Source organism: Malurus melanocephalus, unplaced genomic scaffold (assembly GCF_030028575.1).
Source record: "Malurus melanocephalus ecotype Western Australia unplaced genomic scaffold, MMel_1.1 scaffold_30, whole genome shotgun sequence".
In the NCBI taxonomy this organism is placed as follows: Eukaryota; Metazoa; Chordata; class Aves; order Passeriformes; family Maluridae; genus Malurus; species Malurus melanocephalus.
This window is the reverse complement of record NW_026623262.1, coordinates 1,902,532-1,974,620: the sequence shown is the minus strand read 5'-3', so window position 1 is coordinate 1,974,620 and position 72,089 is coordinate 1,902,532. Positions and strand designations below refer to the sequence as shown.

Here is a 72,089-nt window from a genome sequence, read left to right as displayed (position 1 = left end):
CAGAATGCTGGTGAAAAAGGTTGATTTTCAGGATTTTTCAAATTACAGCACAGTATATTGAGAGAAATGGGTGGCAATTTATCTGAATATGCAAGGCCATAAACTGGARCAGTTCAGCAGCTGCTCCGCAGGCAGCTAAACTGTCTTTGTGATAAGAGAGACCCTCCTGGACAAAAGTGGACACTCATGGGCAGGAACCACTAAAAAGCATCATTACCTATAAGTAAGCAAGCACTGCTAAAGCAGACAGAACAGTGAGAATCACAGCAGGCAGCCTGGCAGTGTGTCTCCCTTTCTTTTTTGGAAATACCAGTTATTTGTTGATTTTAAGTTTTTAAGATGCTGTTTCCTTCCTAATGATGGTGTGATTTGAATTCATCTGCCTATTTGATTTTTGTCTGGTAGATGCTTAATTGAGTATATACAACTAATGACTGGGGTCAGCTTCTCCTGTGGAATTTGCACCAGCAGCACACCTTAAATGCTGCTGCTGCCTTGCCAGACCTGAGGGCTCCAGTYTCTGTCAAGCCAGTGCTGTTCTCCAGCACTTTGTTTCAATAGAGAAATGTGGTGCATACAAGGGACAACAAAGGCAGCTCCTTTTTTTGAAGAACACAAAATAGATTAAGCTGGTCTCAGCTGAAAAGGATGCCATCAATTTAGACAGCAGCCTGCTCTTTCAGCTGAAAACACGGGAAATGGAGCAGCACAAATGGGTGAACTGCTTGATTCTCCAAAATATTTGTGAGATAATTAATCTCTGCTGCTTCCTTTGTTTGATAGGGGACCAGCTTACTGCTCCATTACATGCAATGATGAAGAAGGTAGGCATTTTCAAATGAGAGAAAAACAGAATTTATTTTCTCTTTAACACAACATTCTTTGTATGTTGAGAAGGSAAAAACAAGCTGTCCTTGTGTTCATGGCTCCTCAGTGCTGCAGCACTGGAAGTTTAGRGGCAAAGGAACAGTTGTAAAACAGAAAGTGGGGGCAAAGAAACCAGTGCCAGGCTTTGAGGGAGAAAGTAGTACTGTAAATATACCTAATGATTAGGCATAAAAAGAGGTACTGAGTGATTCCTCATGCTCTTGTGAGCTGAAAACAGCTTGGTGAGAAACCTCAGGGCAATTATTCCCAAGCTTGCTGGACCATCAAGACTTTGGGATAATAGTGTTGGCTCCCCTACTAGAGCACTCCCTCCTGGCCTAAGTATGCACTAGTTCTAAGAGGGCAGTTAAGGAAAAAAGTACAACCTTGTGACTGAAGGAAGAATAAAACCAYGATAATAAATTCAGCAGAGGGAGAGGTAGAAAATTGAGACATTTATCAGGAYAAATGTCCTGCTGTGACACTTGTAGCACTTGCTTGGACATCTTGGTTCCAAGCAACTTGGGCCAAGAGCATTGAAACTGCCTTACTCCAATTAAAAAGCAAGTTTCAACTGAAATGAAGAGGGTGAGTCCTGGTACACAGGAAAACAAGACAGAGCTRAAATGACTGTCCTTGAGCTCCTAATTTTCTTCTGTGTTTGAATGTTTCCTTAAACGGCTCGGGATCATTTAGCTCTTATTCCTCCARTAAGATGTTTAAATTCCTCATTTAGTGCTCAGTACACAATTCAAACTCTCCAACTCTCGGAGCAGAAAGCACTGCTTTTGGATATTCAGTGGCTTTTACAGAAAGCTTTTGAGGAATTATTTTGTAATCAACTGAAGTGTGTGTTTATATATCAGCAAAGTATTTTCTAAACACTTTTGTTATAGTACATAAATATATTTTATTGCAGCTTCTAACCAGTTTCTAAAAGCCATTAAAAATAAAATGGAAAAATTATTTGCCTCAGTTTTATTTTCCTGGTAATACCATGTGTCCCAGAGTTGCTGAGTGTTCCTGCCTCTAACTTGGCTTGTATGGCATTGTTGGCTGTGTTAAACCAGGCAAACTTGATCCTTATGCCTTGTCAATCTTACTGGAGGTTTGAGTCAGTTATGTTTTGACTAAATTTAAAAGAAAATATTTCCATTTTTTTTTCTCCCCTGTCAACCATTCATTTCTCACTCCCTCTTACATTGTATGCCACTCTTCAGAATCCCAAGTGTTGGAGCAAGACTCCAGAGCCAGCAGGCCAGCTGCATAAGCATCCCCCAGACTTGAATCAGTGCCTCTGTGGCAAGTTTTGCTGCAGTGTCCTCAGCCCTGCAAATCCCTGCAGGAGCTCCCAGCACAGCCCAGACAGGGCTGTCAGCAGGTCCTGGGAGTCCCCAGCTGCTGCAGACATCCCCATCTCCCCTGAAACACAGAGGCCGAATCTGTGCCCTGAGACCTGGTGACATCTTTTYRTTTGACCTCCCACATCTGGGGACASCAAAAATCTGATGTAGGCAGCATCTTTGTGTGAAGGCCATTTGAAAATCCACAATACTGAGTTCTGATCTAARGAGATCTGGAAAGCTGAGCAGGGTGGATTAATGAGACATTTTCTGGTCTGACACAGCCTAAATGTGTCATTGGCAAAGGATTGGGATGTGCTGTTTGTGACCTTTGCTTCCTAATACACCAAAGCACAGCTTTCCTTTTACCCAGCAGATGGCCAACTGCTCTTGCTGACAGAAAATAAACCTAAGTGGAGGCTTCCTCACTAACATTTATAGCCCTGCAGATGGACACTTTAAAGGAAAGGCAGCTTTGTTAAAACAAAATGAAAACCTATGAAACTTTAAATTCAAGGCTTGTTATTTTGTGCTCTGTGGTAGACCTCCTTTTTTCTTCAGATAGGTATCTTTGAGTAATAAAGGCCTCTGGGAAATGTAGCATGCRCTCTAGGAATGTGGGGTAGTTTACCAGGAGTGCTAAAGACTGCAATAACAGAAATTATAGGCTTTGTACCCCAGGAAAAACTTAGAAATATTAAGKTTCATTACAGGATAAAATAGCAATAAATGCTTTGAAGCTTTGTTGAATGCAGCTCTATCTGCCCTTCCCTGATGCTGTTCTTTCTCTGAGTTTTCCTTGATGCTCTCATGGGCACTGCTGGTTTAGCTGGACCCAGCTCCTTGCAATTTTGCCTAATGCCTGTGACTTTAGGTSGTCAGAGGGCACTTTTAGATGGGAATGTGAAAGTCTAAACCTGAGCTAGTATTTTTCCCCTAAGTTCACATTTAGGATTCAGACATAGTGCTCAGCATGTGCTCATCCAGAGGGGGTTGGTTCAACTCACATGCTTAGAATTATCCCTAATATTTTGTCTCCCACCATTAACTTCTGCTTGTTACGGGCTTAGGCCAGCTGATGAACAGGCATCTTCAAGCATCAGTAAAGGTCTCCCAGTGACAAAAAACCAGCTCATGGAAAGCAAACTGGAAATGGAAACAACAAACTTTCAACCATTGCTAGGACATTGTGCAGTCTAACACAGTATGGCAAACGTTGGCAGACGCTCCAAAGCTGGAGCATGGGGTGCTTGAGAGCTTAGGCTGACCAGTCATGGGCTTCRTCAGCCAACATCTCCAGGAACTGAGGACACAAAAGACATCAGTTCTCCTCACAGACCTGCTCTGTTTGCAGTAGTTTTCCCTCTTTTGCTTTTGCCATAAATGTCACAGCCAGTGCTATTCAATCACCACGGTGTAAATGTACACCCCATCAGAGGTTACAGTAGAACAGAGATTACTGAAAACAGTTTCCTGCTTCACTTTATATAACGTCTAGCACTATTGAAGTTACTGTTTTACTATTCCTCATATGTAGCCAATTAGCTTTTTCTATCTGAAAATCTCTTGGATAATAACACAGCAAAGGATATGAAGTAAGGAAGCATGACTCCACTAGAAAACTAAGAAAACTGGCAGGAATCTTATGGGCAGATAAAGTAAATAAAATAGCATTAACAATCTTAGCAAAGCATTCCAGATTTTGAAATGACAAAGCCCTTTTCAATCAGCCTTTTGCATTACTTAAACACTGACTGCAATGTGTTGTGCAAACAGTTTTAATGTTCTCTTCTTACTGAGCAGGAGGTTATGCAACCAGACCACAATGCACACGTTGCTTTTTGAAGACAGTAAAGCAGTAAAGTATTATAAAAGTATTGTTACAGAAGCAAAAGCTCTTTTAAGTCATTACAACTGCTCATGTCAGAAGAAAGGGAGGTTCTTTAAACTCTGTGTCATTCTATATTATGCATGTTAAGGCATAAAAAAATAACCTTGGGCGACAGAAGCCCTGCCTCCCTAGGACAATAATGGGTGCCACAAGTGTTTGCCTTTCAGAGGTGGCAAATAATACTGTAAGTTCAYGTACACAAGTATGTGCAAATGTGCTAAGAAATGCCAAACAKGTGGAAAGAAAAATTTGTGACATGAAAAGCCATTAACTGAGGCAAATGTCGGAGYGAGTGAGGCCGATAGCACTTCTCTGCCCTGCAAATGTTCTCTGCCATTCTACCTTGGCATCTATTTCCTTTATACGCTTTTACTATTTCCTGCCCTGCCCCAGGTGTCTCTAAGCTTAGTATATTATTTGTGCACCCTTTTCCCCATCKTGCTTATGTTTCTTTCAGGCAACAATAACTGCATGAAATAAATCTTTAGGGTTTTGTAGTGCCATGGTTCAAAACTGTGTTTGAGACTGCTCCTACACATTTGCAATAATAAACGACCAAAGAAGGAAGCTAAAATTAATAAAAACATAATAAAAAGGGAGAGCTAAACACTGTTAGATGCAGTGAAAGCAATTGGAAGTATGTACAAAAAGGCTTCTTTGATTAATACAWCATGAAGGAATGATCGTTTTCAGAGAAAGAGCATGCAGTACTTATTTCATCCACCAAAATGTCATTGGTTTTGTGTTTTCAGTCCAGTTTTGAATAAGCACTGTGGAGCAGAGATGTTAGATGYGCTTTCCTCATTTTATAACTACATGTCACTTTAGGTCCTCTTGCAACCAAGTGGTCAGTCCTCTGGTGGGTGCTGGAGCAGACTCAGTGATGATCTAGTTATGTTTGGACCACAGCTGCTCCAAAGGGAGAGATTCCAGCTAAAAATTTAAGTCTTCATTCTTTTCTATCATATCCCTTTTTGGCAGAAGAGAAGCATTTGTCATACAACTACACTGGGAACTCCAAACCAGCTCAGAGGTTGCCTTGCAACAGAGCTATACCTTGGGTCCATACTGGACCTTTTTGCTGGAAAAAAAGAGATTGGCTGTAGCAGAATTTTCTCTCCAACCTCTTTTTTCCACTGGATTACCCACAAATCGCTAATTAAAAGGAATAGATCCTTAGAGCAGATGGATTCAGGGTTACCAGTCAGACTTGCTATTTTAGTGAYTATTTTATGTTTTATAAGAAAGAGAAGGAAATTACAGTAAACATAGTTTGATAACCTTGCAGATTCCACTCATATAGTTAACTCCTATTTTGTGACAATCTCTATGTATATTGTGCATTTTTATATTATCTAGGACTTCAGAACACAAGATGGCAGTGTACATACTAGGGATTGAGGCTTGGAGATGYTCCTGCTACTCAAACTAAGCATTTAACATTTTATTCAGGCCTATATTAATCTGGTCATGTAATTGCGGTTTTAGAAATAAACCTAAAAGTATTTGTCAACAGCAGAAACAAATGCAATTTGCTAATAAATGAGTATTGCATGAACAAGTGTTAGGTAAAGCTTAATTCAAGATTTTATTGTGCACAACAACACTCTGGAGRCATTAAAATCTCTTATGGAACTCCTCAATTGCAATAACAAGAGGGTGTCCCTTTATGAAGGAACAGAAGCTGGCTCTGTTTTAAGAGCTTCAGAGCAAAATTGGCTGCTGGGGAAAAGTACATAAGAGAGCTGGCAGCCTGAAATATGTGGAGAGCTCAGGGCTCTCAGAGGAGTAGTGCAGACCACTGAAGTGGAACAGGCTGAATAGTATCTAAAATTGAACTGGTACCTTTCTGTGAAAAAAAAAAAAAAAAAAAAAAAAAAGCAGTCAACTGTTTGGCATGACAATTCAGAGGAAAAGAAGATTTCCACTGTGAGGCGTCAAATTAGAGGATAGGTCTCTGGCTGAGGAGAAAATTGCTTGAAGAGCTACAAGGAGTTAGACCTTTCTGTGTGTAACTTCAGAGAAAGTTCACTCAGAGCCTCTCCGGGCACCAGTGGGTAAAGAGACCTCAGTAACAAGCTTTCAAGATCACTACCCAGAAACCTCTTTGGCTGGGTTGAGTTGAATACTGGAATTTGTAGGTGTAGCTAAAAAGTTGTTTTGGCTACCTTTCCTAGCATTTGGTTATGCAAACATRGCCTTGCTAGTAGGAAAAAGAGCCCTTAGAAAAACAGTAATATTTCAGAGTATAAAATATTCCTCAAAGTTGTTATCCCTGTGGGATGTCTAATGCTGACAAAATTCTAGGCAGTCCTACTTTCTCTCTGGGGAATATTAAYATGACTTTGCCCCCTCTGTACCTAAACTCCTGGCCCTAATGGGCAAGTCAGATTGACCCAGGAGATAAAACTCAACACCAAGGTTCATTATTTCTGGATATAGCTCTTAATTTGACATAGTTATTGGGAATTAGATCATGAATATATATTTCTCTCAGACAGGTGTGATATACCTATTTTCTGTTTGCTCTCCAGAATGGGAATACTTGTTATCCTCTGTTGTACTGCACCATGCAGATCCTCCCAGTGTGAGTGGAGATGGATGTACTGAGCTTGATCAGTGTTTTTGACAGAAGCTGGAATTTGGGGAATTCTGGTCCCTGTGTCTACTTTTCTTATGTACATTATCTATGTGTAAAAGTGTCTCCATGTTCCCAACCCTTCAGTCACAGCAGCTTCAATGAAAAGTCAGATTTGTCATGGTGGTCCATTCCTGTAGGTACAATTGGACCAATTGCTGTTTGTTACAGCCTTATGTTCCCACATAAATCACTGGGTTAATACCAGGACTTCTTTTCCCTCTCTCTTTCTGAGTTTGCATAACATTGAATGTGGCATTGATTCAAATCAGATAATTCAAATGCCCGGTATTTAAACTACATCTGGGCGTGGGTTCATGACTGAAATAAAGTGTCTTACCAGGCAGTTTCAGTCATTTGGTCTCTTTGTCACAGTAGATTGCAGAAAGTGTGGCATGCACAGAATTATGTATGCACTTTGCAACCATCTAAAATGGAGGATAAATAGAACATGTCGTGGTTCTAAGAGAGTAATTTATATTGAGTACAAGCTGGGAAGGGACYAGAGCCAAAACCTCAGATCTAAATTACTTGAGTTCCAGGGAAATTTTAATCCAAATACAAACTTCAGAGCTGTTCATTATATAATTAAGTGAATCAACAAGAGACCATATCTCAGCACTCACTCCTAACTAAAGAATTTACACCAAAATTGAAGCTTTGTGGCTAAGTCCACAGATGCTTAATSCTGACTGTGATCACTGGAGTTACTGCCAACTGTCTGTTGTAACCACCCCACATGTCTCTTTTGGCTTTGCATATATCCCTGTTCCTCATAAATTATTTTTTCCAGCCCAATAATAGTTCCTCACTGAGAGTATGTTATGAGGATTCACACACACATGTTTTTTCATGCATAGACTGTTGAAGTTGGTCTCATTGCCTTCTCTTCATTGCAGGCACTAATTCAAGGTTTGATCTGCAAGGGTGCCCCTTCCCTTTGGCAACCCTGGAAATTGTCTGCATTTCAAATTTCTGTGAATGCAATTGCCACCAGCGATGTCTCAGGACTGAGACAAGAAAAGGAAAACACTATTTTTCTTGCTGCTTCTCTATGATCTTCCTTACAGTCTTTCTCATCTTCTTTTGCCTCTAGTCAAAACCCAACTATTCTTTTTATGGCAGTAGTCAGACCATGTAGACATTCAATGAAATTCCATCTTTAGGTAAAATAGTTCTTATTTTTCTATTCAGAATCATTCCTAATCCAACCTTCTTTTACCAGGTATAACCAATTTCTGCCAAATCAAACATAATCTACTCTTTTCCTGTGATAAAATGTGGCTGTGATAGCCCACCCCAAGATTAAGTCCTCTCTCCCCAGTATTTGAGAAAAGCACCTCTTCAACTCAACCAACACAAATCAAAACTAATATCTTTCCCATAGTCCAAAACAACTTCCTCTCCCCAAAATAAACTCTTCTGTTGACATTAAAATGTAATGACCCCTGCAAATTCAGGAAGTCATGGTGCAATAGAATGATTGTAGTCCTAGAGACACTTTAACCTTTTCATTCATCATCCTTGTGCCTGTCGTCAACCCATAGTGCAAAAGGTGAGGTCTGGACTAAGAGGGATAGAGCAGGAATTGTTGGCAAGCTGGAGACTGTTACCTTCTGGTCCAGAACAGGCACGCAGAATCCAAGATACCAGCTGAGGCTTGAGAGCTGTTCAGAGCAGGGAATTGCTGGGGAAAAGGATATTGGGAGCTATCACTACCACTGATACATCCCCCAAGCAAACACTGATGGTTGTAATGAAAGCAAAAAGCATTATATTTAAGGTCAAAATAATATGCCTGTGAAACCTGCTGGCAAATGGTATCATTGAGGCCAAGTGTTTAGCAGGATTCAGTAAAAGGTTATATGTACATATTCATACATTTGTGCGGGGAATTAGATTGCACCTGATAAAAATTCATAATGGATATAAATATTCACAGTTCAGGGCATAAATCAGCCACCAGCCTGAGGTTAGAAAATAACTTCCCCTGCAGTCAGGCTGTTACATAATTATCAATTATACGTGCAGAGCGGGGAAAGGAGGTTGAAGAACAGGGCAATTTCCTCAGAGACATCTGGGAATTACTATTGGYAGACAACTAATTTAGATTTTATCTGGTATGGAAGTTCTTATTACATCAAATAATGTCATTTGGAATTAAAGCATGTGATTTATTTTGTATTTTTTTATTCTTCATGTAATCAAGTTCATGCCTGAGGGTAAATGCAGGCCTTTCTGTTACAAGCCAGTYAAAGTTTTAAAATTCACTGTGCTGTTTTCTCACCAAATCTTCTTAAAGACAGCTTCAAATTTTGCAAGGAAGTCAGGCAAGTGACTTGAGGAAAGTCAAGTCCCAGGAATTTAGTTTATCAAAGCTAGCCAACTAATACAGCCAATTTACTGTCTGTATTAGCAGTGAAAAAATTGCATGCATGAGCTGCAGCAAAATCTTGCTACAAAACGTTCTCATTTTTGTTGTTTGCATAGTAACCTAGTAGGATTTGCAAAGGTCCTGAACATCTCAAATTACAGCATGGGGCCTACTCCAGGCCTACTTTTTTTGCTTGATATTATCAGCTCACCTAAGCAAAACACACATGCTCAGTGGACTTGTTGCCATCAAGCAACACACCTCCTGCTCTTGTTGCGCTTGAAAACAGTCTGGGAGCTAGTGTAACACACAATGCCCACTAAGAAAAGCAACCTTTGTGACCTTGCAAACTGAGAGCTTGATGGAAAATCAAATTCTTAATCAATTGGTTAAGAAACTGCAGATGAATACAGGCAATCATTTATGTTTGCTCAATTGGGATAGTAGCTGCATTCTGCTATAGTTTCTGGAGCATGTGATACACTTATTGCAATGACAACTTAAATTATCATCACAATAGATGTGGAAAGCTGAGAAACATCTACTAACAAAATATCTCACCAATTTTCAGGAGGAAAAGGAGTGGTACTTGTCATGAGTCTCTCCTAAGCATGATTTCTTTTCCTAGTGAGTAGTATTAGAAACACTTCACAGTGATTGCTCATCATCTGGAAAATTCTAGGGCCACAATCCGCAAAAACTAAGGTCTTRTTAAAAAAAATCTTACCATATAAACTTGAGTGATCTGCTCAGAGAGATTTACAAAAGGAATAAATAGCCTGAAAAGTATGAATTGGAAAAGAAAATTACGGAAAACGGTCCTTCTTCCCTGGCAACTAGATGTGATTTTGCACAGGATATGGCAAGGCAAAGGAGCGATGTCATTTTGGACTCCACATGAAGAGTTGGGACATCATCAGGTCAAGTAATTTTCTTTTTCACTTAGGCTTAAAATATTCGGTTGTATCCCCTACACTGTCAAAAAGACAAAAGACAAATGAGAAGAATTCTGAAAAAAGTCTGAAAAACAATGATTAGAAAAACAATCTGGAGGCCAGATTTATTTGGAAATATGTGAATATTTTGAACTTGTCCAAACCTTCAAGGGTGATTAAGGGCAACCCACAGTGGATGACTACTTCTAGAACAAGCTACATAGAAATAGAAAATAGAAAAAAGGGGTTAGCAGGTCATGGGCTGCCAGAGATACCGACAGTGCTTTGTTAGCTGCTGCTGCTGAGTAGCCACAAAATTACTCTGGTAGCAGATTCCCAGAGTGCATAAAAATGAGGGCTACATTTATATATTCTGAGTATCAAGCTTAGGTTTTGTTTTCCAAGAAACTCACTCCCAGAGAAAAATCTCCACATTTCTAACAGGTATTTAGATAAAAACTAGGCACATAGTCCAGTGCAGTGCTAAGGAGCACTCTGACTGTGTGATATTGCTTCCTATTCAAATACAGTTCTCATTATCCAGCATCGCACCTACTYCAAGAGCAGCCCTTGCAGAACTGAGTGAATAGAGCAGCAGGTTGCTTAGATTTTAAACTTGTAAGTAAGGATGAACTGCCTGCTGCATTTAGCAGAATATGTGGGGCACGACAAGAAGCTGAGGRAATAAACTGTTTTATTGCCCCAAGAAAATCTCAAAAGAAAACKGGGGAGGGTGGGAGAAAAAATAAAGGGCAGTAAAGCAGCCAGCTTGTCCCGTTCTCTTTGAAACCCAGAACAGAGAGTCTGTTTAGCAAACACTTTTGTTATAGAGGACATACAGAATGAGGAGTCAGAAGATAAGGAAGGTATTCCCTAGAAGAGATTATGAACGAACAATTGATTAAAGAGTTATATTTGTATAGATTTAATATATTCAAATACTTTGAGAGGGCAGATATGCTACCTATGCTTGTGTTATCTCTTGCATCAGAAGATGAAAGTCAAGGAGATCTCTGYACTATTCTTGCTTTCACACTTTCTGGATTTTTTTTTGGATGTGGAAAGTACAACAAAAAATCCATTAACAATTATAGAGTGCAGTTGACAAAACTCTAGGCTCCTGGGAGTGCTGGAGAATTTAAAGGGAAAGAAAGGCAGGCAGGAGCTGGGTCAGCTYACCTATGCCATAACTATTCCAACACTTGGAGGATGGTAGGAAGTTCAACAGCATATCAATCATGGGKTTCTGACTAAAGCCCATGATGCACTTTAGAACCTTTGTAATATGTTTCTTTAGAGCTAGTCTGGCTTCAGCAGTGGAAGTCACAAAACTGTCTTTTAAAACTCTTCTCACTGTATCCGATACAATGCAGGCTGCAAACGTTTCTATTCACACAACTAAACTTGTACTTTAAATAGTAATATATACAGCACCATTAACTCCAGAATAAGTTCCTTTATCTATTTTAGCATATTTCARTCTTTAATTCTATAACAGTTGTTCTATTCTAGATTCATTCTAGAACTGTCTTGCCTCCAGAAAGTCATAGAAGCATCTTCCATCTCAGACATACCAATATTGTAGTGTGCCCTGGGTAAAATAAGCATTAGGATTCTAGTTGGATTGGGTGCACAGATCATATCATTTATTATTTGCAGATGCCAGGACTATTAAAACTTTCAATTGTTTTCCCACCAAACTGAAGAAGGCAGTTTGTTAATACAATTACCTCTGTATAATTGGAAACTAAATCAATGATGACTGTGTGATTTGAATGCTACTTTAAATAATTTCATTTTTATGATGCTATTTTATTGCACATGGTATCACCAAATAGCTTATTCATTTTCCTGCTGACTGTGACTTGAGTTTGCATATTTCTCTGTGTCGGAAGAAGCAGGTTTTCAAGCGTTCTAGTTTTCTGGGATACAGTGTGCATTGCTTTTAATTATTTAGGCTGACACACATTAACACTTTAAGTCCATAGTCCATGAGTGAAACAAGAGGGAAGGACTGRGTGGACTATAACTTCCCTGGAAAAAAGAGCAGCCACCAGAGGTCTTTGGCAAAGCTCTTAAAGGATAATAAGATTGCAGAGTAGACAAGGTATACAGAACTTAAATGTAATGAAGGATTTGCCCTGCTCCTTTCAGAGGAGCATCCCTAGTCACTGTCTGTTTGCCTCTGTTTTAAAATATTTGGACAGGTAAGAAGGAGAAGTGCCACAGACTACTCACTCTGTCATGGTCTGTTTGGATTTCTCAAATTCACAGGACAATGTACTTTGCAAATTAAACTTTATTACATAAGCTCATTTGGAAAGAAAACACAACGAAGAAGGGCTCAGTCCCCTTTGCACAAACTCTATGCAAATTTATGAATTCACTAATTCCTCACTTAGGTCATGAGGTTTCTAACTCCCACATTCTCTCATTAGTAACTYGCGATTCATTAACTTGTAACTCATACACTTTGCATATGGGCAAAATACCTATCCAAGGGTGAGAATGCTCATCCTTCCTCCTTGGTCACAGTGCAGGTGTTCCCTCTGTCACATGAGAAGTGCAAACATTAGTGTTTTATCAACACTGTTTTCATCACAAATCCAAAGCACAGCACCGTAAAAGTTACTATGAAGAAAATTAAATCTATCCCAGCCATAGCCAATACAATCTCCACACCTTTCTCCCTGCTATTTACATCATGCTCAGGTCCCATACTATCCAACAGGTCATCATTAGCAACCTTCATCTTTCCCATCCTTTGATATCTTCACAGAATATAATTCCCTGTAAAATATCTATAAAAATGTCCATTGAATTAATTTAGTCTATGTCATTAGGTTCCATCTGTTCTCAGGTCCTGGTCACTCAGGACTGGAGAGGTGCTGTGTTGTGTGGAGTTGCTGGGCACCAAAGCCAGCTGAGGTAAGGTTCACTGCTCACATGCACCACTTCTTGCAAGGCTTGTTCTCCACTGGCAGCGGTTCCTGCCGTAAGTAATCACATAGCATGTGACTCAGATCATAGTTTACATCAATTTAAAGGTGTCCCCATTACAGTCTCCGTCTCTGGTCCCTTTGGACTCCTGCCCTTGSCTCTGCTCCAGTATGGACTTATCCACAGTCTCTTAGGGGTAGAACTGCTCCAGTGTGGACCTACTCACAGACCACAGTCTCTCCAGGGTACCCGTGATGTGGCCTGGAATTAGGCACAGCCCCAGTCACTTTTGAGGCGCATCTCCTCCAGCACAGTCTTATCCAGGGGCCAAGGTCTCTTCAGGGCTGTACCTGATGTGCTATAGACATATCCATGGCCACAGATGATTCTGTTCCAACACGCTCTTATCCACAGCCACAGGCACTTCAGGTTGTCCTGCTCCTGCATGGACTTATCCACAGGTCAAGTGCCTTCATTTCAAGCTGACACTGGAGCTGCAGCCTGTCTGGCCTAGCAGAGCTGCCCAGGCCATGAGCCAGCTCCGGCACATCGCCACAGCTCTTATCAAAATGTTCCCAGGCACAGCTGGGTGAGATGATAAGCCCTGCAGCGAAAAGAAGCCACTAACAATCTCTAGACTAATGCACAGGGCAAACAAGACCTATGGCAAGCATGCCAATTAATAGCTAAACAGCACTAAAAGCTACAAATTSAGTCTAGCAAACTCCAACCAAACCTGCCGTTACCTCAAACTCTTCGAGCCCCAAGTTGGTCACCAAAAAAAGTCTGTCATGGTTTAAGCCCAGTGGGCAGCTCAGCCTCACACAGCCACATGCTCACTTATCCCCAGTGGGATGGGAGAGATAATCAGAAGGGTAAAAGTGGGAAACTTCATGGGCTGAGCTAAAGACAGTTTAATAGGCAAAGCAAAAGCCACGCACACAAACAAGGAATTTATTCACTTCCTATTGGCAGGCAGGCATTCAGCCAYCTCCACGAAAACAGAGCTGCATTACAGGTATTGGTGACCCAGGAAGAGAAACACCACCAGTCCAATCATCGCCCTTTCCTTCCTCCTTCTCAGTTTTATATGCCCAGCACAACAGCATATGTTCTGGAGTATACTTAYGGTCAGTTGGGGTCAGCTGTCTCAGCTGTGTCYCCTCCCAACTCCTTGTGCACCCCCAGCCTTGTGCACCTTCCTGTTGGGGAAACCTGAGAAAAAGAGAAGGCCCTGACACTGTGCAAGCACTGCTCAGCAACAGCTGAAACATCCCTGTKTTATCTTTTATCTGTTTTAATGCAATGTTCTCAAGAACATTTCAACTTGAAAGGAAGTTAATTTCTAAGGTTAAGTCATCAAGCTGTAACAAGACAGAAACTGACAATTACATATTCAMATCCCATCAATGTCAGCTTAGTCTACAGGATGAGACAAGTACCAGCAGAAGACCAATTCCTGACTCCTCTGAGTCAAATATTAAGTTGAACTTTCCTCAGGAAGATTAAGGGTCTATATTCTACTTACTCATGTTCATGTATGAAGTCTTACCACCTCCTGTATTTCCATGGTTCCTGGGAATAAGATCATAACCAATACTGAATGTCTGGAATGTGGGCAAAGGTTGTAGGCATATGGTAACTATTTCACTAGACCTAGAGATAGGGTCTTCTCCACGAAGAGATGAAAGGAGCACTTACTGTACTTCAGATTGTACGCTAACCTCATCTAACTTTAAGATGTTAGGGGTCAGGGAAGATTAATTCCAACCATGGTGGCTTCAAACTTGCCATCTTATGCCAATTAAAAAGCAGGGATCTATGGTCCATTTCATGACACTGTGATGTAAGAAGGGAACAGAGCTTGTGTCACATGTGATGCTAATTCCAGGTGTTTGATTTACATTTCATACAGGACTCTCTGTAAAACAGAGATTTTTCTCCTTACCACTGAATGAAAAATAAATCTTGCTCCCTGATTCCCAATTCCCTTCATCAGTGTTTTTCTAGGGACATCACAGGGACTAATTTTAAAATAAAATCCTTTATTAAAAATGTAACATCAAAAAAACTTCTAGTCAAAATCCCAGATCCTCAGAGTCACTTCTCATCAGAGTTTCAGTCAAAATAGTCACTGGTTGGGAGGTCAGAAWCTCAGTGTCTGAAGCTGACTTGGCAAGTCAGGACATGTCTCCAACATTGTTTAGGGGGTTGAAAGTTGTATTTTCAACAGATATTTCCTTCCCCTTTAATCTAAGRGTACCCAACCTAGCAAGATTTTTAAAGGTTTGATTTTCAGCAGTAGGTGGCACTATGAAGTTTCATAAATATTGTAATATAAATTAACATAAAATGCCATGCATATAAATTATTTTAAAAATAATACTAAAATATATCAGAATTCTAATAATAAAATAAATATTTTTCTAACTACTACAATTGAGAAACAAATCTAATGCAAGAATGAGAATGTCTAATATCCAAATAGCCAATATGTAACATTTAAAATCAAGTCATAAAAAGTTCTTTATCATCTTTGTAAAGTACCACCTTGAGTTGTTCTTGAATATACTGCTTCAGCTACTTTGAATTCCTGAGAAATTATATATATCCCATTTGCATAGATATCATATTGCAATAATGAGTGTCAATACATCTAGAATAAKTTATGTACTCTTTATAATATAAATGAGTGTATACTAACAGGAATATGGCAAATGGAAAAGCATTTGGATTTTTCGTTTGTGGTCTAAAGTCCATACTTAACAAGCAGAGACTAGAGCACTACATGTGGGGCCRTATTTCTCCAAGGATACTACATGGTAATGTTACTGTATTCCAAATAAACTCCACGATTAAAAAGATGAAATGTTAATTGAAAATACTTTCCTCAAAACCTTATATACAAAAATCTATAAAGGGCAACTGACTCAGTTTGAGACAATGTTTTCAGAGAAAAAATGTAACAGGGTAAACGTTTCCTCTGAAGTGAAAAATTTGATATTTTTTTCCCATCAATATGAAATAGATGTTTGGGCAAAAGTGAAGAGAAAAAAAAAGTAGTTTATTAAAAAAACATGGTGCCCACAGGACACAGATAAAAAGTAACTGTTAGATATTTAAAAGTCCAGGAACGAACACYGCCTCCTTCCCCCACAGMCACTCRGCCATGTGGTGCGGAGAAAGATGGTGCGGCTCTTGTCCTAGGGAAAAAATAAAAAAGTCTACACGGCCGCTCGGGCAACAGTGAAAAAACCTGGTGGCAGTCCTCTCCTCACGGTGGATGAAACAGAGGGCTCAGTGTGCTTTTCTGTCACTGGCTTGGCTTCTCTGGAGTCCAGGATGAGACTGTGCAGTGCCCACCACTTTTCCCSGCCAGCGCCCAGCWGGTCGGCRYTTGCCTCCTGGTTCTCAGACCGCAGCCCTGCCTRTCTGCTCCAGAAAATCATGGGAGTCGCAGAAGGGATAGCAGTCCAGGGAAAGCCGTTTGCCCAAGCTAACAAACCCAAGCTAGCTAAGCAGCAACAATGTAACTYTCCTGCACATGAGCTCCAAAAGCCAAGGACTGCACAGCAGCCCTGGCTTTTAACTGCYCAYGCTGCCTTCCCGGCTGCCCCTGCCCCTTCTTYGGGGTCACATTAAAGGCACAGGCACCTTTTGGGCATACAAGCAGATGGAATATAGTGTTATAGAATATAGGAATAGARTGTTCTCATAAAATCAACCCAAGACAGCAACTCACAAGCAAATCTGTGTTTCCAGGTATTTCAGATTGTCTGATGACAAGRAATAACAGTATTGAAGAAGTATTGCAGGTACTTTGTTTCAGAAGCTCCCAATACTATACCATACTTCATTCYTCAATGGTGTACAGCAGGAATAATGCAGTGAGATGCAGCACTTTCATTAAGCTGATTTTTGGATTACTGCCTTCTCATTAGAAATGAAGTGTTGATCCGATGGGGCACCAGATGTGAAGATAAGGAAAGGAGAAAATAAATTAAACAAAGAACACAAAGAAAATATATATTCAGTATTCCTTTATCTGGCCTGACCTGAAAGTGTCCTTGCCTTTTTTTCACCCCAGGCTCCAAGCTGCTTGGCTCTGCATACTATTTCTGCACTATGATACAACCCATGCCAATGCCTAAGATTCACACTTCCTTTTATTTTGTTTTCTATTAAATAAAGCATGGAGAAAAGACACTTTTATAGCTTCACAGCATTTTTTCATGAACTGACATTGTGTATTACTCCTTTTGTGCTAACATGGTCTGCTTACTGTTTCTTTTATAATACTGAAAAGGTCAAAAGCTGGTACTTAACAAAAACATAATTTGCAAGGAGCTGGCAGCAGCTACATTCAAATGGTTCTTTAACTTACAACAGCCTGCTTCAGTTTCTCCAGAATCTTCAACAAGAGTCCTTTCAGTTGGATTCACTTGAGTTAAGTATCACGCCCCAGAATAAAGTGGGACTACAAAAATAATACGCAGGAATATACTTTAAATTTTGCTGTTTGTTTTCCATTACAAATGATTCATTGTCACCATGCATTCCACTTCCATGGTATCAAAGCCACAGCATCGTAAGAGCTGCTGCAGTGTACTTAATTCACTCAGCACACCTTCTGCYTAGACCTCCACACTGTTTAATGGCTCCATAGCTCCGTGCTGAACTGAACTTTCATTGTAAGGAAAGTGCTTCCCCTACATCTAGTACAGTTATCAAATATGCATATAAGAAATCTACTTAAATTATAGATTCTTCTTCCTACCAAGGGATATATCAATTTCATTTAATTACAGCAAGCAATATCTTTGGGTAGACATGCACCYGCAACATGAAGGTGCAAAGAACTTTAATTGTTAGATTTATATCAAATTTATACACTTATGCTATTTTTAAAGTTAAKTCACACTCTTGTACTTTGAAGGGCAAACCTGAAAATCAGATGTCTGCTCTAGCTCTGTTTAAATGGCACCAACAGCTCMGCAGCTGTGTATATCCAAAGCAAGGTCTGAGAGAGACCCAGCGCAGAACTCTGGCTGCACAGCACAGAAACTAACCGCCCGCAAAGAAATAGGGAGATTTATCAGGTCTAGCTGGAGTGTTCTAATTCCACACTATTTGGTCCTATTAGATCATTGAAAGTAGTCTCAGAAATGGGCTCAAGGAGGGACCRAAGGACCTGAAAGGTATATAGTGTCATATCCCGTCAGGCTGGCTGCACACACAATGGCAGCAGTCAGAGCCTTTTCAAAGTAGTGTTCAGTGCACTGAATTAACTATTTGGCTGCTGCTTGTATTTTCAAGGGGAATTCAGCTTGCTCTCTAATGTCAATTACCATATAAATGAGAAGTGCTTTAAGATAACACTGTAATAATTTGGTAACTGACACTGGAAAAAGGGTCCTGGCCGGTGGCTTGTCTGCTCTAAAGCGTTCCCCCTACTTTTAGTGCTCTGACACGTGCTTTGTTATGCCTGAGGAGTACAATGTGTTGAGGGGCTCTGACGTGTTGTTAATGTGTGTTGCATTTTAAATAGCTGGAAAAGGCAAAAGGTTGACAAAACGGTATCAGGACTAGTGACAYTGCCGCTCTGAGGGGAACCCCGCCCCAATTCCAAACTGGAGGTACCAATTCCAAACACTTGGTGTGTGCCGGCCCCGAATGTCCCGATGTCTCGTTTGGTGGCTCGTTTGGGTTCGCCCGTCCGGCAGGGTCAGCCGGCCMACACGGGGCTGTTCGCGGGGCTCTGCCGTCCCTCCGCGCTGCCCGCCGGGCTCCCTGCTCCAGCGCCGAACTCACCGGCCTCGCCCGGAGCAGGAGCTCTCCTCCACTCACCGACGACACCCGGAGCAGGGGCTGCCCGGTGGGTGGGAGCTTGGATCCGCGGCCTCGGCGGGAGCGCGGACCAAGTGCCCGGCACGGCCGCCGCTGCTGCCGGGAAAGCCACCGCCTCCGCGGGTCCCGCGGGCGCTGAGTGGCTGCGCGGCCGGGCCGGGGCGGAGCGCGGGGGCGGCCGCCGTCCCGGCGCAGCCCCGTCCCCAAACAGCGCTGAGAGAAGCGGCGGGCGGTGCCGGGCCAGCCGCACCTCGCCGGCCCCGCCGTGCGCCCCGGCCCCGCGCCATGGAGATGGAGATGGAGCCGGCCTCAGGCACGCAGGTGAGAGCGGTGCCCGCGGTCCCGATGCCCCCGGCCCCAGCGGCGCGGCCCKGCCCCAGCGGTGTGAGGGGCGGGCCGCTTGTCACGAGCCCGCGGAGCACGTGGCGCCGCCCCGCCCCGCGGAACGTGCTGAGTCACGGTAGGGGCGGGGCCGCGCAGAGCCCGCCCGCTGCCCGCGGGGGCCGGGCCGGGGTCAGTGAGGGCCGCCCGCAGCACCGCCCGCAGCACCGGCAGCGCGGGGAGGGCCGGGCAGGGCGAGGGCCCGGAGCCACCCCCGAGGGAGCGGCTGGGGAGGCGCCGGCGCCGGAGGGGCTGCCCGAGCCGGGCGCACCCTCGAGTCGCTGCCCCCGGCGGGCCCGAGCGCTCCCGCTCCGCACCCGGGTGAGTTACCGCCGCTTCCCGCTGCTGCAGCCCGGGCCCGCTCCTGGGCTGAGCACTGCCCCGCGCTCTCCCGGGCCGGCTCCGGGTTCCAGTTCGGGTCCGGATCAGCCTCGCATAGAAGGAGCCCGAGCCGGGGTGAGCGCTCCGGCACCTCCGCCCGCTGGRAACGCCCCGAGAGGGCTTTGGGCACAGAGCAGACGCAGCCGGGGTGGCCTCTGCCAGAGCGAATGTCCTGGAGGCTCAGGGGTGTTTGTGGTTTGTACTCGTGTGCTGTGGAGCCTCTGCTCTCGAACTCTGGGGAAGTTCAGTACTGTTGTGTTGTAGACTAGTTGCACAAGAGCTGTGTGAATAAGTGAAAACATAATTGAACTCCATTATAAGTTTTTGTAATTGTACTTTTCTTGGGCTTTTAAGTAGAAACGTATCCTTATAAACAAAATGTTAGATTTAAAGATATAATTCTTAAAAGTTGTTCTGGAGCTGTTTTGATTCTTTTCATACTGYAAAATGAAGACTCACGTGTTCTGATACTCTTCCAGTGTGTGTTGGGGCAATGTAAGCTATACAGTACAGTTTTTTTTAACGTTGTCCATTCTTTAGGATATACAAGTGGGTACTTCCTACACTTCCTACGGGTACTGTCACTTTAGCAGTATTGGTGTACGTTTTTCTGTTCCTTGGATACAGTTGCTTTTGAGTCTTGGACCACTTATAGCTCTGCTTGGCCCATCTGTTTCGCTGGCACTGGGTAGTACAGCCATGACCTCCACCTTGCCTTCTCGGTTTCTTGGAAAATACTGCAACAAAAATCAGTGTCTTGGCCTGTGCTAYGTAAGCACCCTGTGAATTTGGTTTTGCCTATATTATCAAGGCACTTTTGATCTCATTTGTGAGGTACTCTTGACAGACGAATTCCTGTGTAACTGCTTCTGTACCTTCTTCTCCAATCCATTGTGACTTCTCTTCCAGGAACCTTACTTTTGTTACTTATTTGCCTGCCTTTTTCAAACCCTTTCTACTAAGCCACCTGTTGCACTTTTCCTATCTGAGCTCAGCAGCTGCTAGACCTAGCCTGAAAAGGCACTGTGTTTTTTAGATAGCAACTTAACATCATCTTTGACATACAGTTCTGAATGAATTCATTAAATGGAAAAGTCACATACTYTGTACTGTAAAATGTTCACTCCAAGTGAGGGGGAATACAGTGTGCATTTAGCCCCTCCAGTTTTGCAAGCCAACAGATGGGAAGGATGGCATTTTTGCAAGTACTGTACAAGTTCTTAGTGTCTATGTGGCTTGTAGCAATTGTCACAGTAGTAAAGGTGAGTGCAGGATTGATCAAACTCCTTAAGCAGAATGTAAAATCTCCACTTTGTGCTATGTACTTCCGTGGGACTTAGCWCAGCTATTGCTTGCAATATTCTTGTGGATACTATTCCCTTGTACCTCTCTGCCTGGAATGGGATGCATCTCTGTATACAGAGGTGAAATGGAATGTTGCCTATCACACMAAGACCTCAAGCCATCCAAGAGAAAAGACTGCAATAGAACAAGTGTATTGGTGTTTCAAATCACACTTGTGAAGGCAGGACATAGTAGCTGTTCTCTTCAGTTAATTTGGAGTTACTGAAACGATTGCTTGTAGCCTTGTAGAAAAGCTAAATAAGCTCAGTTATTAAACTTGGAGCCTCACAACAAGAGGGGGGAAAGAATTCCATTTCCAGCACAAATAATGAAGCTCTGGGTTGCACTAGAATGGAAGTAAGAATAATTTCAACTACCGSCAAAACCAAGTAGACAAATAATTGCGTGGTGATGTAAGTGTACCTGTTAGGGTTTTTCTACCTAGAGAGCTGTCCTGAAGAGTCTCCAGCTCAAGTAGTGTGATCCATTGAGTCTAAAGGGCTTTAATGAAAAATTACATATACTTTTTTTCTTGATATACTGCATTAAATTGTCAAGTGAATAGGTTTACTTTTCATTTTCTAATAGCCTATCATTTCCACATGAGCGTAGATTCTGTGGGCAAGTCAAACAAGTACACCACTCAGGGCTGGCAACAAGTCTTTCCTTTTTGGGKTTTTTTTTKGKKKTTTTTTTTGTTTGTTTGTTTGTTTTTTTAGTTTCTTGATAAGGAGATTTAATAACCTTATTGAACAGGAATATCTGATCATGATTTCTGTAGATATATCTATTCCTGTATCTGTGTGGATAAAATTCAGAAATCCCATATTTCTGAATGTATTGTTATCTACTAAAATGGAGAACAAGTTTGGAGGAAGTAGAYGTGAGAGTATCAAAGCACTTCCTTAGGTAAAAATTAATTTATCTTGACACTCCCAGTAGTTCTATGGTCACCTTGATATTAAGCTGTATTGGTAGAGTTTTCTTTCCTTCAAAACTGACAAAATATCTTTCAGTTAAGCCAGTGTTAGATATAATGCAATGTAGTATGTTTGGCTGAAATGAATGTAGCTTAGCAGAAGCTGATTGTGTCAATCCATTCAGGAGAACAGCTAATTGGATATTATTTGTGTAGTAAATATCCATCATATGAATCCTGTTCTTTAGCTTGTCTTTAAAATGTGACAAGAATTTACAATTACATGGAAATTGGTGGAAGTGCAGGTTCATTGTCTCAGAAAACCTGGCTATTTCACTTGAAGAAATCCATTTTTAGCACTTAAAGTTGGGGAAGAGGTTGGTTTTGAAAGTTTATTGGGAAATGTTTGAAAGAGACCAAACTGGAACGATGAAGAACATTCACTGTAAGCAGAGGGCAGCTGGATTTTCTTGTGTTCTTTAAAGAACTTGAGATGTTTTTATAGGACTGTGTGGGCGGTTGGGAAGGTTTGCCTACACTTCCCATTAATGTTCATGGGCAAGAATAAATTTTGTGTTTCTATCTCTTTTATTCTTTTTCATTTTTAATTGAGAAGATAGAAATGGTATAATACTCATGCTGGATACAAATGCAGTAGGTTATGTATAACTCTGAAAGACAAGGAAATAGTTGAAAATTATTATTGTATCTGTTGTTGCACCTGAATACCCTTTTGATTTTTTTTTTTTTGCTTTCTTTACCTCTTTAATTTGCAAAGCGAAAAAAATACCTCTTTGATAGGTAGTRTTGGTTCCATGATCCTGACTGAAATGAATCTAGCAATATCACCTCGAACATAGTTATTTTGTTAAAAAAATCTCAGATACCCTTGTGGAATATTCTGGGCTATGTGAGGTGATGTTGAGGAACACTAGAAGTGGAAGGACCTAAGTGAAGTATTTGTTTTAAGTAAAATCAATTCATACTATTCCTTACTAGAGTTTTTCATAAATAGTTGTAAAAATTCGTTGTATTTGTTCTTTCAGTAGCACCAAGAAGACCCAAAACAGTGAAAGCYGTTGGAGTTTGTCATTGCCCCAGTTTTTGGAATGCAGTAGACTTCATAAGGAGAGTAAAAATAATCAATTTCAGGCTCAGAGAAGAGTGAACTTAGGGGAGGAAGAGGAAACATAGAAAGTCCAGGTGAAGATGYTAGTAAATGATGTCAAGTGTACTTGTACCTGTAACACTGGATATCTGATTCATTGTGAAGAAGAAATAGTTTGATTTTTGTATCTAGAACACTGCTTCTTCTGTTTTTTTTTTCCCCTTGGCAGTTATAAATACAAGCTTTAAAATGACCAAACCTTCTCTAAAATTAGGCCAATTTGTGTGTGTTGTATTTCCAGTGATTGTCTTGGCTGAGGTCAGTGCAGTACAAGTGCAGTTATTAACTTGTTAGCATGAATTAAATATTAATCCCCTGCTGCTTGAGTTGCAGCCAGCAAGAAGTGCTACAAAGTCTCCAGGTTAATCACCTGGTTAAAGTTTGCTTTGGCCTGTATCTCGTTCCAACCCTAAGTAACCTATTATTTTAATATAGCACATTCCTAGAGAACTTGAAAGGGTTTGAAGTCTGTTCAGTTTTCTGATCCAGTATATTATACCAAAGTTGAACTTCGTGCCACAGAATACAGCTTAGGTGAAGGGGAAAAATAGGACATGTTGGTCSGCTCAGTCCTTTTTCAGCAATAAACTGGTTTAATTGGTTATGAAAACACTTCATCTGCTACCTCTGCAAATCTTTCAGTCTAGACCAGTGAAAAGTCATGGAGGAGGAGTTGGAAGTCATGACTTTGGATCTGTGTTATCCAARGATGGCCGATATACAGTGAGTTACAATGCCGCTCAGGGTTGCTCAACTGTAATACTTTTATGGCATATTTGTTTTATTAAGGTAAACAATTARACCAGTGGTAAGAACTGAAGGCAGCAGTGCTATCTGTGGTAGATAAAACTGCTGAAAACCATGGAAGATAAGCGCTTATCTGGAACAGATGCCGGCAAATGCGTTTCAAGTAAAGATAGGCATTGTGTACTTTTAGCTTTCCTCCCCAGTAACTGCTTTCTGTATGGTAAAAGCAAAGCTAGTGACAGTCACATATTAATTGGCAGTAGCAAGAATTTAATTATCTTAGAGCCTTAAAGTTTTTTTTTTATTACAAATGGCAGTATTAGAACTCTGTGCAGCACAGTAGTGAAGCTGCTTTTCTATTTCTGTGATTTTTAGATACATACTTAATTTTTCTTTATCATTCTTTAAAATAAGGAAATAAAAAATTATATTCCCCAGCAAATTACCATGTTTTAATATTACTTTAATATTGGTGTTACTTTAGTTTTACCTTGACATCCATATGCCAACTGTCCATTTCAAATGGAGCAAAATCTTTCAGAACCATAGGTTTAAATTCAGTATTWATATGGCACCATGCATTTAAATTAAATGTAATTTGGGTAACCAAGCAGTCTGTAACAACATCTAGTGAGGATAAAAGTATTTAATTATTTGACTGCTTTGGAGAAAAGCRTTTGTCTTTATCCTATGAAGGATCTTCTGTTTTCTGTCTTTTGCCATTTTGAATTCTCGGTGAAATTTTCTCTATTTTCTTTAACTGACATGTTGATTTTTCAATGTTATATATCAATACATTGGCTTTGTATTTGCCTCCTAATTTACAAGTTAATCTTCACTTTAAAATAATTAGATATGTTGTTTGGGAGATCTTGGAAAGCTATTAAGAGAATACGAATGTTAATACTCAAAGTTAGCATTATTTTACTAGCAGAGTATAACTGCTGCTCAGTAGTATATTATTAAACCCYAGCACAGGTACTAGGTGGCAAAGCTTTTTGTAGTAGTATGAGTATAGCTTAGAAATAATACTTATATGGGTGCAATTTATGTAATACAGATACAGTTAAAGTTTTTTGTTATGTCAGTTCAGATTTCTGATTTTGGCCTGATTAGCTCCAGTTTTTGTACTGGGAAGAAACATTGTTTATTTAGTGAATAAATTTGGAAGGTACTGTAAATGACTATTAATGTTCTCTACAGATAAACTAAACCGTTTCCAGAGTTACGTCTTTGTTGTTGATGCTGTTGCAGTACTGAGGGACCACCCAACCTYGTACATGTCTTGCAGTTAGACTTTTAGCCTAAYTTCTAGAGTATTATTGTGAGAAATATTTTAAAAAGGAGAAGAGAAAGGAAAAGAAAGTTCCTTTAAGATTGGAGTTGCAGCAACAAGTTATGTTGCCATCTCTTTAAAACCTTTTAAGGAAGTATCTTCTGTATTGCTATGAAATATGAAGATACCAGCTTTTCCCTCCATGCCCCCACTTCTGTCTTGCAGTTTCAAAGTTTTATTGCTGTTTGCTGTATTGATTTTTACATGCTGTCTCTTGTAAGTRGAATAAAAATTCCACTCCTGGRGACGGCTTGCGAAACAAAGTTTGTRTACTTGAGAAATTGACTCAGAAGGAGCTTGGTCGATAGCGTGCCTAAGAGGAGGTTTGTTTTATGATTAAGGGTGTGTCTATTTGCTRTGTTTAAAAATTAATACCTACAAAATGTTAAAGCACTGTCTTTTCAACAGCTGAGTTACATGAAAAGTTGCTGTGACTTTGATTTGCTTCCTGCTCAGGTCATCACCACTCTTTATCTGTAAAGCGCTATTATGAAAAAAACCCTGGGGATTTTTGTTTGTTTGAACCCTTGTGGTAAAATCAGTACCTTCGTACTTAATGCTGTCATTAGAATGGAACAATTCCTGTGCTGCTTGGGCTCCCGATTGGGAGGTCTCCATTCAGAATTCCCAGGCAGCACGTGGTTGCTGCAGGTCTGGCACTGGGAATGCTGCCTGCTCCCATGTAGGATGGCCRGTTTTAATGTCTGCTCTGCAGCTGSCCGCCTGGGCGGGAGCACTTCATCATTTCTTCTTTCTGCCTTCAGCAACTGTTTGTTTGAGTTAATGTGCTGTTGGGTAAGAAGGCTGAATTTTGTTCTAAATCAGGGTATTTCCAGTCAGATTGCGTGCAGTTATGTGACCAGATGACGTGTTCCACAGTCAGCTGGGTAGCAGAACAATGGACAAGAGAGGATGGCAGGGATGAGTGGGTGGCTCTGGAGGTTGTGCAGCTCAGCCCAGATGTGTGAGATTTTCAGATGCTTCATGGCTGGATGGAGAACATGGAGACTGTAGCGACACAGGTCATCCAAGACGTGTCCGTGGGAGTATTCCACCCCAGCTTGTTACACTGATAATGCTTGCCTTCACTATCACAGCAGTCACTGATATGTCTGCAGAAATGCAGATAATACAGTCATGAAGTGTCCTTGGTATAAATGTACTGTAGAGCCTGATGTAATCTGCTTGACATTACTGTGAATTACTTGACATTAGATGCATGGATATGTTTTCTGTTTTATAATGCAGAATTATATTCACACTTGGCTTTTTTTTCTACTGTAGATGGGCCTTGAGCCTGTGTCAGCTGAGGAATTTCTGGAAGATTGTCCCACTGATATTGTAAAATAAATCAAACAAACCTGAGTGAACTTTTGAAACAARTAGTATTTAAGATACCTAAAGATGAAAATGGAAGTAAGTCAGAAACAAAAAYGGTGCTAGTAAAACAACATAATATGAAACTTATATTTGAATCTAAATCATGGTTTCTGACAGCTGGTCTTCCAAATTATTTAAATTTAAGTATTTGGCTATGGAAATGAGCATCATATTTATGTGCCTTATAGCTGTATAGGTTGTAACAGAATTACAGCATAGTGACTTCTGATACTGTGCTTTCTATTTTGGTTTTAGTATTTGAACTAGAATGTTATCAGGTTAATTCTTCAATTAGTATGAATTGTTGTGACTCAGCGAAATGTTCTAGTGCCATGGAATGTTTTCTGGCTTGATTTGTAATTCTTTATCATCTGCCACTGCAGGAATCTAGTCTGCACTGATCACTCTTGGGARTCCTTGCTCAGATGACAACTAGTATGTATATCTCTAGACATCTTTCATCTCTCAAAGTTTCTTTTTGTTGGCAAAGTGAAGAATGGAAGCCATTTCAATAATAAAACTGTTAATGGAGTTTTTCAAATTATTCTGAAACACTGACACTAAGGTCAGACCCAYAGAATTATTTTAAATTAAAAATGAAGCTTGGGATGAGAGTTTTYGATAAAATGGGCTATGAGTCTAGTGTATACTCCAAGGGGACAGACATGGAAGAAGCCCCAAGGAAAGTCGTGGGCGGTGGAGGCTCTTGGATGGAAGGATGCAGTTACTGATGATTGCATTTTGCAGTTTTGTTGCTCTTTTGAAGATATTGAACATTACTTTGGCAAGAGGTATAAAACCAATTGCYTTTTCTGGTTTATGCCTTGGAAATGAGTTAGATCCTTTTGCTTTCAGAATTTATAAATTGAAAAGTRAGGGCTGGAACACACCACACAGATAAAGCTTCAGTTTCCTAGCCAGTTATTGTTCACTTCCTCAATGGGTTTACCTTTTTTAAGCAAAAGTTGTCATTGTGGACAGAAGTGATAAATTGAAATATGTATGCCTGAATTGTTGGTCCTTATTGAGCTTTTTGGTTTAGTTGTTTAATTTTGTAGGACCTTCATGTGGAAGAGCTTCCTGAAGCCTTTGTGGGGGCTAATGACTTTTAGAGACTTGCTTTTGGAAGATAATTGTGTTGATTTCAGGTGCTTAAGAAAATGAGTAATATCTATGCTTGCTTCATTCTGGAAGCAAGGAGTATTCATGGAAGGATAACTCATATATCTTGGTGTGGCTAGAGAAAGGGGAAAAACTATACAAACTCCTTTCCTGCAAATTAAGTAGTTATTTCTATGATGCTTTGTGTAAATGTAAGGAGGGTGTTTTTGATCATTGGTGCACAGTTGAATGGTATTATTATTGACTGAAGTATGTCACTAATGAAGGTTGTTCATAGATTCAAATTAAGTTCCCTGTGTCATTTAACCATGAATTACTCTTTTGGAAAGAAATGCCACCACAGCTAAAATGTGGTAGGTATGCCAGTGGGTATRCCTTTGTCAAATCTGTTACGATTCTATACTGCCCAGTGGTGAGCAGTTGAATAGCAATTTATTTTTGGCTTTTTTTTCTGGGTTTGGTTTCTTTTCCCTTTGTGGATACTAAAGAAGTGTATTAGAGGTTGAACACTCGAAAAAACCCTGACCCTGCTTATTTAGTGAGAAGTGTGCACTGACACTGAATTCCTGGCACTATCTGTGTGGATTGTGTATGTGAAAAGGGCACGTTAATCACAGGACTGGCTCCCAAGGGGATTTRTTTACCACCTGTGCCCCACAGACTGCGGTGGGAACTGCATACCTACGTRCTCTGCCAGATGTGGGCAAAAATCAAAATTGTGGCTAATAGGTTATAACCCAAGAGTTATACAACCTAATAAACGTTATTTGCAGATTTTTAGGTTCTTTTCTCTGTTCCTATGCTCATTGTGCTTCCTGATTTGTTTCATTGGATGAAAGAATGTGCTATAATTTGACTGGATCATGTTTCCCAGATGACTGAGCCATTATTATAAACAAATCCTCTTGTGTATAAACTAGTGAGTGTCCTGTGGCAATGTCTGCAGAGTACGTGTTTGGCTGGGTACAGAGGAATAGCTTGAAGATAATTTAACAGGTAACTGTTTTTAAGTACAGTAGGTTCAATAGAGAAAACAGAGTGGGACACAAAGGCTTTTGTATTCCTTTAATTACTTGAAGGTTAAAAGATCAGCAGTATTTTTCTTCTATTATTTGTTTGCATATGGGGGGGGGGAATTATTGTTGTATAAATTACAAAATTCAATAAATATCCATTTTATTACGATGCAGTTTTAATTTGGCAGGAAAAAGAACCCCCAAACACAAATAAAGCAGTTAAAGCTGTATTTTATTTCAGGAAAAGCTGGTCTATCTGAGATGGCTGAATACCTTTCAAAATGGAGTTACATGGTACAGTAAACKGTGATTAGACAACAGCAAGAAAGTCAGCCACAACAGAATTGCTCACTTCACTTGTTGGGGCAGCACAGCAGAATTTTGTTGATGTATCAAGCATGCAAAAACAAATAGACAKACTAACCCACTCTTAGAAAACAATCCTGTATTTTTGCCAGCCTCCCAGTTTCATTATGTGGCTTGTGTAATAAATTGTAACTTGGATACATATTAACTTTTTGTGCTTACTGACTTAATCGTTTTGTAACGCTGCTGATGCAAGATAGAGTAAAGAAATAGCAAGTCAATAGCTCTGTTAAGCTGAAAGAGGGATTCAGAATTTGAGTGGAAGGGACTGCAGCACCACCAGCCAAATATACAGTGGAAAAGTGAAAATTGGATTAACACAATATAATTGASATTGAAAAAGGAAAACCTTTTAACTAAAACAGTGAAGCTTTGAAAACCTGTATGGCTCATTGCTTTAGATAGGGATGTTCTAGAAAGCACTCTGGGATCTCAAGGGTTTTGGGACTAAGTTCAAAGAAGCAGGGTGATGACCGTGGCCATTTTTGGCTTTTTCTGAGCAGCCAGGGTAGCACTTGTAAATATGCACACAATTCAGTTTACTCAAGAAAAAATCATTGTCATCAGCTCACCATGTTAGACCTGACTCTGTCTTTCCCTTTTGGCTAAGGCAGAAATAAGGGAATTTGGAGCGGATACAATGCATGACAGACCTGGTCCTCAGTACTAGAGGATATCTTTGGAAAAATTAGGTATTGGACAAGGAAAATAAGTACCAATGTCAGACTTCAGATTTTGCTTTCTGTAAGCCATGCAAATGAGACAGTGGGTTTGGGATTTCTTTTTAGTATGTTAAGGCAGGATCAGTCCAGACCCCATTCAGCCCCTGGAAACCAACACTCTATATTAAACTCTTACTATTTTAAACCTACCATCTAAAATATGTATTGATTAAACAATTTATACAAGCACAGCTGCTTCTGGAGTGTCTGAGATAGATCATGAAACAGTCCGCTGCAGAAAGATCTGCAGCACTGAGCACAAATCCCCTGATTTGTTGTACCATAAATAGTCACCTCAAGGCAGACCAAAGGTGGTGGGAAAAGGACATAGATACGTATTTCTGACTATTGGTAATGAGATTGATGAGCCAGAGAGGAGAGTGTTGCTCCTGCTGCTGTGCCCCGAGCTGGGAGTGCTGTGAGGTTCTTGCACATGCCCAGTGTTTTAAGGAGTGGCAGGGAGGTGGGGATTAATTGATTTTGCAGAAAAAGAGAAGACTTGCTAGAGTGAAGAAATGAACTGTTCTTTGTCCTTCCTTTTCCTCTTGCTTGCTGTCTTTTTGATGATGTTTTTCTTTACCTGCTTTGGTCTTGCTTTGCTGTTAGCATTAGGATTTTGCAGGTTCTGGAATTTAGGTAAAGTTAGTACATTAACAACCACRAACAGCCTTCAACAGCTATTTTTTATTGTTACATTTTTGCTCRTTTTATGTTCTTCAGGCTTAAAGAAACTTGTCTTTTCACTATACAGGGTATATTTGGAAATATTTGGAAAGCTTGCTTGCCATAGGATGTGTATAAGAAAACTATCATATTAAGAGCTGTACATAGTTTACAGACTTAGCCTTTGTTGWTACCATTCCTAGAAGATGATATTTCAGATGAAATACATGAATAATTAATCTCTCAGAGGAGTGGTTTCTGGAGTGAGGGTTGGGGGAGTGAGTGAGTGGTATCCASAGTTGTACTTCCAACCAGACAGACCCTCTCCTTGTCTTTGTCAGAGCAATGTCCAGACAAGGCTTGTGAAGCTTTCTTAAGAATGCTGGACAATCCAACCAAGGAATTTTTCAACTAATCTGACTTAAAAGAGTATATCCTGACAATKTGGCGTTTACTGAGAGAGCATGTTGGAATATGTGATATGTGTGTTAGGARAAAATAGAAATTTGCATACATACACTTAACATTTTAGGTACCGATCCTATCTCATCTGGCTCAGTTGTGGCAGAATTATGTCCCAATATGCATGGTCAGCATGGATAGCATTTAACAGGCCTACTTACATGGACAGGGAGTGAAAATTCTCTTGCAATATCACTAGAGCTTTGCAACCCTTTTTGAGTCCTTTCCYAGGTAAGTTATCCTGCCGGGGCCTTAAGAGTGTTTTGTGGCTCAGACATCCAAAGGCTTTAGGACTAAGAAGAGCAAATGGGCATCAAGAGAAGCAGGCTGGTGTAGTGTCAAAACACACTGGTGTAGTGTCACTATGCTCACAGGAGTGTTAGGTGGCACAGGTATGAAAGACAGAAAAAAGATAACCCCTTCCATCCATCCAAGCATCCTGTTACCTCCCAGATTTCTTAGAAGGTCTTGGCAAAGAATATGGGACAGCAGACAGCTCTGCAGGGCAGTTGGGGATGTGACCTTGTGCGTTCACAAATCACAGGTTGCTGTCATGTGGCTTTGACAGCTGTCTGTTCTGTCATGTTTCCAAACACAAAATTCAGACATCTGAAATTGCTGWCGTACCCCTCTGCCCTCCAGTGTAAATAACTTCTGTCATTCCCTTTTCCCCATTCTTCTCAATTGTTTTTAAAAGTTATGGTGTTGAGCTAACTTTATCTGCTTTCTCTGCCTTCTCTTAAGCATGAGGCTTATCTGTCCAGATTTTTTTTTTCCTGCAATTCTAAGCTGCAGTTAAGTAACTTACCTCGGAAAAGATTTAGAAAACCAAACAGTAGTTATGGAGATGCCAGAGATCATTTGAAAATATTAAATTATTTATAAATAATTCTTAAAAGCTACTTGACCAAAATCARTTCCTCAGAGGATAATGAGGGGAAGACATTCAGCTGTTGCTTCCACTGTGCTTTCCTGAAATGGTAAGATGCTTCCAGCTCCTCTTGTACTTCCCTTATTACTTTGGCATCCTTTTCATTCTYGCTTTGAAGTATCTCAGGTACTTAAGYCTGACTTCTGACACATTTTTTTGAATAAACCAAAAATGCAAGGTGCTTTTTTGTTCACTCCCTTCCCTGCTTTTTTTTTAATAAACCAAAAATGCAAGGTGCTTTTTTGTTCATTCCCTTCAATGTTTTCTGGAAAGCAGATAAAAATTGARGAATACTTTGCCCTGTCCCTTTSTGTGWGTAAGCTGTAGGAATGCTTTCCTGCTCCTTGTGGAATGCTGGTCTGAGCTCCCTGCTGATGCCACAGCCATTGATTCTGTTGCTCTTCTGTATTGACTTCTGCTGGCATGTGAAATCATCTGTTTAGGGGTTAGGTGCTAACAGATCATGGGAAAGGAAAACAAATCTGGTGAGACATTCTGCTTGTGTTATCTCAATTTATGGTGCAAAAGGCATGACTTAAGAAGCAAATGTACAAACGCCACAACTGTGGTCTGTATCCAGGGGATAGTTTACAATGGGTTGAAGGTGCTCAGATAGCAGAYTGATTCTCTGCTGACACTTGGGCTGCTGATGTTTCCATTCTAACAATGCTACCTGTAAGTGGCTTATATTCCAAATAACACCAAAGCCAGTCGGATAAACCAGACAGRGATGAAACAAAAGATTAGCATTTTGTTTAAAGCACGGAAGTCAGTCTATGAAAGTAACATGAAAACAGGGTCTCTTTCCTTTGTTTACCCTTCTGCAAATGTTTGCTTAGGAGCAATAAGAGTTAATTGTCAAGCTTTACAATGTAGTCAGAGATTTTCTCATAAAATGTGTAACAGACTCTGCCCAGATGGCAAATGCTGATATGTAAATCTAAAACATGAAAATTTCCATTGGGGGCCAGATGGTGGCTTAATGTGAATTGTTTAACATTTATGTTTATCTTATTAAAAGTGCCTTTATATGTCCAAACTAAGCTCTCAGTGTGGTTGGAAGAGCATATCACTAAATGAACAGAAGAACCAAACCATCGGTACAAGGCACCTCCTGCTTATGTTGGTCATGGGAAAGCAAAGCATATAGTTTGTTGAGAGAAGTTGTTTCTCTGTCTATAAAATGATAAAGAAAATATTAAAACCAAAATCAAAACACTGTCTGCTTGGGACAAATATTAAACCCTTACGATTTTCTCCAAAGTTCAAAACGGTGGACARCAGTGCTACTTTCCGGGATTCCATGTGGGTATTTCCCGTTGGCCTAGGTGYTGGTGTGCAGCAGGAAGGAGCTGAGCTGCAGGGGAGGGGGAAGCACCACTCTGCAATCCCTCCTGGGCACAGGCCTGGCTCTTCTCTTCCTGAGTGGCCTCCTGGCYCTGCCAAACCCGTCGTTTCCTCTGATGCAATTCAAGAAGTTGCACAACAGAGGAAAGAACAAGCGGGTGCTTGTGAGGCTGTCACATGAGGCTGGTGCCTTTGCAGTAAATGTGTCTGATATTCAGGGAAGTGGTCAGCGTGGCTCTGAAGGGCAGCAGCCAGCTCTGGGTCAGATGAATCTTTCACAGGATTCTCGGGGCACGTGTTCCACTTTAGATGCCAATCTGTGCTCGCCTGTCCCACTAAATGAGTCTTTCTGAGCCCAGCACATCATACTGAGGCATCTAAAAACCAGCAGGTTGTTCTTGTGCAGGAAAGGAGAACACCTTTTAATAGCTTCAGTTTAAATACTCCAGGTGTCAAGTGCACAGTTACTTTTGGGAAAATTTCATAGTAGAATGGGAAAATTGCTTCAGTGATAAACCTAGAGTTTCTGCCTGTGTGGGTACCTCTGTGAGTGTGTTCCACAAGRCAGGGAAATAATTTAAAGAGGAAGACTGTGGGGAGGCTGAAAGAACAAAATTGCAAAATGTTTGCTTTAGACTGCAAGGGTTTTTTTTAAGAGTTCTTTGGCATTACCTCGTGCTTGTGGTTGTGATTCATTCCTTAGTGAATCACTGGTCAATGTTGACTCCATTAACTTTGACCTGAGGCTTTGGACTAATGACCAGAATTTTTTTTTTTTCTTGAAAAGGGCAGTATTACTAATAGCATTGACTGAAATTATAGATCAGTGTTAAGTGGCRGGTTAATATTTACATCAGGGTGCTGTTAGATACTACATATCAGCATTTTGATCAGAAGAACACCTCCATATAGCCCATTTATGTTAAGAATAATTAGTTGAATTGTTATTCAAAGTTAAGACTAGTATTGCTGTATTTATGTACAGCTTTTCAAACTGAAAATAGGAGGGCTCTTTTCCAGTTCTATGGTGATGACAGAAATAAAACAACCCATCCTTTTGGTTTTAAGTCACTAACACAACACTTAATAAAACAAAAACTATGCTCCTATCAAGCACTGCCCCCCAGGGAAGAAGATGACACTGGCAAAGCTCAGCTCTTTGCCAGAGATGAGACACTGACCTAAATATGGTCCCTTGAAAAATGGTGACAGGAGCCAATCAGTGCTGTCATATTTGTCAGATGGCAGCTCAAGATCCTGACAATCTTGGTAAGCGTGCAAGCATATTCATTCAAAAAAGAATCCTGGTTGCTGAACTGACTGCTGCACACACAAGAGGCAGCAGTGYACAGCCACAGCATTTTCTTAGGTCAGCTGATGTGTTTGGAGACATCTCTTCCCATGAATGAGGCAGCACTCAAAGCTACTTCGATAATGAATATTGTCATTAAAATGACTGAAAGATGCGATAGCTGTGTTTTATGATTTTGTGTTAAGGCTAGAAGGATTTTCTTAAGGAAAATATGTTTTGCCTTCTGTAGCTCTTTATTTTGTTCACTTTTGTTTTTCATAACTTAACCTGAAACTGAGCACCAGTTCTGATATTCKTGTGCTGCAATCTGTTGCAACTCATGGAGGAAAACAGCTCTGGTAATTCACAGCTTTGTGCATTATCTGCACATACACACAAAAAAATCTTTTGAGTCACATTTTTAATGGTGCTTTGTAATGGTGAATAATTCAGAAATGAGCCCTAAAATCCAGATCCTGCAGTTTTATCCAGAACATATTGCAAATGCTCAGCAACTGGAAAACACTTTTGGATCTGCTGCAGAAGGAGACACTGAGCAGCTGGTAAACTACTGGCCCTTAATGAAGCTATACCACATTGCAATATCTGCAATTACTGTAGAACTTAATTAGTTCGTTTTACCCTGCCAATCTGGAAAGACCAAACATTGTCTTGGGCAGCCACTGTAATAATTTCAGCTTATTTTTCTTCTAATTGCTGACCATTAAAGCTGGGTTTGGTCTCTCCCAGCAAGGTATTTTAAATATGTTTTAGATTTGGAAGTGCTTGCATTGTATTACACAAAGATATTTTACGTAACTACCAAATTTTAGTCAAAATACATTTTTATAGTTATTAGTAGAAGTTGTTCATGCCATGTGAAATTGGTTTGTTCAGATGTGGACTTGGCCTAAAGCTTTTTGCCACAACTGTTGTACAGACATGATCATTTTGAATGGCAGCCTGAGTTGGCATTCAGATTACTTTGCTTCTCTGTTTGAAAATAACTTTTAGAGAGAAGGAAATGTTTTAATTTGATATGATGACAAAAAAATAATCTCTTGGGTTTAGAGCTGCTGAGTGAATCAGGAAGGGTCTGTTTAAATGAAATGCGGTGTTTGGTGTATTACTTGCAGTGTGTTAATCTGATGAGGATGCCCAAAACTGAACATTATTTTCGTATGCTACCCAAGCGATAATTTTAAGCATAGTGAAACATTATGGGAAATCAAAAACTTCCAGGCACCAGCTAAATGGCTGGCATTTACCCATSTGAGAAATCTGGCTACCAAATATTAAAAATCTGTATCAGCTGGCATAAAAATTTGTAAGTTTTGAGTGTTAGATTTTCTTCATAGGAGAAAATACTCTAGACTTCAGCCCTAAAAATACTATTTGAACAGTGAAAAAGCAAAACAAAAGAATCTCCCCAATAAAAAAACCCTGGTGCAATAAATTAAAAGTAATTGCAAAGCAAATAGTAKAAAGCAATTGATTTTCCCTTAATAGCAGAATTTCATTTGTCTTCTTAAACACTACAGGTGCAAGGGGTAGCTGATGTCCAAGATATCTAGGTCTGATAACAATGGACTCTGTGATGAGCCAGGGGCCATCTGATTAACAGTATTTGAGACAATGTGACCACTGTTTACACTGCTCCAAACCACATTTAGAACATCAACATGGACTGAGCTTTAAATTACAATTTTTTAGTAATAGTCTTTAGTGCTAGTGATGTTGTGTCACTTGGTGTCTTTGAAATCAGATTCTCTTTCAGAACTCCGAAGCTCTGTTCTGCTAATGTTTTGAGATTATTACCAGGATAGAAGATTAATATTTCAAAATACATTTTACAGTATGGCTATTATAGTTACTTCAGAAAGCCTTAATCAGGTTTTTAGTCAGCTTTTGCAGTTTTACAAGAGCACGTGAATAAAGGTTTATGTGATCAAACTTTTCAATTTCTCTCTTTCCTCCTAAAAATTACTTTCTCTCTGACAAATTCATTCTGTATCTTCATGTTCCTATAAGATACAGAATAAGAGATAAGTCAAAAAAGAAGAATACATCTATCCTCTGGCTAATTCCTGTATTACCTTACCAATTGTAATAAATTCTTGGTTTCTGTAGGCCTGTGTATAGGCCACAGAAACCAAACCACCAGTTCACACACTTTCAGAAAGTTCATATAGAGCCATATTTTATTTTGGTAATTTTGCTGAATGAAAAGAATAAGCCTCAGTTACGTGAGTCCACCCATTTGACACAGAGAATAAAATTTTGCTATTGTTCTAAAACAGTTCTGCTGGGGAGGAACTTGCTTTAAAAAAGCATTTCTGTTGCAGGACATGAACTTGATCGACATCCTTTGGAGGCAAGATATAGACCTTGGGGCARGACGTGAAGTTTTTGATTCTAGTCAGCGACGGAAGGAGTATGAACTCGAGAAACAGAAGAAACTTGAAAAGGAAAGACAAGAGCAGCTCCAAAAAGAGCAGGAGAAAGCCTTGCTGGCTCAGCTGGAGTTAGACGAAGAGACAGGCGAATTTATTCCTGTGCAGCCAGCTCAGWGCATTCAGTCAGAAAATACTGAGCCACCCGTTGTTTTCTCACAGGTAAACTCCAGTGTTTGTGAGTGTGTGTAACCCTTTTTCCATTCACAGGAAGGCATTATGCTAGTGGCTGCCTAAAATGAATTTGCATGTGTTGCTGTAATGGAAGRTCTTCAGTTACTCAAAGATGCACTAACCTTTTTTCATAACTTTCCTATTTAGACCACAGAGCCTTCAAAACCAGAAGCAGAGGCCTTGTCCTTTGATGACTGCATGCATCTCTTGGCAGAAACATTCCCATTTATAGATGAGCATGAGGTAAAAATGCATGATGCAGTGGTTTTATGGGTGGTCTTCCATGGGGTCAGCCTCATGTCTTCTCTAAGATTTGTYTTCAGCATAAGACTAATTAGGGATGTGAGTTTTCTCCTCAGCTGGCTGCAGCTAGAATAAAGCACTGAGTAGGCTTGAGTTAGGGCTGTGTGTGGTGGGGGTGGCGTGGTTGGTGCTTGTGTCCCTTCCCCTTCCCGGGTGCCACAGCCAGAGCTCCTTGTGAAGGCCAGCACGAGCTGTGAGCCTGGCACCATGAGCTCTATACCCTTCACCAGCCATGTTCTAGATGTATTTCCCTATTTCTTTAATATGAAAATGCTTTCSACGGGAATATTTTTATATTATTCCATTGTTTATGAAAAAAAAACCCTTTCCTTAGGAAGTACCTGTTTCGGCTTGTTCTGTGGAAATGGTAGTACTCCAAAAACCAGATTTTTGCTTWGGACAATGAAAGTCTGTTTCTTTGAGTGGGTTTTTTAGTTATCATTGTTTTGTTCAGCTTTTTAATTTTTTGTTTTCAGGCTTCTTCAGCTTCATTTCAGTCACTGGTTCCTGCTCAGGTCAATAGCAACCCAGCCTTTGCTTCCTCTGATCAAACTCAGCCACCTGAATCCTCTGATCTAGTACCACCCACTGATGCAGAGAATATGCAGAACATAGAGCAAGTTTGGGAAGAATTATTGTCCCTTTCAGAGTTACAGGTTAGTATGATAAGCACCTGAAAAACAATGCATGATATTTTTGGAGGACTATGATATTTTGGAGAAGGCAGTACAATAGCATCTGAACAAATGGTTATTATGACTTGCCTTCTACACCTGTAAGGTGCTCATAACTCAATATAAGCTTGAATTTTTTCAAAAAGAGTATTTTGAAAAACGTGTAGAAAGAAGGAAATGTGTTRTTTATGGATTAGCCTTGATGAAACACTTCTCAGTCAGAACTTCCTCATGTTTAGCAAGTCACTGTTTGCCTCTGTGTGCAACTTCTTACAGCGTTAAAATTCAGCTGCTTAAGAATGGACACTTCTGAGTCATGGATCTACAACAGGAATTGTTTTCACAAGTGTTACTGTAAATGTTCGGGGTTTTTTGACAGTGTCTGATTGTGGTTACTTTTGCATTCAACTTTTATCTAAGAAAAAGGTTTTCTTTAAGCTGATAATAGAATGTATATTTAGAAATACAAAAGAGGTATATTTATGTAAATGCTGTTTATATACATATACGGTAAGAACAACTTAGGTAATGTACATGAACTGGATATTTCAAAGAAACAAAAAAATAACTTTGCTAATACTGAGGATATGTAGGGATTTTTATCCTGTCCTTATAATTCTATTGATATTTTCATTATATTTGACTATAAAACTGAATACATTTATTTTCAAATACATTACTGTGGAAGGTCATCATACTCTCCAGCTTGATGCTACTCTACTTTACACTATTAATACAAGACATGATTGCTTATGAGTGCCCATAAATCTGAATCATATTGCAAAAAAATAAAGTAAAATTTGCAGGAATTGAGTTTTTCCTGCTACTCTACCTTTTCCCTTCATCTTTTTATGTTTTTCAATTTTTTTCTAGTTTTTGAACCTGATTACCGTGTTTGGCTTAGAGGGCCCACATAAGTAACGAGGGCAACTGACTGTGAAGAGGCAGCAGTGATGGTGAAAATACATTAAGAACCCAAAACAAAATAATCTATTGCAGTAATTCTGAATAGTAATTGAATAATTTTCTGGAAGAAAATAGATAATTAAATTGAGGGCACTGCCTTTTACAAATTATGTTCAGAGAAATGGAAAAACAGCTCCTACGTTCAAAATCTTAGCTTAAGCCTTGAACAACCTCTGGTTAAGTAATCAGTGTATGGACTCTTCTTAAGAGAAATAGAATCATTTGGGTAATTGCCTGATTCCTGGGGGACAGCAGGCCTGCTTATTTCAGCTTCAGTCATTGGAAAGGACATTGTTCTTGTAGCCAGTGAAAGTCTGATGCTCACACTGGTGCTAGCCTGCCYAATTAAAAGTGTGTTTGCCCAGCTCCATGTTACTGCTCTTTTTACATCACCAAGAATTACCTTGCTGCCCTGAACAGCTGCATCATTCAGTAAATCCTAGAAGAATCTTGGTTTTGAGGAACTATGATGTGATTAATAGTGCTAGAAGTAATCTTTTGGTAGTAATGCTCATTAGGTTTCACTKAGGAATTTTATATTTCTGTACTCATGCCATTGAGTGAGCAGTTCAGACCTGGCAGCTCCAGGATCCCCACTAGCAGTTACCAGAACAGGAGGGCTCCATGCAGTTTCCATGACACACTGGAATGGGTGTCTTCAGCTCTTGCTCTGAGCTGGAGAGGCTCTGCTCTCTTAGTCTAAACAGCTTTGTCCAGAACAAGTTGTGTTGTCCTCTTGCTTTGAAATCTGTCATCTTCCTTGACTGCCTCTCCACAGTACAAGTGTGCTGTAGTCATTACACTACAGCAGTGCTATAATACCCTTTTTATGTCCATGTTGAGAGCTATTTAATGCTTGTGGGTTATAGAAAGAGGTTTTATCGATTGGAGATGTGTTGCTCAACTTCTCCCTTGTATTTCCTATTTAGTGCCTGAACATCGAAAGTGATAACCTGGCTGAGGTGAGCACAGTCACGAGCCCTGAAACCAAGCCAGCAGAGATGCACAGCAGCTACAATTACTGCAGCTCATTACCCATGATGAAAAAAGGAGTTAGCTGCAGTCCAGATTTCCTGGATGGTATGGAGGGCCCCTTTTCAGGCATTTTGCCACCAGAAGACACCAGTCAGCTGAGTGTGAACTCTTTAAATGACACATCCCCTTCAAACTCAGATTTCTGTGAGGATTTCTACAGCACCTTTATTGATACAAAGGCCAACGGTGATGCAGCAGCAACGAACACTATCAGTCAATCCCTGGCGGAGATTCTAAGTGAACCTATTGATCTCTCAGACTTCGCGCTGTGTAAAGCTTTTAATGGCAGCCACTCAGGGACCAGAGCAGAATGTAACGATTCTGACTCTGGTATTTCACTGAATGCAAGCTCTAGCGTGGCATCACCAGAACACTCTGTAGAATCTTCTGCCTGTGCAGATAAGACTTTGGCTTGCAGCGATTCTGAAATGGAAGACACGGATAGTGCTCCTGGAAGTGTGCTGCACAGCAATGCTACTGCGTACTCTTTGCACCTGCAGGATCCAGSGTTTTCTTCCGTAGGGCCAAACGCTCAAACACCAAGTTTGCCATGTACAGCCACACCAAAGCAAGAACCCCCTCCTGSTCCCGGCCAACCCAAAGCTCCGTTCACAAAAGATAAACCTCCCAGCCGCCTTGAGGCTCAWCTCACGAGAGATGAGCAAAGAGCAAAAGCTCTGCAGATCCCTTTTCCTGTTGAAAAAATCATCAATCTCCCTGTTGAGGACTTCCATGAAATGATGTCTAAAGAGCAGTTCAATGAAGCCCAGCTTACACTTATTCGAGAYATACGCAGGAGAGGTAAGAACAAAGTGGCTGCTCAAAATTGCCGTAAGAGAAAACTGGAAAATATAGTAGAACTGGAGCAAGATTTGAGTAACCTAAAAGATGAGAAAGAGAAATTGCTTAAGGAAAAAGGAGAGCATGACAGGAGCCTTCATCAAATGAGGAAGCAACTCGCCACCTTGTATCTCGAGGTCTTCAGCATGCTACGTGATGAAGATGGAAAGCCTTACTCTCCTAGTGAATATTCACTGCAACAAACTAGAGATGGCAATGTCTTTCTTGTTCCTAAGAGCAGGAAGTCAGGGACTAAACTTTAAAGGGCAGCACAGCTGGCTACTGTTCTCTGAGTTAYTATTTTTGTATCATTATCATGATAGTTTTTACTGTGAGGTGAAATGCAGAATTAAGTAATATTTGTCAAGTAAGTCTATGCAATGATAATTTTAAAGTTGTTAATTAGCTTATGGAAGATGCAAGTTGAAAATTAATCATGCAATGCAGATGGGCATATACAAAATTTTTAATCTGACTTTTGTAACAGACATTTCCTTCCTATAGCTCCACTYTGACTAGTTTCCATATATGTGTAAATATTTAAATATGCCATATTTATATACTGTTCCTATCTATTGTTATATTCACAGATTTATTTGATATATATATAAAAATATGATTTTAGCYTTCTAAATATAATTTCTTGCAAGACAACCAGGATGGCTTCTGATATTTTTTTTTTATAAATATGCAATGGTGTCTCCCATTTTTCTTACACATTTACACTTGCTTTATATTTAATATATTAATTTAGTATAAAAGTTGACAGTGTTTGATTTTGCTTWATCAGCTCATTAAACTTTTTTAACTCCATACACATTTCTTTGTCTAAAGAAGAGAAATCCTTGCTAGTTTWCTAAGGCTGAGTCTTGATGTAACAGATGTGCATGATAATCAATCACACATCAGTGTCAGCATTACTAATGCTTCATTCAGCTTCATTTCATAACCTTTGGAAAGATCATGTAACACAAAGTTTCAAGTCTGTGCTAAGCTTACATTCTTGTTTTCCTCCTTGAACACTGTAAATTCATGAGATCTTTTCTTCAAAGGCATTTAAAATCTGTTAAGGCATTGTCAGCATTATGCCTTTTTTCAGCTAAAATTTCTCAATGTTTTCAAGCAGTTCTCCTAGAAATACGKTACTGTGCCTCTGACTTCAATCAATGAGCGTCACTTGTCCCTGCGGGTACTGTGGTGCTGGTGGGTAACAGCATCCTAGCAGCCAGCCACTTGCACTGTTGGGAATCTGCTCAGTGAATTGAAAAGTTTCATGGAGTTTTTAAATTATAATTTGTAAAAGAATAAAAAATGGGCAAATAAATAGCATTACTTTGTTTACTGCTCAGAGGAACTCATCACACTTCATTGTTTTGGATTTTTTCAATACAGAAAATGTATAATTTACAAGACATGTTGATCTGAATATTAAAAACTGTATCATCTTCCCTATGAAACTTCTAAAAGGCATGCTTGATCTGAAGTGATTTTTTTTTTCTTGTCACTGATGATCTGTATAATTTTAGGAAATAATTTATTCATATATTATGCATAATGCCATTTAAGTATTAAAAAAAGTTGTTTTGAAACACCTTCTGATATGTATTTTAAAAAGAAGGAAATGGAGGTGCTGAGAAAGGGTAGAATAGAACCCACAAAGATGGTTTAGTAATACAGTAGGAGAAAGGGTTTAAAGTGGGATTTCAGATTAGGAATCCAGCCTTCCATTCACTCATTATTCACAAAGTTAGAGTAATGTTAAGTAAAGTGGCACAGTTGCTGGTGAATTCAGTCTTGATATTTTTATTATCACACCTTTTAACTGGAGTTGCATATCCATCAGGAAGCATCTCAGCTGGCCATGAAAGCTGAAGAACAATTTTATATTCTCCCAATTCCCCAAAAATAATCCAGTGCAATTAGGAAGCAGAGAAAGCCACAGTTCTGGTATGTATTGTATCAAAGGATTCTGTGGAAGGGCTCCCTTTTGCAGCTGTTCTGTGCTGTTTGCTGCTTTCATACAACAATCCCGTGACTGCAAACCTTCTCACCTGAATTAGTTTGGAGCCTACAATGATGTAGGTACCAGTTTTGGTTTTCCCCAGATGCACTGAATTGCAGTTTATCTTTTACTCTTTGGCTGGCCACAGTAGCACCAGTCAGTAACTTCACAATCAGCTTTTGTTTTTATTACCGCACAACCTCTGTCACCTTGTCTCCATCTTCCTGTAAACTGATTTATCAGTTCTGATTAGCAGAGGCATCCCTGGCACCTGGTGCACTCATCCACACACTCTCCCTGCCCTCTGCAATGGAGCCTTGGCAGAGCAGGGGGAAGAAAAGCGTAACATCACAGCTTCATCCCAAAGGGTGGTTTGTTCCGGGGCAACACCAGGAACTGTGATCCCATTGACTACATCCTCTTTACAAAGCAGGTGTATTGCCAAGTAATAGGACCAGAAAGAAGCCTTTGGTACTTGAACCTGGGACGAGCAGATGTTCCAGCACTACCCACCTCAGTATTTTACACGGCTTCTCATACGGTTAGTTGTTGCAGACTTTCACGTGAGGTTCTGCCCTGCAAAATGTCCATGTTCGACACTGCAGACACAGTGGAGTCATGAAAAATTCAGCTCAGATTTCCAGCATCCCCTGAGTGCTAGGAACTATGCCTGTTGCATCACATGCTGACATCTGTGATTTTGCAGACACGCAAAATCATGCAGATGTGGATGATCGAGCTTGCACCTTGAGACAGCTTACCTTCGTGATACTGACCTTGTTAACTGTGTGCCAGGCTGTCCTCCTGCCCTGTCCTYGACACACCTGGAATGCAGAAACACTCCTCTGCTTGTAGCAAATGGTCAGCAACAATGGCTGAAAACCTGGAGGCTCGATTTAATGGACTTGCTCTAGTCTAGCTGGTGCCTGGCTGTCCTAAATCAAAGATACTGCAGCAAGGGTGATATTTTCCTTCTGATGCTGTTATTGCCACAAGCACTTATCAGGAAGGAAAACCCCCAACAACTGCCAAGTCTGGGCAAGCACTATGGCATGCAACRCAGTGCTGCCATTTAAAGCAAGAGGCCTAATCCGTTTTTGAGGATGGCAGTTTTAGAGCATGAGCATAAGAGAGAAAGACTGAGCCATGGCTCTRGAAAGGCTTTCAACCCTGATACTACGCTGTCAAATGTCTGTCAGAGGAAATTCTCTCTTCAGCTGCAATACRAGTACTTTTTTTACAAATTGGCCATAAACAGACATCTCACTGCCCTGCACTTCTATCTGTTCCTTAGTTTGTTCACTAATGTGAAAGCCAAACAACATCCTCACAGCCTTTGCAGGGACTCATGTATTTGTACCACCCATTTGTCTAAAATGTAATACAAAGACACTTCTTCCATTACTGAAAGGAAAAGTGCACCACCACAAAACCTGCARTTAATGCAGCAGCCTTGTTTGAATTTCACCAGGTGAAGAATCAGTTTAAAGTAACTGACTGTGACAACTTGCATTCAGTTTAAGCAAGTGTTCTTTGCCTCATCAATACAGTGAATGCTGCACTCGCATTGAAACACCCATCATTAAGGAAAAAAAATTCCACATTACTCATATATACAAAAACAGCAGATGGCAAAGTTGAACCTTCATTTTATTTTTATTATTACTGAGGTACAGGTTCAAAAACCTGAGAGTAACAGTGACATTGCCAAGTCTAAAGCATCACAATGCTGACCTCATACACTGACAAGACGCCACACGGAGACCATTTGTTCCTTGATCAAAACATTCAATCTTAAAACTATTAAGAGTAAAGCTGAAAAGCTGGGCTAAACAAAGGTTTTTTGGCTTGCAGTCCCAAGTTAGAAGGATGATCCTGTAAGGAAAAGTGTTGCAATAATTCCAGACCGCTCTGTATTCTTCACAGCACTAAAAAGAAGGTAATGCCAACGCATTTTGAATTGTAAGTCATCTGACAATATACACTTTATTCTGATACAAAATTGAAATATTTTAACAAATTTCAATCCATTATGGACTATACTGAAATGTTAAATTTCCATGCTATTTTAACTTGTTTAACCACAAGTTCTAAGATGTCAGCACATTAGCACCATTGCTCTTGAAGTCTTTGCCAGTAATTATACCATTTTATTCTGTTTCCAATCTTGCGATATTATCTTCTACATGAAGGCCATTTTTTTCTTCTATGCAGATAATTGGATTACTTTAGTTCAGGAAAAAGCTAATAGAGAGAGATGTCAACCTGTAGCACCCACAGCAGAAAAAGAATCATCCATCAGATATCTGAATTTCAGTGATACTCAAGATCTTACATGCATCACACAATTTAAGATACACACACTTGTCACAGACTGATTTGCAAATATTCCACCTCCATGTAGACATTACAGGAAAACATCTTACATCATACAAACAATGCTTGAAAAGACTAGGAACTTTAACTACTGAGAGGATGTCAAAGTTAAATGCTCTATTTCATTTCGGTTTTCTGTAATAACCTTACTAYATCTCCATCACTCTGGGCTGCTTTGGGGAAAAGCCCCTTCACTACCTGGAAGTACCCTTTTTGTTATCAAATAAATTTCTGTACAACTACAGCTTAGGGACCAATGCTTCATTAACTTTGCATCTTTATATCCCCATTTACAGCTGCATTTTCAATAGAAGCCAGTGAACAAAAACAGGGTCATGAAACAATGCTCTTAACTCCTAAAAGTACCTCTTGGACAGAGATGCACTTGTCCAAGTAATCCCTTAAGAACATGTTCATGTTTGTCAAAGTGATTTCTGAACAAATTTGGCTATAAATAAACGATTTTAGCAAATTAGTCTAACAAGAGTGTTATGATCCAAGTGTGAAAATAATTTTAACACTGACTATCTCTTTCTGTATGTGGTACAAAGACCCATCCAGAGCACAGAACAAGTCTGCTGCAATGTGGAAACCTCTCAAGAAAAGGTAGAGCTTTGTTCTATACACAGGCCTAGTACCAGAATGTAAACAACAAAGTTTTTGTTAAAAATTAATTTTGTTAAAATGTTTTCAAAATTTTATTGTTGAAATTTCAAGTACCAAGACCACCACAAGTAAAGGGTATTTGCCCTCACCTGAGGGGCAACATTCCCCATTACCTATTGATGCACAGATGCCTGGAGGTATTCCACCAAGCAGAGCAAAAGCACAGGTTTCCCAAGTTTAGGTCTAAGAAAGCAAGCTTGTCACCTCAGTAACAAACTGTCTGGCACATTACACTATGGCAACTGCTAGTTTCAGATTTTAGCTTAACCTTGGCTAAGCACAAACTTTTGTCAATGTTTTTAAAAAAATACGTGGTCATAGCGAGATTTTCTACTAAGTAGCTTCTGATTTTATGAAAATCTGTCTATTACTTCCAAATTACATTTAATTGTATATTACAAAGTCAGGTATTACTTTCTAGAAGTCTACAGGCAGCAGGTAAAAAGTTTCAATACTTGAACCAGTTTGTGGACATGTCTCTGCCTCTGATTAGGCAGGTTCCATATGACTTTCATAGCAACTGAAGTACAACCAACACTAAGAGAAATTGAATTCAGAAGAATGCAGAGGCTCAGAAATGTACTAGGGAGTTTAAATAGATGCTGAATTACTTATAGAAGGACCTGCAACTATCAAAGGTGCAGAAAAGGAAACAGCAGATGTTCCAATCTGCATAAATAAAGAGTCCATGGAAGTTTTTAATGCCATTCACCTGTATGACAAATGCCATTGTGGTTTTAGCTGGGTATCATATTGACAGAACTGGCATCAACTACCCTGCCTGGGAGTACCCAAAATCTGAAAGGGAGCACTTTGATTTGTACAGGTAAGTACACCACCTGGTACTTACTCTCTAGGAGGGAAATGCCAAGCTCCCTTCCAGAATGGGTGCAGCAGCAGCAGGTCACACACTGCTGGAACTGAACAAGCAGTGTCATACCCTTTTCTGGGCTTCTCCAGGGCACCTCTTTCCTTGAAAAACAGAACTGTTTCCCCCCACACCCCTCAGCCCAGCACACTCCCCGGTAACCAAAACACCAATTTCAAAACTCCAATTTGTCTTGTTGATCTCATACACGAAGCAATTTTGCATCTGTCAAGAACAGAAGATTCTTGAATAGGAATTATGCCAGTAAGCAGCCCTCATCCAGAACAGGAAACACTGGATACCATATGCTGGAATACTTGCTGCTTAGTATTTATGATTTCCCTTGGTATTAAAAAGCTGTCAAAGGAAAATCTAGAAGGAAATAAGGATTAAAACAGGTATTTACTATACACTAGAAATCTTACCCAGTCAGAAACCTTCATTGGAAGAGGATGTGCAAGACATTCCCCATTTTGTCAAGCAGCAGCTTCTCATTCAACCTGAAAATTAAAGAAATTACTCTTACCTTGTTTAAAAACCACCCACCACTCTTTATAATTCATGAAAAATTTTAAAGGCAAACCTTACCTATGCTCATTGCCCTTCCTTTCAGGTCTAAATGCTAGACCTATTGATTTTGAGTCAACTCAAGTAGCTATCACTCAAGGAGGTTCCAAAAGGTGAAGAACTCTTGCTAGACTTTCTTCGATATTTCAGCTGTGATAAGCAGATTTAACTAGCCTCGGGAAAGCTGCTCACTATCAGCACAGTATCTTATTCCTTCACTTTTCTGGAAGTTGAAGCTGTTGCTCCTGCTGCCTTGTCATTCTTTAATTAGGCTGACTTCTCCATACTCAATAGGCTGCTGAAGTCCTGTCTTACGAGTCTCCTTAGCAATGTATGGATCAAAGAAGTACATCCTAGGTTCTGTAAAGCTGGCGGATCACTGTCCTCATGGCTTACACTTTTCCACATCACAAACAACAGCTAAGCTACCCCACCCACCTACAAAACGGTCACTTACATCCATCTCTTAAAAGGTTGCATACAGATCTTGTTCATAAAGTTTATTATGACACTATTTTTCAAAGTTAACATTGTAGTCACAGTACAGCTACAAAAGGCCCTGTTAAAAAGAACACTGTCAATACATTCTAAAAAAATTTAGAAATACCAGATCAATTGTCAGAAGGGACATCAACCCCAACCTCCAGTTGTCCCTGCAATCAGATGCAGGCCCCAGGTGCAAGTCTACACATCTTCTAAGCGCAGTAACGTACAAACAAGTTGGTAGTTAGGTGTCTTACTCCCTAGTGAGTTGTGGTTTAGTTTCCCAGTGTTTTCAAACTCCAAATGGGTTGTTTAAAAATGCCTTTATTCAAGTACAGCCTCCCCCCCAAGCCCAAATGAACATGTACAACAGAAGCATTCACTAAACCACCAATTCTTGCTTTAACTTTCGAGATCTTTCAGAACTCCACAGAAAAGCAGACTTTGAAATCCATTCTGGAGGCTACCATCTTGACACTGGWTCCTTGTTTAAGTGTACTGCAGACTACATACACTCAAATAACAGCGTTTAAATAACATGTTTAATTTTTTTCAAACAACACACTTATTTTTCTACCACTTCTTAAAAATTATAATTCAATTAATATGACTGATTATGCCTTGAGCCATTTCATACATCTTTGCAGATTCATTCCTACACTGGAATTGCATTTACCTTATACTGCACATTGACCCAGAAGTGAAACAGGCGTGAGTAATTCCAATACATATTGCCAAGTGTCTGAGTATTTCTTTTATTGACTGGGCCCCTACTCTTCTGAGTCTGAATTGACAGCAAGCACTGGCCTGGCAATAGTCAAGAGAATTCACATCAGATGAGGACAGGACAGACTGCAGTGCCTTAATTTGGAGGTCAGAAGTGAGAATGAAGTACAATTGCTAGCCACACGTACTGGTCAGATTTTCTACACCACTGCACCAAATCCAATTGAAGCACACTATCATTCTACCTGTGGAAACTCAGGACTGTACCACTCGACATTGTGGAAGTGCTTCTAGTCAGTAAAATACAACTAGATCATGTTTTATCTTTTAGCTCTTAGCTGAGCACAAGCATCTGCCAGGGAAACAGTTTTAAGAACTCTACTACTTAAGGGCCCACAGGGAATGGGCTTTTGGAACGCATTACCTGGGACTGTCAGTGATTACACCTGTGCTACCTTTGGCTCCCAGTCTGAAGATTGTGTCCAGAAAATTGCCTAGGGTGCATGCAAGAAAGTATATAGCCATTAAATTATTGAGGAACATACCTATTACTCTCACTATGATGCCTCATTTAATTGAAACAGTGCAGTCTGGTGCGAGGGAGCAGGAAATGCGGACAAAGGGGATGAAAATTCCACGCAACCCTCCCCAAAGTATAGTTTTATTGAAACAGAATCATTGTATATCCCAAGGAAACAGGCACTTGATTCCCCCCACCTTAACTTCTTGGGAATTACAATAAATATAAAGGTAAAAAGCAAAATTCTTTTTCTCTTCACCCAAGACTTAAACAACTTCAGTTATCCCTTATGCATCTCAAATGAGACGGGAGACAGCTTTCATGTGTCTAAAGTCGGTCTTGTTAAAATATTTATCATGCCTTATTTTCTTGAAGCGCTAGTACTAACACAGAACTACAAATTAAAAAAATAGGCACAAACCAAAAGGTAAATCGAAATTTTCATTAAGGTAAAGCTTAGTTCTATGATTCACAAACACTAATTTGAGTAACTCAATCCTAGTTATACATCTAAACAAACTATAATGCAACATACAGATGTTTTTCCTCTGTATGCCTATGTAACTCATGTCAATGACAGTTATGTATATACACTGAGACTAGACCCTTAAGACTGCAAATCAATAGGTGTTTCTATTGTTAAMTTTAAATTAATACAAAATAGTAATTGAGAAATGCATTTATCTTCTCTATTAACAAGGAAACACCCTAAACTACATTTCATTTCTGTTATAGAGTACTCTGTACTAAATGTGGAAAAACTGAACTACACAAATATTGAAAAGTTAAAAATTCATTGATTTGTTTATTCCTGGTACCACTACCACAATTTACAGGGCGATATACCTGATGTAATGGGAAAATAAAAAGAAAAAAGAAAGACAAAGCTACAACAGAGAAAGACCTCAGGAATGTACATCTAATCGACACTACATTGCATGAATCAATAGCTGCACTTTTTGCAAACTGTGGCTATGACAGTCCTGATCAAGAAGGGTTTCCTGTTTAAGCTGCAGTAACTTTTCTGACTATGGATCATCGTTCCTTCTGTGGCAGATTTTACAGTTCCTCTAATTCATTTGGGACGACTGTCTCAAAGTAACCTGCAGCTTTCCTGACAACTCCTCGCTCTCTCTCCTGCTAAGAACTGTAGCCTGTTGAATACAGGATAAGAAAATTATTACTCTCAGTGAACAGTTGTACATTATTAATCATCATTACAAATATGCATTACACCTACCCTTTTTCTGGTAGCATTTTTAGAATCTTCTACCACCATAGCCCCCACTTCCACTTCCAGATCCATAACCACCTAAAAAAAGTGTGTAATATTGAAAAACAGGAACAAGGCATTTAGAAAAAAAAAAAAATTCTGTACCAAACTATACTTACCACCATAGGGACTGCCTGAACTTCTGCCACCAAAGCTGCCACCACCTTTCATTGGACCATAGTTAGACTGCTGTTGCCCACTGTAATTGCCAAAATCATTGTAGTTTCCACTTCCACCATAATTACCTGAAACAAGTAATTCATAAAGCCATGTTTACTGAACACTTAGGACATGAAGCTTGCCAAATTTTGATATCCAATATAAAAATAAAYTGCAATTGTTTAGAACGATTTCAAATGACATTCAAGCATTCTGATGTCACTTCTATGCAGAATGTACAAGTAATGCACAGCTCTTGGTGTTTTATCAAAGATGGAACTCATCAACTTGGCATGTATTACAGTAATGTAAATTACAAGTTATTTGCTCAAAAAAAATGACAGAATTGTAATGGGCATGCTGCATAGATACAGCAGAAAGTATGCTAAGATATACAGCAGTTTTTTGCAGCTAAAGTCCCCAAATCTGGGGCAAACTATCGAAAAAGCTTACAAAAATCTAGATTTATAGTCTTCACAACAGAGAATGTGATCTACATGTTGTGAACTGGTGTCTGAGGACAGCAACATACTTGAAAYAGTCAAATATCTTTAAAATTCTTGTACTCTGCCTCTACACACAMCTTATAGCCAAAGTTTTTTGAAAAATACCTGGAAATTAACAGYGAAGCTAATCAAAGCTGATCCACGAGGAAAATTTTCCTTATGCAACGTGGCCTTCTACATTAAAACATACTCATACAGCTCATTTTATGCATTTCCATATTTCAGGCACTGTGCAATGAAACCTAARAACCAYGGATGTTGAATTAARGCTGGAATCTTACCACCACCAAAATTTCCTCCTTCATTGTAGCCATCATATCCTCCTCCTCCACCCCCATATCCACCTCCTGGGTTTCCATATCCTGGTCCTCCACCACCACCATAACCTCCTCTGCTGCCATAGCCAGGACCACCTCCATAGTTGCCRCCTTTGAAGAAAAGAAGAGTCAAACTTAACATAGCAAAGCTAAACACTAGTAAGGAAAGATCCATTTAACAAAAACCAAGACATTTGCAAAATAAAAATGTCCCAAAGCACTTTCCCTGTATTATATTCATTGTGGTTGCATAATTTATCTGAACGACTTAATTGAAAAAAAAACCCCATGCTTATAAAATCAGGACAKAAGTAATTAATTACATGCTACTTTGTGCAACCCTTTTTGCTTTTTGGTAACTGCATTTTTTTAGCCTTTTGGTAATTTCTCCATTTCTCTTCAGATGCATTTTGGACACCAATTCTAACTGAACCATGRAAAGATACTACTGGACCATGAGAAGTAGTCATTAAGAGCTGACTGAAATGTTTTGGTATGATAGCTGGTTACTGATTTATTCAGTTTTAGTCATTTCAACCAACATTAGAATCTTCACTTACTTCTCAGTAATGAACAGCTCCCTCATGACCTAGTGATACGAATTATTGAAAGGGTAAATACAGATAACTATTTTTTCCACCCATCATTTTGTGGGCAGAACAAAAAGGAAAGTGAACTCTTCACAGCTCTACACTGCAGACATTTTATTTTCATTATCGCTACTAGCACATTAACACCAAAACAGACTTTGTTTCCAAGGTGAAGGCAAGACTTAGAGCTGATTCTAACATTGTGGGGGAAATGAAGTGAACAATACACTTACCATCACCAAATCCATTGTATCCGTCACCACCCCCAAAGCTTCCTCTGCTCCCACCACCGCCACCACCACCCCCATAGCCTCCTAGAACACAAAACAGACGAGAATGTTTTCCTGAACACACATGTTAAGTGTTTAAGCCAACTGATACAGGAAATAGACCAAACCCAGAACATAAATCACATTCCATATCAATATTCAAGCCATTTACCTCTCCCACCGAAGTTTCCTCCTCGGCCAAAATTCCCTCCACCGCCTCCGAAGTTTCCACGGCCCATGAAGTTGCCTGAGCCACCCCCACGACCTACAAAATATTTCACTTGAATTACATTAATTGAAAACCTGTTACACAAAATGGCTATGCACAACTACAACTCACCTCTCTGAGAGCTAGCAGTCTGCATCTCTTGTTTTGAGAGTGCTTTTTTCACTTCACAGTTATGTCCATTTATAGTATGGTATTTCTGAACTACAGAAAATTGTGAAATAAGAAAGTTAGAAAATCACATCACAGACTATGCTGTAAAACAGAAAGCTACTGTAAGGCATGAGCACACTTTGAAAAAAAAMCAGTAAATCAATTCCATCTCTGACAACAGTAAAGCAGCTGATTATGCAAACATCTCATTCCACATACTACTGTTCTGAAATCTTGTATTAACATTTTTATCCTCTAAGAAGTTTCTCACTAAAGAGGTTACATACCAACAATTTTATCAACTGTATCATGATCATCGAAAGTTACAAAGGCGAAGCCTCTTTTCTTTCCACTCTGCCTGTCTTCCATGACTTCTATAGTTTCAATCTTGCCATACTTTTCAAAGTACTCCCTTAAATTATATTCTTCTGTATCTTCTTTAATTCCACCAACAAATATCTTCTTTACCGTGAGGTGTGCCCCAGGCTTTACAGAATCCTGCAATACCAAAAATGACATTTATGCTTAAAAGCACTAGGTAAAGATGASGAAATACCGTTAACTGGAACACTAACTCACCTCCCTTGAAACTGCTCTCTTTGGTTCAACCACACGTCCATCAACCTTATGTGGTCGAGCGCTCATGGCAGCATCCACCTCCTCCACACAGGAGTAAGTCACAAAGCCAAAGCCTCTGGAACGTTTTGTTTGTGGGTCTCTCATCACCTGCAAACACACAAGGAGGCATTCTGCATTTCTGTGCTACTTTAAGTACCTTACCCTTCCGAAAGTACAAATATGTGACACTTTACCACACAGTCCGTGAGTGTGCCCCATTTCTCAAAGTGCTCTCTCAAGCTATCATCTGTTGTTTCAAAGCTCAGACCTCCGATGAACAGTTTTCTCAACTGCTCTGGCTCCTTTGGCTCATGGCCCTACAAAATCAAAAAACAGAAAACATATTTTGAATACAAATCATAGAATTAAAATGTMATTGAATTATTAGAAATTATCTGCACACATTGTAACTACAAATAGGTGAGATACATTTATATAAAAACAATGATTTCTAATGGGTTTAGACAGAAGCATAATAAACACTTAATGAGGTATGATTTTAATTAAAACACTAATTAACAACTTAAACAGTGCTAAAATGCAAATAGTAAAGGATTTCAATATACTAGATTACTTGGTTGCTCCCCACCACCCAGACGTACATTCATTTTGTACCTATCTTTGAGTGGCAAATTGTGCTGCAGGGACCAGGGATGAAGCACTGCTAGAKAAAGGCAACTTCTAACACTTTATGAAGCATAGTTATGCAGAACTATAAAAAATTTAAGGACATCATATACAAGAAAAAAAGGTTCCTACTCAGACTGGGTGTCTAGTCTTTGGGAAATGTCCATTTTGAAAGGTTACTTTTACACATTTTTAACAAATGTAGTAATTCTAAATTCCTTAAAACTATAAATTCTGTACTTGGGTAATTTATTACTGGAGTACATGTAAGCAAGAAAGAACAAGTACATCCGTGGTTTTTAGTGTTATGGGAAATACCTCTCAAATGTGAAGCAACATGGCCTTATGAGTTACAAAAAAAATGCCGTAAGTAACAACTCAACAATGACCAGTAGTGGGTACAACCACAGGAATAAGACTGGTAACTTAGCAAGCACCACAGCACAAACCAATTTTACAGCTCTTGGTGACAGTGCCTATATACGACCAGTCACATTTTAAAAGGCGCGAATTTGCAGAGCCCAGTTTTCTACCACACAACTGAAATGGGCCTAMGAATACAATAGTGTTTCTGCTTTTTCAGTGCTGCCCTTTTTTAGTAGGCAGGGAATTTCTCCATACATTTGACAAGAGTTTTTAAAAAATTGTTTTACAGCTCCTATTGTCAGAGAAGTTTTACAGAAAGCAACCAGATTAAAATCTTGTTTAGCAAGTGGGTACTTTTGTGCATGTGAAGCACTCCACAAGGTCCTGGCCAGCTATGCTGTGTACAACTTCAGTTCTGCAGCATGAATGTGCAACAGGCTTCAGTGTTTCTGCTACAGTGCMTTAAGCAAGACTAGATGCAGCATTATCCTGAGACATGAACTACACAAAACCAGCCACTCACTTGTATCTGCAGACATTTTCCTTCAAATTGAAGTGCTTTAACCACTGCCATGATGCTAGGGCTGGCTAATAAAGCTTAAGCCCCTTTGGGTGAGATTTTCTGAATTACACAGTGSTTTAGCAAACCATTATTTTAAAATGTTCAGGTTGTACTACAGGAATTAATAATTCAGATTACAAAAAGCTGTCKGGGAAATAAAGCCCTGTCCTTACACGTGCTAAATTTTTTAAGAAAGAACTCCAGCATCCTCTGTAACAGCTTTCTATTTAAGGTTTTGTTACCACAGGATCATTATATAAATCAYTGACAGTCAATGGTCCCACTACTACAAAGAAAAGCTTCTAGTGTTTTTGAAGTGATCCGGATTACACAAGTATTAAAAAAAACCCCATCAACATTCTCATTACATGTAAGCTTTTAATTGTATAGGATGACACACCTACTGCATAAAGAAACTGCTTTAGGTCAAGTGTTGTTTAATGTTACTAACTGCATTTWAAAAAAAAATCTACTGACAATTTTTAGTTGGATTATGTTAAAGCTAGAAACACTAAGTGTTCCAGACTCCTCTACACCTATTGAAAGAAATTTATTTTRTGAAATTGTAGAGTTTAGACTCCTTCAAAATCAGAAACCTGTATAAGGAAAAATGAAACCAACTTTTTACAGTTCTCTGATATCCCTAAGGGCTATGTGGATTTTCAGCTAACAACTCAGAGTGCTTTTACCTCAGAAGAATGACCACAGAACTTTTCAGGTCACTCCTGAAAGGAAAAGGTAAGTTTTTTTGTATTTATTGTTATTATGTGCACATGAACTGCTGCTCTCACACAGGAAGAAAAACACCTGGTATTCTACTGTAACCTGCTGTTACAGCTTCTCTGCTCTGTTGGAGAGGCAACGTTTAATTAGGGAACTGGGCTKTTTTTATGCAGTTTGTTCCCACTGGAGCTTTCAAAGTCCTGTCCTGGACTCCTGTCCATCCACACAAGATGCTGTTTTTCAGTTGCTCTGCAAATTATTTTTAACAACTGTCTCTCCTGGTCAGAAAATCCTTTGCAACACATCTCTCTCTTAGTGTAACTACCCCACAGCTCCATCAGGCTCAGCTGACACAGTAGGCCACCATGCCATTTCRCAGCGCTGCTTTGGGCGCGGGGGAGAAGGGGTGTCAGAGCAGCTGCAACAACGCCCAGCCTGCCTTCTCGTCAACAAGACACTGTTTCTGCCCCTAAGCTGCCAGAGAGGCTTCCAGACACACGAAAATGCTCTGCGGAAACGGAGAACTTTCCTTCTGCCCCGACTACGGCCTTCCCCACTACTAGCCCRGCGAGGCGCAGCCCCGGCTGCCTCCATTTTGTGCTGAGGCACGGCCGCCATTACGGGGCAGAGGGCGGGGCGCCGCAGTGGCGCCATGGGCGGGGCCCGGCCCGCAGGAGCCCAGGGAGAGGCCGGCGCTGCAGCAGCTGCGGGCTCTGCTCACCGCCTCGGGCCAGCAAAACTCAAAACACTGCCTCACAAGCCCTGCCGAAACCCCCAGACACTCGGCGACGGGTAGCTACACCCCTCGCCTAAGAGGGAAAAGAGAAGATGGCAGCTAGAGCCACTGGGATTCGTGCAAAAATCCTCATCTTGGCAGGTATCCTGACACCTTTTGACAACACTGCTGCAGATACATATTGCCTCTCTCCTGAGGTTGCCATCAACTGAAACTTCCTATAGCAGGGCTTAGGAATAATCAGCCATTTGGAGTTGCAGTATTTCTCTATAAGGGCATAGTTTTGGGGTGGGGCTCCTCCCATGCATTCCACTGAGCAGCATCAAGTGCCCACAAAATGTCCAGCACCACACCTACAACTCCGCTGTGGCTAACTCTCGGACCACCCGTCCCCCAGGCAATACAATCCTCGATTGCCTTCTGAAATGGGAAGGCTTACAGGCAACTGGGGCCTCAGCAACTTTCTCTGAGAAACGTGTTCACTAGAAACTCAACAGTTTCCAAGATCACTGCAGGAAATTTGTGAATTACAAGTGTATACTTAGTATGCAGCTGAGCAACTCCAGCTACACTCAATCCAAAATYCGAAAGAGTGTGAGTTTCAACATTCCTTCCAGAGGACTTTACACACTGTATTTCAATACAAAATAACCATACACTACCAGACACATGCAACTCGGACAATGTTTGTTCGTAATTCAAGTGCATAGGCCTCCCACATTACAGTATCATTCCAGAAAAAAGCTGAACTACCTTACAACCTGAAAAAGTAATGTCAGAAAGCAAACAAGTCCAAATAAACACAGAGAAAATACCTCAGTTATAAARCTATATAAGCATATTTAATACCCTTTTTGCTGATGTTAAGATTATTTTCTGAAGGGTATTGAGAACTTCCCCCCTCCCACTTCCACACCCTGCCCCAAAGTAACTCTAGCTCCCATCCTCCCAGAAACAGCCCCAACATCTTCTCTATACTACGCACCTTATTCAGTCTACGGTATTTCTGCTAGAAGCAAAAGAAAACAGTTATTTTTACTTAGTACAGCTCGCTTTCATTTGCAGTGACTATCAGGCAACCATTTTTTTCTTAGAAAAAAAAAAAAAAAAAAAAAAAAGAAAATAGGAACCTGTCTTCATTCCCACTAAAAACAGGACTTTGAAGGTAAGAAGTAATCAAGTTCCTGCTGACACTCTGAGGATGCATGAATTTCTTAATAATTACAACGTGCTTTAACCAGAAACATATTTAATCAGTTTTGTTATAACAGAAAACTAAAAAAGCAAAATTTCCCCATTATGCTTAACAGCCCACCCCYTAAAATTGTAAGTAACAAACTGCAGTTTAAAGTTACTCTGCTAATACGGGATGAAGAAGGTAGAAAAAAAAAAAGATATTAATATATCAGATAGAAATGGTTAACTTGGGTTTTCCTCCACCTTTCCCCCTTAAAACTACTTTATTTTTAATAAAAAACCCATCCTCTCACCTGTGAGGATCGTCTTCCTTTCCTCTTATAGTCTTCTCCTTCTCTCTCTTCTTTAATAGCAGCCATTTTGGAAGGGTACTCTAACTCAGCCTTTCTTTTAGATCTAGGAAACCTAGAAAACAGGTTGGATAAGTTAGTACTTAACCCAATTCCTGTGAAACATGGCCTTCTCTGGCTGCAGGGTGTGGCTTTACAGGAAGAAATGGGTGAAAGTAGAAAAAAAGACCCCAATGTATTTAAAAGGGTAAAAATCCTCAGCCTATTTGGCTGATCAAAAAGAGCTGTGAAAGGAGTATCTGCCATCCYAATAAAGCCACAACTGCTGGAATAACTAGGTACAAACTAATGCTAAAATCTGCAACAAACCCTTATTACCATCTTACAGACCTATTGTGAATACAACTGATCCACAGCAAGCAAATTCTGCCTTCCATACCCACACCCACTACATYAAAATCTGCTTCTCTGGATTTTAAACCCCAAAACATGTAACATTTTGCAAATATAGTAATTTTCTTACTGAACTRTTTGATGCGTAATGTCTTGAAATCAGAGACCTAGCAGTGTGGAACACTAGAGGATSTCTTGTATAGTTCTCCTTTAAAAACATTTTCCACTAAGAGTAGTGCAAGAACCCTTTACTGATGCTACTGTGCAACATCAAAACTTCCAAGAGCTAATCCTCAGCAGTCTGTAGGGGACACTAGTCCCCCGTCTACATTACTTTTGCTTCAATATTACATATTTGATTACTACCCTGTATTATGTAATGCTCGTATCATTACAAATAGGAAGTCTTTTACAATGTAAGCTCAGTGGATGAACCCATACCTACACATTCTAACAAAAAAATCATATTCCCTTTGGCCTATTTTTGATATAATTTTCTAGGATCATTCAATTACCTGTCTCAGTATTAATATATTAGCATCTTTGGCCAATATTCATTACCACTTTGTAGTACAGTAGCCAAAATGCAATACTGTTAACTACATAACGTACTTCAGCAAAACTATACTCGTGCTGCATTAAAAAGAATAGATATTCAGCAGATCAGGTGCACTCCTGTGGAGGTTTTGTTTGTTCAATATGAGCTGTTATTCAAAGCAGAAATTCTTAATGTAACTTCATGCTAAAATACAGCTTCAAATTAGACTCAACTGTGAAATCATGAGTATCATGATTCAATGCATTAAAATTGTTAWCAGTTTCATTAACCTCCAAGTGTATCATCCTCAGCTCTTCTCTACACAATGTTAAACCCACACCTGAAATCCTTTAAAACCAAACATCAGCTTGACTTAAGAGGATATTAAGTGCTTCAACTGAGCCTTTCAGTTTCTTAAGTCATAGAAGGGAGGTATGGAACAGAACATGAACACTTCAAGGGCTTTCTACAAACTACCTGTATAAATAAAACTTTAGGAATTGTTAGGGAGGAAAGAGATAAGTTCATTTAAATACTTTCTTAGAAATAATGGAAAGTATGCAATCCCTTTGTGATGGTGGCACCTGCTGCTTTCCCCAGCGAGGCTCCAGGCTTGCCAACAGAAAGCTCCGGGGCATGGTCTTTGCTCCAATGGCCTCTGAAGGCCTTGAGGGTTAAAAAGTGAGTTGTCTTCTCGCTAATGCACACCATTAGCTGAGGTGAACACAGCCACGCTCAGTCCTATTCCTGCCTTAACAACAGTTAAGGCTGACAGTACTAGGTTTTTTTAATTCTCATCACCAATAAAATACTCTATTTAACCCTACATAGAAATATTCAGAACGCTTTTACTAAGAGATGCGAGTTAAACTAGCCCTGAGCAACTATACTGCAACTTAACCACAGAACTTAAAGCAGTCTTCAAAAGCAAATTTTTTAGTTATAATGAGGAAAGTCACCAGACCACGTCTCACTACTCAAAGAAACTTACAATGCTGCCTTATCCCTTACRGGAAACAAGAACCTAACAGGCAAACCAGACATCACCAAGATGGAAGTTCACCCACCCAATCAGAGAATATTAAGGAAATGTTCTGGTCTTTTCTGTAAACAGCTGAAGTTAGACCTAAAGTGCATAGGGTAGGGTGTTTTATCAACCCAAAACTTTAAAGCAGGAACACAACTGATTCTCGCTTTAAGTGTGTTAATAGTGTACTCTKAACACCAATAGAAACGTGTGCCTGGAAAAACCCCAAGATAAAAGCTTAGTATCTATGTGATAGGTTTCCAAGCTTTACTGAAGCATGTTCAAATGCTTTGAACATATCATCCCTCCCAGTTACTAAACTCTGAAGCAGMTGAAACAATTGCCTACATGAAAAAGTTATTTTTAGCTGCTCTGGTAAGGGATCCAGTTTATTCTGTTTTTGAAGTAGGAACACAAACGAGTATCACCTGTCGGTTTCTCTGACCTTAACTTTTCAAGGTTTCATCTTTCAGTGAAGCAAGTAAATATAAAAAACACCACGCAAAAAACCTGCACTGCTTTTCCTTGCCATGCACTGAAACACTTGAGAAAAAAAAAATCTCAAGTTTTGAGAAAAGAAAAGCAAAGGGAGAGTATAATGACTATTTCCCTCCAGGTAAGGCGGGGATGATTGCTCTAGATTTGTGCAGGACTGCTTCTTCGTGCTGCCCACCAGGATCATGGTAGCGTGCCACCGAATGTCGTGGATCTTTTGCACGTGTGGTAAGGGGAGTGGGGAAAAAGACTGGAATTCTATCCCCCAGCTCCCTGGGCAGCAAAGACTCCCGACACGTTTTAATTCCCTCTGGGCAGGKGAGAAGAGATATTAGGCAGGCGTTGCAAACCTGTACCAGCATTCCTCTGCGACAGACACCATACTGCACTAAACTATTTTAAGGCTTTCGAAGTTTGTTTCGAGAAAGCTGTTTTTCTACAGAAAGTGCGTAAACAATATCCCCGCCGCACTATTCCGGATAGTTTACGTTGGAGGGGAGGGGGAAAAGAACAAGGGGAGGCCAGAACAATGACACAAGCACGTGTAGTGCTTCCTTTGCCCTACTCCTGCCCGAATACGCGCCCAAGTGTTTCGGTGTTCCCAGGATTGCTGCGRAGAGCTCTGCTAATCCCAGCCCCGCGTCGGGCCGGGCCCCTCTCACCCAGGCGCCGAGGCGCTGCGAAATGGCGGCCACAGCCCCCGGGGCCGTGCGGCGGAAGCGCCAACTCTCCCGCTCCCTCCCTCTTCCTGCCCGCGCCATTGCGGAATAACGCGGCGTGGCGCAGGCCAAAGCGGGTCTGGAGCGCGGCAGGAAAGCTACAAGGAGACGGCGGCCGCTGGCACCGCAAGGGGCTCCAAGACGTGTTGCCGCCAATTTCCTCCCGCCTCCTTTCCGCAGCGCTTTCCCGCCCGCAGGCTCGAGCAGAACTCGAGCCACTCCAGCCCCGCCGGTGCGGGAGGAGCCGCCTCGCCTTGCACCCCCGCCTCGGCCGATGGCGGCGAGCCCCGCGCCCCGCGCGCAGTTACCTCCATTTTGTGCCCGGGCTCGGCCAGCGCAGAGCCAATATGGAGCCGGGCGGCAGAGGAGGGGGCGGGCGCCAGGGGGTCACGTGGCGGCAAGGCGGGCTCGGGGCGGCGCGCGCTGCGGCCGTTACCGCTTTTCTTCTCAGGGCCCGCCGCCCATCCCCCTCTCATCCCCCTCTCCTCCCCCCCCACCGTCCGCGCGGCGCCTTCCCCGCGGGAAGGGCAGAAAAGGTGGGGAGCGAGGGAAGCTGGGGAGAGGGAAGGTGCAGAGAGGGGTAGGGGAGCCGAGGAAAGAGAGGAGATCACCGTGCCGGCGTTCAGCGACAGCACCTTCCCGCCCGCGTCAGTCCCACGCCGGCCGTCGGCCCCGCGCACGAACCGCCGCCCGCTGTGGGGGTGGCGGCGCCGGCGCAGCCGCGACGGGCACGAGGGGCGGCACCGCCTCCCCGCACTGGGGCCGCCCCCGCCCCGCCTCCACCGCCCGGGCCGCGGCCGAGAGCCGGGGGCCCTGTGAGGGAGCGCTGTGTGCGGGGCTCCACCCGCGCAGGGACAGGCAGGCGGCGTTAGGTACCTGATAGGAAGAAGAATAGGAGGAAGCCTTGTTTACGGGGCACTTCTGCAGGAGTATCAGGGTGTGTCCGAGGCCTCCAGCACCTTCTAAGGGAAGGTATTTTTCTCCACATATTATTTTTATGCTGGAGATGCTGTAATGGGGCAGCTGAACAGAGCTCTGAGTGCTCACCCTATAAAACGGGCATAATTTAGTCTGTTTCCGGATGAATACCAAAACAAGTCCAAGAAGTCAGTTTCACAAACTTTCCCATGCAGAGACATTGTCYATAGCTTTTAATGGCGCTTCTCATCAGAAACTAGCGTCCAGARTTCAGGAAAAAGGGCATTCTGCAAGAATTCAGTATCGAATACAGCACAGTTAAGCACATGCATTACCAATTGTTCGTTTCCTGAAATATAGCATCAGGAAAAGCAGCGTTATAAAAATYTATTATTAAAGTGAAGATTTCTTCAGCCTTGGTTATYCTCTCTTTAGTACCAGTACCTATTTTAGTATGATGACCTAACTTTAACAAGAGGAGTTGGAACTTAYCCCTTTAAATAAAGGGATAAAAATATCTTTATGCTATGTAAAGGAGTAAAACAGTTGATGAAGTTTYACTGAATGTTATAGAATGGAAGTTTAGTATTAGCTGTTTATATTAAAATCATTTATGCAAAAGTTTCCAAACCTGCTTTGATTAACTAAACAATTTTCCTAATGCATAGAGAAATTCTCACTAGGTCTAGAAATGCTCTCACTGCTATCCTATAGATGGGTTGAAATMTGTTTTTAGAGCATTCCTGTGTCTTTGAGAAGGTAGTTGTCTACATAAAAAGTAAAACTCAGTGAAAACATCTCCAGATATTCTTTGCACTGAGGCCAAAACCAACAATTTCTCATCTTCCTTTACTCAACAAAGTAAACCACACAATTTAAGTTTTTGTTTGAAATAAAATTCTTCAGGTATGTTGTTCATTCTCTTGCCTGTTACTTTCAGGGTGACAGTACCAAGAGACAGCGCATGGTACTGGCTAAATACGTCTCTTGGTTTCRAAGGTTTTTGTAGTTTTCACCGGAGCTGCCTTGCCAGATTTGAAGAGTTCCTTTATTAGTTTGATTGTCATTCATTTCACATCTAACTGTTACTCACGGAGGCTGATTGTCTTGCAGTTTCATTTGGTTGCACAGCCATAGGCAGATCACATTTTAATTCTACAGTTTCAGTCCATGATCGCCCTCCCCTACGTGTAATCAACTATACAGAATGTAATAATCTTATGATACAGAGCTTACTGCACTGAGATAGAAGACAAACCAGTAAATGAGGAAGATGCACTTTTTACAAAGATTCACAGCTGCAAATAAAAATTGCAAGTTTGAGGGCTTAGACAAAATTATAATTCTGATTTCAGGCAGTTTTCTGCTAGTGAAGTGTTTTCAGGTTATCTGGTAAAATATTGTTCCCCATTTTAGGTCACCAATTYCCTTAGGTGAAAATGCAGTATTTAAAACAATCTGTCCTAGCTCATGTAGTTCCATAGTGAGATGAACTTTCACGTTATGTAGCAGATGCAGTATTGGTCATCTATGCAAATGGCGAACATGCTTTTCTTTTCATTAGCAATGTTTGCAGACATGTACTCTTCTCTTTGAAAGCCAAGGAAACATTAGTGCATGTTAAAAAAAACAACAAAAAACAAACAAAAAAGCAGCAGGGAAGGCTCTTAGCATTTATATATTCAGGTCGTTGTCCTTTTTTTTTTGTTGTTGTGGGTTTATTGGAGGTTCTTATTGTTTGATTCTTATCCAGCATTTGTTCGTGAAGCAAATCTTAGGATAGGTAAATACTGTTGGTAAAACTGTACAATGTACTTTTTAGTATTACACCGAGCTTGAGATGCAAATACAAAATTGATCTTGAACTCTGGTCTCTAGAATAGCAATGTTAATGGAGCCAATTCACCGAACTAAAGATACTTACTATAAAACTCTGAGACTGCACAAACAAATGGACTCATTATTAATTAAATATTAACAATGTCATCGTTTTGCACATGGAGTTGATTTGAACGTATTYTAAGTTTCATACTGTGAAAAGGATGCAGACTGCAATTTTGAGAAGAAGGCCAGAGTACTATATAGCAAAACATTCACAAGTTTCAGGCCAAAAGATTGTTAAACATTCAATTATTTTTTCTGTGTTGTAGAAATATGGTATATTTAAACACAGGCAATTGTTATTGGAGTCACTCGGCTATTGTGCAATCAACTGCAGGTTCTGCCATCTTCATTTGGAAACAATTGTTTTCATCTCTGAATTTGATTTAAATTGCTGAGCTTTGCTGAACAAAGACAGGATAATATACTCAAGTCTGGTAGCATTTTGGCAATTCTTGTGTGCATGAAAACCTTTTACTTAATTAATTGAAAAATACATAGAGCCAATACACTGATTATTTTTCATATGATTATGCCACGGCATTTGCTTTATTTCAGTAATTGTTGTAACTCTTCATAGATATACATATACATTTGTATATGTATATTTGTACACATACACACTCCAGAAACAACAAATTCTAAAGATCCTTCCCGCTACAGAGTGTGCCAATCAAGTGTCTTGTGCCCCAGAATTGTGGCAGTCTCTGCAGGAGTTGCAGTGGTTTGAGAAAGCTTTCTGTCTGCTTTTTCCATGGAGGTTACAGAATGCATGCAGACACAGCAGCTGCTTCAATTTGCACTCTCCTGTATTAATTTTAATAATTGATAAAGGTGTGCTTGAAGTAATACTAGTTTATGAGCTAATTTGAAATAAAAAAATACATACTTACCTACCAGCCTGGTAGCAGTTCAGTAATCTCCAGCAAATATTTTGGAAATAGCACCAAACTCTTGTGACTGTCCATTTCATTCCATCTGTCAGAAACTTTGGATTAATTTTCCATGACTTCTGTTCCACAGGAGCTATATCTTAGATATGTGATGCAGGAAATGAGAGAGATCAAACGATTTGTAGCAGCTAGGCTCATTTTAAAATACTTTTAAACGGCTTTCCTTTGTATATTTTGGTTTCCAGGGTCACAGGATTATCTCTTTCTACAAATTGCATCTCTATTTAAAATGTTTATTCTTTACAATATTTTATATTCATACTAGATATGGAATACAAAAATAATCCTACATTTTGGATTGCTATAAACACTTTTCCTTTTATGTTCTGCTCCTCTTTGTATGTTAATTAACTCTCAAGCTATTAGATTCTATTTTATTCCATAACCTGCTATGTCTATGCCATATCTGAATTTTTGTTACAAAATTTTATTTTCTTGAACCCTTCTGACAAAAATTAAAGAAAGAAGTGTGCATTAGTGATGATATTAGGACTGACCAAACAATGAAACCTCTAGCAGCAGGGGAAAAATAGCTTGCTGAGATGCCATTGTAGCATAGCTGGCTCTGTAACTTGTGCCCAAGAATTTCACATTTACTGTCTAGGTCTTAGGATAGGGGGAATTTTGTTACTAGCAAAATTATGCCCTAGACAAAGTGTAAGGTGTCACGTTGAAATGCTAACCATCATATTTAAGGAGCTTACTTGAAATAAAGAATCACATGCCTAACATTCTGGGCTATTTGATTTACCAAAGGTTCTAGGGTAAATTTAGGGCTTTCTTAAAAGCAACATTCTTTGTTTATGCTAGATTTTATATTTTTTTTTCTTTATCAAACATACATTTTCTTTAAATGTAGATCAAATAGAAGGGAGCTTATCTATTGCTAGGAGAAAAAAGAATGTGATTTACAGTTGAAAACTCTAGGTAAAATGGAGTTTAATATTTTATATTTGAGATGACAGTGCACAAGGAGTCAGCTGTTCTAAAATTTGTGTAATAAAATCATTACAGCTGGGGAAAAGGTGGGAAAGAATGGCAAGATTTATAGAATAATTTTTAATTGTGATCCACTTGTCTACACAGGAAAACACCTTGAGATCTAGAAGAAAGGAGAAACATGGCTGTAGCAGGTAATGTCTCCTTTTCGTGAAGTCAAAATTGTGAAAAATAACATATAATTATGCTTAGTGTTTTTTATCACTAAGATTTTCAAAATGCTAATTAGAGGTAATTGTACAACTAACTAAAATGAAGTATTATTTGGTACATTTTACTACGGCGAGAAAACTGCAGGTGGATTTCCTGCTCATGCACGTATGTGAGCAAGAGAGCAGAGYACGGGAAATAAATCTTGTTCTTCCCTTGACTGCAATGCAGATCTGGCTCTGGGAGGGGTTTCCATATCCGCACGGCTCAAACACATGGTCAGCTCTCAGCCAATCGCGAGCATCACATCTGGCACTGGATTTGTGTGGCTCAGAATGTCTCTTTGACTGGACTTCTCCCCCTCGCCCCCCCCAATTGAATTTGCACACATTCTTCAGACTGTGATTTATGTCAAACATAGTTATAMGTGTTTATCTGCTACACACTGTAGCTGCTCTAACAACTACTTTGCTAACATCTGTCACAAACAGGATTTAAAAAAAAATACAGCTACATAGACGATCCTTTTCCTGTACTTACTCTCCATGCTATGCTGTAAGCTGCTAGGATCATGGTTTTTGATGACATGCTATGTTTTAATCTGTTTATAAATYGTATTCCGTTTTTAAGTATCACACCCCTCTGCAAGTCAGATATTTCAAAATGCGTTGAATTAATTTTTACATAATTATTTTCTGGTCTGTTGCTGCTGAAAAACAGATTATTCTTTTTATAAAAATTATGTGAGCTTTTTAGATTACTGTGATATGAGGACAGATGAACAGTTCTTCATACATATCTTCATAGATATGTATAGAAATACATAGAAATACATAGAAATACATAGAAATACATATCTTCATATATAGAATGAAACATATGTGGATAAGGTTATGTCTTTCAAAAGCTGTCAAAATAAATTGAAAATTCCAGAGGGTAATACCACATGTGCTAATGTTTGCATTTGGAACTGAATTAGGGTATGTCTGCTTTTAAAAAATCAAGTCTTCATAATGAATTCCCTKCAAGTTGTCTTTTTCTCCCTAGAAATGTTGTATTTAGCTAGAAATAKATATTGTTAAATGCAAAATATTAAGCCCTAAAACATGAGAGGTTATAGTTTGAATCCATGTCATAAGGATTATAATAATTTCTGTCAATTATCCTAAAATTCTTTCTCCTTACTTCTGCAATGGTTGTACTGACCAATACCTATGGGGATGCAGGGCAAGTAGAATAAAACTGCAGAAAATGTCAAGAGCCAACCTACTCATTATGGCTGATTAAATCTCTTAATTAAGAGAAATATATTGAAACTGCTGAGAGAATATAGCCAAAGGTTAGGAAACTGCAGTGGGTAGTAAGTCATTTGTACATTCAGAGACCTCCAGTGTTTGAGCTGATGTRTTCCATGGAAAATTGTGTTGTTAGTTTTAAAAAGTGCCTTGTAATGCCTGTAATGCTGTCATATTTACCAGGGAAATGGCTGCACATGCTTGTTTACCAAATATTGTAGGTTATGCAAGAAACATAATCTGAAAATGCTAAGTAGTGGAAAAATTTATGGCCATATGAACCTGACTACATTTCTGCCTTCAGGACAAACACGGTTGGAATTCATTGGCCATATTATTAATCATTTTCTATGTGTTAATAAGAGGATGATAATGTAAGTGGATAGATTATAGAAGAGAAATCCAACATGAGGACAACTGTCTTATTTAAAAGAATGTATTAATGTTTAACTTCCAAACAAGTTACTTCATATAGAAGGGAACAATTCCAATTTTAGGTGTTGATAATTTGCCTTTGGAAAAATGACATAAAAATATTTTTGTGCAGTTTCCCCAGAAACCTGTCACTCAGTGAAATGTAATATAAAAACTAGTACCTTTTTAATGTTTGCCACCATAGCATTGTTGTAGTTGTATCATATGCATTTAACATGTATTTGATCAATCTACAATATCTGTGTGTCAGAGGACTTGGTTATAATATCTGGTACCAGATAKAGTTGAAATGTAGCTGGATTTTGTGATTCTTAAGGGATTTAATAAATAAGCTGTCTAGCAATATCCCCAGCGTATRCARAAAACTCTGGAAAAAGGCTCTAGAATTATGAAGTCAGATTCTTGTGTGATGTCTGATTCTACTTGTGCTTTGTGTTGGTGGGGATGAGGCTTGCAATCTAAGGAGACACGAGCAATTGGCAGATACTGTCTATTTTCMTTTTCTTTCTGGGTGCCATTTTGAGTCTTGTTAGTAAAAACATGCAGATAAATGGGTTTGATTGCTTCACTTCAGCAGGGCCACCTTGCAGAAGGATCACCTGGGACTCTATGACTTCAGTTTCTTTTTAAGTCTAGTCAAGCAAAAGAGCTGTACGATTTGGAACACTGGCTGTAGCTGTACCGTAGAACTTCTTCAATTTTTACATCTATCAGTACGCACGACTTTATTTAAAAATAAAGGTGCTTTTAACATGTAAATATAGAAAACACACAGCTTGCTATTTCTGTAAGTTAATATTCCTATTATATCTAAATAAGAATTGGCTGCTTTTTTGTTTCCCCATATGGACATGTGCTTACCCTTCAATACACCTGTTGCTTTTACCTCTACCTTGTGAAGTTAGCTATGGGATGAAATTAATTAGTTTTTTTTTATTTCTGTTCTGCAGTCTAGTGCCCAAACAAAACTTCTGTCTGCCTTTTTTTTTTTTTTTTTTTTTTTAGTTTAACACCCTTGCAAGAGTTTCAGAAAGTAGACTGATGTCATTGTTTAGTACATCCCAGTAAAAAATTAGGACTGCTATATCAGGCCTAGAGCAGGAAGGCAATATTCCAAGCTGACTGCTGGAAACCACAAATTTTGACCATTATTGCAAAACTTGTTATAGAAGCACAAMGAAAAGTATTGTTAGCCAGTCATGGAGTATTAAATTATACATGTCTGCAGCACTACTGAAACATCAGCTACCAGCCTAAAGCTCTTCCTTTTTCTGTTTTGTTCACTTTAATGACAAGAAGCAGATTTTCCTCGTTTAACCTTTGGAACAAATCTGTCAATATTGATTTTAAAATCTGCCTACCATCCAGTTTTTGAAAGCAACTCCTTTTTTTTTTTTTTTTTTGGTTTTTTTTTTTTTTTTCCCTGTGAAATCAGTACCTAAGGTCCCAAGTATGTACGTTTCCAAGTGGTTTACATCCATTTTAATCTTAGGATGCTGGCGGTATGTAAGCTGAAAAATACCTGTGCAAGTTTTATCCCATTATTAGGGTTTTACTTTAGTGGCAATCCAGTAAAAATATAAAGTTCAGTCTSTTCTAGAAAGACTCCTATACATATATGCAGCAGCCAGCTTCTTTACTCTGATGAAAGATAATTACTGGACTAAAACTGTAATTGTTGAATTACTTCTCTGTGGAGGGTAATGAGGAGAAAGGAATATTTTGGTATAAAATATAGTCTCTTTTGGAACACGCTTGTCCCCACTATTTGCTGCTAAATATTATCTCAGCTTGATAACCTCCCACAAACCTTCCTCGTAGCAGGGACCGTGCTGCTTTGTTGCCTGCCTTACAGAAATTATATTAATGTGCCAGAACTGAGTTATTTACTACTGAATGACACCTACCAGTGCAGAAGGTCTCCTCAGACCATGCCAAAACTGCTGCAAATCTTTGTGTCTCCTGGTCAGAGCTTCTCTTCCTACAGCTCTGTGAGTGTTCCTGCTTCCACTGAGGACTGCGCAGGAAATTTGCTACATAATACTGTAGGACTGCAGTTCACAGTCTAGGTAGGATGACTTAGGAAGAGAAGTACCTGTGTTTTAACCATTCTGGGAGGAACTGGGTTATAAATACACACAGAATACACACAAAATTGAAGTATTTTAGAAGGGCAGCTAAGATATAATGGCKTATTGCTTCTGGGGGCTGGAATCTATGTGTTGCTGATAAAATCAGGCAAAATACTGCTTTCATAGTGCTGAATTTGAATACTTTTTGGGTATGGTGGGGGTTTTGTTTGCTTTGGTTCGGGTTTTTGTGGGTTTGTTTGGTTTGTTTTTTTGTTTTACTACTGGCAGATTGGTTATTCTATTGTAATTGAATCTTACAGCACATGATTTAACATGTTCAATTGTGAAGCAGCTGAATTGTAGGCCCAACACTCCCCTCTCCTCACTGTTTTCTGAAGATGGTACCTTCCAGCAGGGGAGGTACCAGACAACAGGCATTGTGCAAATCACTTAAATCTCTGCAGCTGTTGGCTCATTTCTATTTTGGTGCCACATGTTCTTATGAGTAATTTGTGACATTCATCAAAAGTGGAAAGTGTGTATGTTTTCCCTTTTTTTTGTAATGTATTTGCTACAATTGTAGTTAAGCTGAATGTTAAAGTATTAATGCAGTTTGTTTTATTAGTTTGGAAATACTGCCCCAGCAATTGCTGCTCATCAGACTTTGTTCAGATAAAAAAGTCAAGGTGAGGCATGGCAAGGAAGAAAGTAATTAGTTCCTAGTTAATCATAAAGAATATGTTCTTTTGTTTCTTTTTTTTTCCCGTTGTTCTTAAAATAATAGATAGCAGAGGAAAATTATATCAGAAAGGAGGGGCTTGATGAACTTAATCGGGGAACGTTATGGAAACAAATAAACCATTTTGCCTTTCAGTGTAAGTGCTTGGTGAATTTCAGGCTATGGACTTTTCTGTGATTGTGCTTATGGATAAGGTAATTGGCACTAATTCAGTTAGAACTAGTACAAAATTAGGTCAGGGAATAACAAACATCAGAGTCCATCCAGAGTTTGCTMAAATATATTTATGTTAATAGGCTTAAAGATTTCCACCAAAATTTACTCCTCTAGTGATACATCTGGGTTCACAAAATTTGAATTCCAAACTGCATTTTTTCACAATCTGGAGGTGTTTTTGTGTCCAGATTTTCTTTCTGATCTCTTGATAAGACATTGTCTTTTACTTTGCTTTTACTCATGAGTGAACTGCAGCCTTCCTCWTTTTGTTTCTTCCTTTTGTTTTTCTATTTTTGATTCTCTTCCATTTTTATTGCTACAATCTGTTTTGAAAAATACTTTGTAAAAAAAGAAATTAATGGTATTTTTATATTTATAATTTTTATTTTTAATCAGTCTCTACTTTCTGTTTTAAAATAAGATTGCTAATATRAAATAAATTTAATTAAACATCAATAAGTAATGATTATAAATTGCATACTATTCCCATGAAGTTGGTCTTTGGTAAAGAAGGAGTTATTCTTTAAAAAAATGACTGGGTGACCATGATCCAGATTATTCCTGAATTATGGATCTAAATGTTTCAATTTCATAATAACGTCACTACGGATTTAATATATCACTTCTWTTGCAAATTAAAAGATTTTGAAGAATAAATTCAATCCTACTTGTTGAAGTAATATTTTTATTCAAGATATGAACAAAAATAAAAGCTTCCCTTATGTGGTTAGTTCAGTATTACATTGCTAAGTCATATTACATTTCTCTTAGTTTTGACAGTATACAAGAGGAGTGGCAAACATAACGCTATTTGTATGAGTACAATTTGTCTTTTACTAATAAAGATGGTGCATAATATTTGAAACCATCTCCTAATATGTAGATTAACTAATTGAATAGAGTAAGCAGTGTCGGATTTAAAGTCTTSCATTTTGGCAAACACCCCGAGGAAGGTAGATATATGCTATACTACACCATTTCTTTATTTCTTTGAGAAGAATCAGGATTGGGGATATCAAGCCTGACCCCTTTTTGCAAAGGAAGACATTAAATACATTTGACATGACTAAAATAATAACACCTAAAAAAGTACTGAATTCTTGAGTATGAACTCTTTGGTTTGTAGKACTAAGGCTGCCATGCAATGAACTTTAGGATTGGTTAGATACAAAGTTGTAATATAGGTCTCTTACCATATATATGCTAGCGTTGAAGAAAGCTTGCTAAATTCCTAAAAAGAGGATGAACCTGTCTTGAAACAGGTTTCAGTTGAAAATAATGCATTTGTCTAATCAACCTCAGGTGATGACATACACTTTCTGTTTTCTTCACAAAACAGCTTTATATACAATTTGAAGCAGTGAAAATTACTGCTATTATGAAGCCTGGTCTAGCTTTGTGAGTGAGTCATTCCCCCTGCCCCCCACCATTCCACATATAAATACTGAGAAGCTTGGCATAAAGAATGCAGCCTGGGGCATACCCCATAAAACTTACAACGCAATTAAATGAACAATTTCTACTGGAAATAAAATGGGCATGTTGAGTAGAATATGAATTAAACTGAGCAAGAACAGAGTCAG

At 39.8% G+C, this 72,089-nt stretch overlaps 2 protein-coding genes across 8 annotated transcripts; one reads left to right on the top strand and one right to left on the bottom strand.

The window, feature by feature from the left end:
- Positions 1–19,053: 19,053 nt before the first annotated feature.
- NFE2L2 (NFE2 like bZIP transcription factor 2) lies at positions 19,054–42,341 on the top strand. 4 transcript variants are annotated; one of them, XM_057363712.1, is made up of 5 exons: positions 19,054–19,156; positions 36,757–37,026; positions 37,186–37,281; positions 37,818–37,997; positions 39,911–42,341. In XM_057363712.1, exons 1-5 carry the CDS (start codon positions 19,121–19,123, stop codon positions 41,117–41,119), a joined length of 1,791 nt encoding a protein of 596 aa, XP_057219695.1. In that variant the 5' UTR covers positions 19,054–19,120; the 3' UTR covers positions 41,120–42,341. The 4 variants fall into 4 exon arrangements, with proteins under 4 accessions (XP_057219695.1, XP_057219696.1, XP_057219697.1 ...); XM_057363713.1 differs by lacking the exon at positions 19,054–19,156 and adding an exon at positions 19,355–19,537; XM_057363714.1 differs by lacking the exon at positions 19,054–19,156 and adding an exon at positions 19,580–19,672.
- A 6,206-nt stretch (positions 42,342–48,547) lies between these two features.
- HNRNPA3 (heterogeneous nuclear ribonucleoprotein A3) lies at positions 48,548–61,591 on the bottom strand. 4 transcript variants are annotated; one of them, XM_057363708.1, is made up of 13 exons: positions 61,484–61,591; positions 57,680–57,791; positions 57,175–57,198; positions 53,370–53,492; positions 53,137–53,283; positions 52,845–53,055; positions 52,519–52,608; positions 52,351–52,443; positions 52,143–52,223; positions 51,284–51,430; positions 50,457–50,582; positions 50,305–50,376; positions 48,548–50,218 (listed from the first exon to the last, which is right to left on the bottom strand). In XM_057363708.1, exons 2-12 carry the CDS (start codon positions 57,743–57,745, stop codon positions 50,324–50,326), a joined length of 1,161 nt encoding a protein of 386 aa, XP_057219691.1. In that variant the 5' UTR covers positions 57,746–57,791; positions 61,484–61,591; the 3' UTR covers positions 48,548–50,218; positions 50,305–50,323. The 4 variants fall into 4 exon arrangements, with proteins under 4 accessions (XP_057219691.1, XP_057219690.1, XP_057219693.1 ...); XM_057363707.1 differs by having other exon boundaries at positions 52,351–52,458; positions 61,484–61,567; XM_057363710.1 differs by lacking the exon at positions 61,484–61,591 and adding an exon at positions 61,157–61,239 and having other exon boundaries at positions 52,351–52,458.
- Positions 61,592–72,089: the final 10,498 nt, after the last annotated feature.